The sequence below is a fragment of the Lactuca virosa genome, chromosome 5 (genome assembly GCF_052849685.1).
Source record: "Lactuca virosa cultivar CGN04683 chromosome 5, Lactuca_virosa_CGN04683_v6, whole genome shotgun sequence".
NCBI lineage: Eukaryota > Viridiplantae > Streptophyta > Magnoliopsida > Asterales > Asteraceae > Lactuca > Lactuca virosa.
This window is the reverse complement of record NC_136430.1, coordinates 437,804,713-437,873,160: the sequence shown is the minus strand read 5'-3', so window position 1 is coordinate 437,873,160 and position 68,448 is coordinate 437,804,713. Positions and strand designations below refer to the sequence as shown.

The following is a 68,448-nucleotide window of genomic DNA, read 5'->3' as shown; positions in this document are numbered from 1 at the left end:
AAGGGGATGATGGTGATGTACTGACTGTATGTACAACTGGTTCTTCTGTGACATCCCCGATTTCACGGCCATAAAAAGACCGATTTGTTTATGTTTTATTTGAAAATCAGAGTATACTTTTGAAGGAATATGTTGCGGAATTTGTTCCCAAATATATGATAAAGAATTTATCAAAGCATTTCCGAAGAAATGTATTTTCATTAAAAACCTTGGGATATCATTGTCAATACAGATCAAAAGTATAAACAGAAACAACATAGGCCTTACAACATCTACTTATTCTAGTTGCCTATAATACGTTGATCTCTCATCAGATCATCACTCATGTGCTCTATTGCCACTACTTGTATACAAGAAATTGAGTGGTTCATGCTTGGGAGCCTGGTGAGCACATAGGGTTTTCAACTCACAATAATTAAGTTTATTAATTTCATCAAATCAAACAACGCGGTTACCCATTCCCGTTATCCTCACTTTAAAGTCTCCACATCGTTCACAAACACCTACAGGTTGCGAGCCTGCCAGCGTTCCACTAGACTGTCTAGAATAGTCCGTGGTCGTCATCTATATTCTGCTAGACGACTAAGTCAGCTTAAACATCGAGGCCTCTTATCATTTTAATTCATCTCTCATCATTTATTTCATCTACCCATCTTTACCCATCATAATTATAGGTATAAAATATATATAGTTTAAATCAAATAAAACATGTATATTTTGTTCATCCAACATAAATATTAAGAACACAGATAATATGCACACATAGCACGTAATTTATATTAAATATTTCATATCTATGTGTAAGTTGAAAGTAACTATGCACTCACTTGTTAAAGTGATGATTCCCAACTCGGGCAGCGCTTCGCTTTTAACAATTCTATTTTCCTTCGACAAAACCTAGTATCATTACCGCTAGATTTTAGAATAATATTTATTGCGACTATTTACGAACGATATCGTTTTATAAGTGTTAAACAATACTTTCCAACCACTATGTACAGGCAGGGGCCAGACATGAAACACCGGAGGGCAGGACCATTTTGGCATTATAGCACTTCTGAAATCTAACAACCCTATGCGGCCCTTCAAACCAGATTCCCCGTACCACAAATAGTTAAAAGATATTATAATAACACTTTGTATATTATATTTTATAATATATATATATATATATATATATATATATATATATATATATATATATTGTTTATAAGTTTATAATAACGATAATAAACTTAAACATAAGCTATACTTAAAGTAGGGTAAGCATAACTCACTTGTCGGGAGGTTTGGCTAGGAACCGGGATCTGCGGGGGCAGAACTTCCAATCCGAAAAGCTCTTCTTTTCGGAGCCTTCTGGTGCTCCGGGGCTTTCCTCTAACACTTAGAAGTTACTAGGGCTTGGGAGGGTTTTAGAGAGAAGTTTGAGAGAGAAATAAGGGTGAAGGTGTGAAGAATTGAGGAGATTTGTGTCTCTATTTATAGGCTGAAAATTGGCCCAACTCGGCGAGTTCTGAGCCTCCAACTCGTCGAGTTGAGGTTCCAAGTGTCACCATCTGGTAGCAAGGCGTGGGGAGGAAGCAATGGTCAGGATTGTGTCACGTGTCACTTGCAGATTACTCCAAAAACTAATTATCTTCTAAAATCTGTAACTTTTGCATACCAGCTCCATTTTTGACGTTCTTTATATCCACACATAGGTGGCAACGTGATCTACATCTTTCGTTTAGACTCCGTCGGCTAATTTTGACCTTATTTTTAAAGTTATATTTTAACAGGCCTGGACAGGTAAAGTCCGTTAAAAATTCATAACTTTGTCATCCAATGTCCGTTTTCGTCTGTCATTATATCGTTGAGCTCCAATTAATGGGATCTTCAATTCTCATTTAGGTTGTTTTGGCTAAAAATCGATAGATCTAAAATTCGAATTTCGGGCTGCATATTGTTATGTTAAATCTTAGAAAAATCATAACTTCCTTATACGAAGTCAAATTTGGACGTTATTTTTATGCACGCTCTCGGTTTAACGTATACTACGACTTTCGTTTAGATCGTTAAGGCTAAAAAGTATTTTATCACAAACTCACTTTTTACGTCACACAGCGTCGTGTCGGTTTTGTCGCGAAACTTCGACAGATCATAACTTGTTCGTTATAAGTCGGATTTCAGCGTTCTTTATATCTCCGAAATCCTTGTTACGACCACTACAACTTTATTCATAGATATTGGGTCTATCTATTATTTTATTTTTGACGCTTATTTTCATTATTATTTTATTATATCTTATAAATAAGTATAATGCACGTAAAATCACATAATTCACATAATATTCAAATAATTCCTCTTTATTACTTCAAAATAGGTTACAATTATTAACCTAACTATTACATTATCATACTAATGCTTAGCCAAAGCACGAGCGTTACATCTTCTGATGTTTGGATCTTGGAATCAGGAGCATATTATCATATGACGTACAATCGTGATTGGTTCGACTCCTTTAAAGAGTGGAATGACAGAATCAAGACGGGTGATGATGGGATGCGTTGTATCAAGGGTAGTGACATTATACAGATTAAGATGCACGATTGTATGGTCAGGAAGTTAGATTGTTGGTACATTATGGATCTTCGGAATAATATTATTTATTTTGACACTTTGGCTAAGAATGGAATGAGGTATGATAGTGAGGGTGATTCGGTTAAAGTCTCCAAATGTGCTATGGTGGTGATGAATGGAAAGATAAATCATAGAAATATATCATGGAAGGCAGTGCGGTTAGGGAAACGGTGGTTGTATCCCAATCCTTGGATCAACATGATGATAAGACAAAGTTATGGCATCGTAGGTTGGGACATATAAGTGATAAGGACATGTTAGTTCTAAGTAAACAAAGATTTTTTTAGTGGGGTGGTTACTAGAAATATGAAGTTTCATGAAGCTTGCGTTAAGCGGAAGCCTCGCAAAATGAAGTTCGATATCGGTCAACACACAATCAATAAAATCCTGGTATATGTTCACTAGGATCCATTGGGTCCATCGCTAGTTAAATCTCATGGTGGATGCTCATACTTTGTGGTGTTCATTGACGATTATTCAAGGAAAGCATGTTTGTATTTTTTAAAGAAAAAATATGAGTTGTTTGGGAAGTTCAATGAGTGGAAGACAATGGTTGAGAAAAGGACCAGAAAACATGCCAAGACTCTCAAAACTGATAATGGGTTGAAGTTCTCCAATGCTCCATTTGATAACTTCTGCAAAACAGAAGGTATAGTGAGACACCACACTGTACGACACACCACAACAAAATAGAGTGGTAGAACGGATGAACCAAACACTCATGCAACGTGCAATGTTCATGCGGATATTTGTTGATTTATCTAAGCAATTACGGGCGGGAGCAGTTAACAACGCTTGCTATCTAGTGAACAGATCGCTGTCAACTGTTATAGACTTGAAGACTCCTCAAGAGGTATGGTCCAGGAAACCCTATGACTGTTATGGTTTACGTATATCTAGATGCCCTCCATATGCTCATGTGAATGATGGTAAACTTGAGTCAAGGGCAATGGAGTACATATTTATAGGATATGCAACAGGAGTAAAATGTCACCGACTATGGTGTATAGAAGAAGGAATAACTCCTAAATTTATCATGAGCAAAGATGTGACCTTTAATAAATCTACCATGGGTAACCAATGAGAGGTGATATAAGTATAGCATGGGAACAAAGATCAGGATGTTTGTAACGTCCCAAAAATTCATAGTAAAATTTTCATTTTTAAAACAATAAACCATACAAACGAGTTGTTCCCAAACCGATCAAAGTGAATATATTCTTTAAACATCAGAGTAGATATTGAAAATTGCCAATGTGGAAAAATCTGGTGGATGTGGTGCAGTCACGCCGAGCCCTTCCTTTTCGAACCGGAAGTACCTGAGATCATAAACATAAAACCGTAAGCACAAAGCTTATCGAGGTTCCCAAAATACCACATACTATACATAAGAAAGTGAATGCTATGACCCAAATCATATTCTTACAATCACTTCGTGCCATGGGCCAAATCATGGTCTTTCCTTGCAATGCCGAGGGCCAAATCTCGGTCTTACATACAAGTGTTAGGGCCACATCATGGTCTTTCATACAATTGCTAGGGGTCAGATCCTGGTCTTTCATACAATTATCACATAGACAACTAACATTCTACCTAACAAAGTAATGGGCCCACATTAGTGCCTTCGACCCGTCAAACACAGTGATGAGACTCACCTATCAATCGGAAAGATCGCTAAACAGGAAACTGCTCCGAATATCAGCTCTACCAGTCACATATTCATTGGAACATGAACAAACTTAACTTATAATCAATATACCCAAAATACCCCTAGGTCAAACTCATGGTCAAAGTCAAAGTCAACTGGGTCAACTCGGTGAGTACGTTGGGTGTACCCAACAGGTATGCGGGGCGTACTACACATTTGACCAGAGTCGAGGGGCTAACCACGTACACACAATGTACCCTTTGGTACGCCCAACGTACACGACTGCCACCCTTTATTCCCATTAAGAGCTTAATCCTTAAGCTCTTTCGTCCAAAAAATTTAGATCTAGCCCTCAATTGATGTTTTTAATCATAAATTTTCCAACTTTATGATCTTTTGTGACATCCCCATTTTTACGGCCAGAAAAGACCGATTTCATTTATGCTTTTTAATAAAAATCAGAGTAACTTCTTAAAAAAGGGTTGCCAAATTTGTTCCCAAAACAAAATATGATAAAAATTTATCAAAACATTTCTTAAAGAAAATGTATTTTCATTACATTACAAAACCTGGGATGTCGTCGTCAATACAGATCAAAAGCATAAACAAAACATCATAGGCCATAAAACAAAATTGGCCTTAAAACAATATAGGCCTTACAACATTCTGTTTATTTTCTACTGGCCTAAAATCCATAATCTCTCGTCTAGTCATCCAACTATGCTTTTGCCACTACCTGTAATACAAGAAACTGAGTGGGTCAGGCTGGGGAGCCTGGTAAGTATATAGGGTTTTCAACCCACAATAAATAATTTTATTATTTTCAACAATCATTAAACCCGATTACCCATTCCCGTAATCATCACCTTACGTCCCTAAAGCATCTATCATAAGGGACCTATCCTAATGAATTTCATCGGGATGGACATTACTGCTAAGGGGATTCCTCAGCCATAAGTGTCTGTAAGGCAACCATGGGGGGATGGAGTACACCGGTGAACACTTCGTTTACAAACACCTACAGGTTGCAAGCCTGCTAGCGTTCCACTGGACTTCCTAGAAAAGTCTGTGGTCGTCATCCATACTCTGCTAGATGACTGGATCAACGTCAACATTGAGGTCTCTCATCATTTTATTTCACCACACACCAACTATTTCATCTACCCATGTTCTACCCAACATATTTGTAGATATAAAATACATACATGGTCCAGATCTGTAAAACAAAGCTTACATCTTTTATCATGCATAACTTTTAAAGCATAAAATACATATACGGTCTAGATCTGAAGAAAAAGTTCAGATCTGAAGGAAAGAAGTTCAGATCTTTCATCCAACATAGATCTCAAAGTATACGGTTTAGATCTGAAGAAAAAGTTTAGATCTAAGATGAGGAAGTTTAGATCTGAAGGAAAAAGTTTTAGATCTGAAAGAAAGAAGTACAGATCTTTCATCCAGCAAACATCTCAGGTAAACAGATAACATATATATACACATCGCACATAATTTATATAAAATACTTCATATCTATGTGTAAGATGAAAGTGACTATACACTCACCTGATAAGGAGTGATTCGGACAGCACTTCGCTTCTTAAAATAATCTTCTTTGACGAAACCGGGAAGTTTGCTTGAAAACCGGGCTCTGCACGGGCAGAGTTTCAAACCGAAAAACTCTTTTTCACGGAGACTCCGGGCTCTCGCCTCTCCGAGGCCTTCTTCTAGAGCTAGAAAGGTTTCCTAGGCTTCGGGGGAGTTAGGATAGTCTAGAGTGAGAGTAGAGGGAGAAATATGTGAGAAAAGAGTGAAGAAATCGGTTGGCCCTCGGCCTCCTTTTATAGTCGCGAGGGCTCACACTACGCTGGGCGTAGTTCCGAGTATGCTGGGCGTACTCCGAGGTCGTACGACACGCGTCCGAAGATGGCTGGGTCATCGTGGCTCAATACAGACCGAGGAAAAAGTCCACACGCGGGGCGTACCTCCTTCGTACGCGGGGCGTACTTCGGTACTCAGGGTGTCCGAAGGTACGTTGAGCATACCCCTCGCACCAGACCCGTGATTTTGCTTCTCGATTTCTAAAATTCGTAACTTTCGCATACGAGCTCCGTTTTTGATGTTCTTTATATCCATGCGTAGGCGGGCCCGTACTCTACAACTTTCGTTTAGACTTCGTCGGCTAATACTCGACCGATTTTAAATTTAATAGTATGAGAAGATTACACTGTTTAACGACCGGATAAAACTCATAATTTCTACATACGGACTCCGTTTTCGTCTGTCTTTTTACCGTTGAGCTCTTATTGACGAGAACTTCGATTCTCGTTTAGGTTGTGTCGGATAAAAACCGCTCGATCTAATATTCGAACTTCGGGTTGTGCACTGCCGATCCGAAACTTAGAAAAATCATAACTTCCTCATATGAAGTCAGATTTGGGCGTTCTTTTTATGCACGCTCTCGGTTAAAAAAATACTACGACTTTCGTTTATATCACTAGGGCTAAAAAGTCATTTATCGTAAATTCACTATTTACGTCACGTAGTTCCGTGCCAGTTCTGTCGCGAAACTTCGACGGGCCATAACTTCTTCGTTATAACTCGGATTTCGGCGTTCTTTATATCTCCGGAATCCTTGTCACGACCACTATGTGATTTCTTCATAGATATCGGGTTTATCGAATACTTTATTTTTTACGCTTATTTTTATTCTTTATTTACTATATTATTATAAACAAGTAATAAGCACACAAAAACACATAATTCACATAATATTCAAGTAATTCATCTTTATTAATTTAAAACGAGTTACAATGGTTGACCCTGAATATTACATCACTATACTAATGCTTAGACCATAAACACGAGCGTTACAATTCTCTCCCCCTTAGGATGATTCCGTCCCGGAATCATGCATCAGCAAACAAATATGGGCAGCGAATCATCATGTCACTCTCTGTTTCCCAGGTGAGATTCGGCCCATTCAAATGTTTCCATCGCACAAGCACTAAGTCGATCATCTTGCGTCGCAACTTCTTAGTCTTACGGTCAACGATTGCCTCGGGCTCTTCGATTATCCATCCTTAACTCTGAGATTGGAATTTTGTCGGGAACTTCTCCCGTAAATTTCCTAAAATAACACACATGGAATGTGTTCTGAATACCATCTAGTTCTTCTGGTAGTTCGAGTTTGTAAGTTTGGTTCCCAATCCTTTGAAGAACTTTGAACGATCCAATAAACCTTGGAATCAACTTTCCTCGTTTCCCAAATCTTATAAGTCCCTTCCACGGTGAGACTTTGAGCAAAACTGAATCCCCAACTTCGAATGTCACCGGTCGTCTCTTCTTGTCAGCATAGCTCTTTTGACGATCCTGAGCTGCTAACATCCTTTCCCTAATCACTTTCAGCTTTTCAGCAGTCTGATGGACTATCTCGGGGCCCATAAACTGCTTTTCTCCGACTTCAAGCCAACAAGACGGCGTACGACACTTTTGTCCATATAAGGCTTGATAAAGTGCCATCTTGATGCTCGAATGGTAACTATTGTTGTAGGAAAATTCTACCAGAGGCAAATGTTCATCCCAGTTACCTTGAAATTCCAGGGTACATGCTCTTAGCATATCCTCCAATGTTTGTATCGTTCTTTCGCTCTGACCATCGGTTTGCGGATGGTAAGATGTACTTAAACACAATTTTGTACCCAATTCCTCTTGTAGACTTCTCCAAAACCTTGACGTGAAACGGCTATCGCGGTCTGATACAATCGTTAAAGGAACATCGTGAAGTCTTACTACCTCCTTCACATAAGCATTGGCAAGCTTATCCATAGACCATCTTTCATTGGCTGCTATGCAGTGTGCACTCTTAGTGAATCGATCAACGACCACCCAAATCATGTCGTGATCGTCCCTTGTTCTGGGCAGTTTAGTGACAAAATCCATGGTGATGTCTTCCCATTTACCCATGGGTACAGGGAAAGGTTATAAACTCCCATATGGTTTATGATGTTGTGCCTTAACTCTCGCACAGGTTACACACTCGACCGCATATTTCGCAACATCGAGCTTCATCGTCGGCCACCAGTAGTAGGGTTTCAGATCCCTATACATTTTAGTGCTGTCGGGATAAATCGAGTACATGGTCTTGTGAGCTTCTTCCATCAGAAGATCTCTTATTCCTCTCGTCTTAGGTACCCAAATCCTATCTTGTAATACCTTCAATCCTTGATTGTTTGTACCGAACACCAGCGTTTTGCCCAAACGCTCTTCCTTTCGGTCATTTTTCTCTGAAGCTTCTTCCTGATCTTTCTTGATGCTTTCCACAATTGTTGAGACAGCTTCAATTCTTAATGCTCTTGGCCTTTTCCTTTCAAGGCTCACTTTTCGGCTCAAAGCATCAGCTACGACATTTGCTTTACCAGGGGGGTAAAGTATCTCGCAATCGTAATCTTTAAGCAACTCTAGCCAGAGTCGTTGTCTCATATTCAACTCTTTTTGATCAAAGAGATACCGAAGACTCTTATGATCAGTGAAAAGCTTGCACTTCGTGCCGTAAAGATAATGCCTTCATATCTTTAGTGCAAATACTACCGCCGCCAACTCCAGATCATGAGTGGGGTAGTTCTTTTCGTGTTCTTTCAATTGTCTCGATGCATATGCTATCACTTTATCCCTTTGGGTCAGAACACAACCTAACCCAACTCCAGATGCATCGCTATAAACTGCGAAGTCTTCAACTCCCTCGGGCAGAGAAAGAATCGGTGCTTCACACAACTTCTTCTTTAACTTCTCGAATGCTTCTTCGTGTTTCTCACTCCAAGTATAAGTGACTCCTTTATGGGTCAAAGCTGTTAATGGAGCAGCTATCGAAGAAAAGCCTTAGATAAACCTTCGGTAATATCCAGCTAATCCTCGAAAGCTTCGGGTCTCCATGGGATTCCCACTTCATTACAGCTTCAATCTTTGTTGGGTCAACCATGATCCCTTCTTGGTTAACCACATTCCCCAAGAATTGGACTTCTCAAATCCAAAAATCATATTTGGAGAACTTTGCATACAGCTTCTCCCTCTTCAAAACTTCTAGCACCTCTCGTAGATGTTTGCCATGCTCCTGCTCGCTTTTAGAGTAAACTAGAATGTCATCTATGAACACTATCACAAATTTATTGAGGAATGGTTTACAAACCCTATTCATCAAATCCATGAATGCTACTGGAGCATTGGTTAGTCCAAACGACATAACCAAGAATTCATAGTGCCCATATCTTGTTCTGAACGCGGTTTTCTCAATATCTTGTTCTCGCACCTTCAGCTGATGATATCCTGACCTAAGATCAATCTTCGAGAAGTAGCTCGAACCTTGCAGTTGGTCGAACAGGTCATCAATCCTTTGCAACGGGTACTTGTTCTTCACGGTTGCCTTGTTCGGCTCTTTGTAGTCTATGCACATTCTCATGCTTCCATCCTTCTTGTTGAGACCTTAAGTGTTGCGTCATTGGGCTCTTTTGTATAGTCCAGTTTTGTCACGGGTTTGGGCCTGTCCAACCGTGTTTATTTTTCTAGGGTTTACTGTAAACTCTAGCACACCTCTACAGAGGAAGTTCTTAATCGAGCTCTTATGAGGTGTGACTATATTTTAATCATTCGACATACGGTTGATTCATTGAGTGTTCCAGTATTTGTTATTCTTATTGATTTACCTGTTAAAGATCTAATCGATCTAAAGAGTGTTCAACTCATCAATTGGTATCAGAGCAGGAGACTGTGTAATCCATACGCATCTCTTCTGTTGAATAAGGTTTTAGGGTTTTCCGTTATTATCGTTTTCTGCTAGAACCGTCATTCTTCATTGACGTAGTTCTTAGACTTCGATCATACCCTAACTTTGTTTACTAGTCTGATCTTGAACAGGTTTCAAAACAAAATCATCATGTCTCTTGACGATTCACAAACGAACCCAATCAAAATCTCCAACAGTATTGGATCAACCACCAGGATTCCTATCCTATATACTCAAGATTATGAAGTTTGGACGCCTCACTTTGAATACTATGTGATTGGTTCAGAAGATAATGGCTACTTAATCTGGGAAGCGATTACTATAGGTCCATTTGTGCACTCTGGTACAAACAGAACAATCAAGACGCAAAAGGAGTACAACCAACTCGTGGTTGATGTAAAGGATGTTCCTCAAGACGAAAAAGAAAAGCTTGTGAGCAACATTAAAGCACTAAGAATGATCATATTCGCCCTACAATCTGACACATTCCGGTTGGTCAGTTCATGCACGACGGCAAACGAGATATGGGTTAGATTGAAGGAGTTATATTCCACCGATGAGGATCTTGAGCATTCTATCCAAACTTTACTGCTTTCAGAGTTTGGAGACTTCAAGCAAAAACCAGAAGAGAAGCTCATTCAATCCTTTGATCGTTTCAATCATCTTCTCAGCAAAATGATAAAGCATGGCATAGAAAGGAAGGTAATTGAGCAAAAGGTCACATTCATGAATGGCCTAAGAACCGAATGGATGGTGGTGGTGTCTACAGTAAAAGCTCATGAACAATTCAAAGCTTACTCCTTGGCGAAGCTAGTGGGGATTCTAAAATCACACGAAAGTGCAGTGACCAAAGAAACGAATGTGGTTTCAAGCATGGGATCTTTAGCTCTCATATCAAAAGGAAAGAACGTGGCTGAAGAATAAGAGGATTTAGATCTGTCAGAATTTGATCTAACCAATGAAGAATATGCTTTGATGGTCTCTAATCCAAAGAAGTTCGTGCGTAGAAAGTTTCCTATCTCCAAGAACCGAAATTGGCAAGGAAGCTACAGTTCGGATAAAGCAAAGGAGGAACCGAAGAACTCTCCTCAGCAAGAAGAACCGAAGAAGGATAGTAAGCTTATTGGTGACTCTGGATTTGATTGTCACTTCTGCAAAGGCAAAAATCACTTTGCCAAAGATTGTATCTTGAGAAAGATGTCAGAAAAGAACGAGAATGAAGATGATGAAGCCTACTACCTGTGAAAGCTAGAAGAAATAAAGAAGAAGAAAGCTGCTGCTAACAACACTCTGAATGCTTTAATTGTGCAGGAAAATCTCGTGGACGATGATTTCGGTGGTGTGGAAGTCTGGTCTACAGACTCTGAGGACGAAGAAGTTCGTAAGCCCACACATGGCAGGGCTTTCGTGGCGAAAGAAGCTGAAACTGAAGATACAGGGAAGTGCTTGATGGCGACTGCCGGAGTGTCACAGATGAGAGGCTATACTACTGATGGGAGTTGTGATGAAGCAAGGGAGCGAGAAGCCAGATGCTTCGCTACCAAACCAGTTGGCGAGGAGATCAACGAATGCGACCAGTTGATCAAGAAGGTACAATCAATTCTCGAATCATTAAAAATCCCTGTCACAAACTATGAAAAAGAACTGAAAGATTTAAAATCTAAATTTTCTAGTTTAAGTGGTAGTTTAACACAAAATCGATTAACAAACTCTAACCTAACTGATCAACTCAGCAGGGTGTCTTCGAAGAGTGAGGAGAGACGGATCTGGATAGAGCAAAAGGAGAATGAGTTAGTTAGGATTAAGGATGAGACAATTTATTTGCAAAGGGATAATTTAAAGCTTTTAAAACAAAGAAATGCTTTTTGTTTAATTGCTAAACGTTTATATTCGAATATTACTCAATTGCATCTGAATTGTGAAATAGGCAAGAAAATTCATAGTATGATTATGCCCTTCCTTGAATTCAAGGAGGATGAAATTGATACTGATGTATATAACTGTGAAGCCGTTGTATCTTCTGATGAAATTTCTCCAGCATACAGAATTGGTCTTGATAAAATCGAGTCCTTCATCAAGTCCAAAGACCATAAGGACATGCTTAATAACCTTTTGGCGAAACTGACAAATTAAAAATTAAAACTGAAACTATGCAGAAGTTTGACTCGTTGAATGCCAAGTTAAGTTCGAAAAACAAAATTGATGTTGAAAATACTTTTGAATTTAATGAGGATGATGATATGAGTGAAATATCCGTAGAGGATGAGGTGGACTGTTCTGAATTTGTCAAAAGCGAACCCGAACCTATCAAAAATCTCATTTCTGAAAATTCCGTTGAGTTCGCTCGTTTATCCCAAAATAAGTCCAAAATTCTGAAAGAAAAGGTTGTGGTATATCAAAAGGTTCAAACCACACCAAATCAGGTTTATGCAGTTACAGGAGTCACACAACAGCAAACAGCCGAGCTGACAGCAATAGTAAACGAGGACAATGCTGATGGCTGTGAGGAGCATTTCTGGTCAGCTCCAATCGACAATGCTGATGAAACGATTGGTCTGTATGAGAAAACATCATGGAGGGTCAAAGGCAGATATGTGGCAGAACCACTCAACAAGCCTACACATTTTGATGTGCCAAGGACAAGTGATACCAAAAAGATTCCAAGAGAACCAGTCAATGCGACAAGCGAAACCTCCTCGCTAAAGAGCGAAACTCGTGTTGAAAGACCGAAACCCAAGGTTAATATCCATAAAACTCTAAAGCAGTGGTCAGATCAGAAACATCAACGTAATAGGAGATATAAGAAGAATCTCTCTGAAAGGAAGCAGTTTTGGAAGTCACAAAACCCTAATTATATTCACTCAGACAAATCTTCACTCCTTACAGAAGAAGCAAAATCAAAACGTAACTCTACTTCTTGTACTCAATGCCATTCATGCAGTCAAATGAACCGAAAGAGTAGTTTCAGCTCCCAAAATGGAAGCAAACGAAACCAAAATAGTGGTTTCGGTTCTCCATCTTCAGACGGAAAGAACCTAAAGCTAGGTTTCGCTCCTAAAACTCATCCCTCTCACCCAAAGCAAAATCCAAAAGTGGATATAAAGGGAAAAGGGAAGCTAGTCTCGGAAGATGAAAAGAAGACAAAGAAAACGTCTGCTAACTCTAGGAAACAGAACCAAAAGTTTGTGAACAATAAGAACACAATTCCAAAGTCTGAAGTTAAAGAAACTAAAGCTAACAAAATCAAAGTTTTCACAATTAAAAGAAAAGATGAAACCACCTTAATAAAACGAACTTTTTTGGTTGATTCTTCTCTTACTATTCCATGTTCTGTAAAAGGCTCACAAGGACCCAAGAAACTTTGGGTTCCTAAATCTGCTTAATTTTTGCAGGTTATTCGTGACGAGCAGATCGATGATGAATGGTATATTGACAGTGGCTGCTCACGTCACATGACAGGGAGAAGGGAAGAGCTACGGGAGTTTCGGGCTCTGAAGGATGGTGGATGTGTCAAGTATGGAAACAATTATTTTGGCACAATAAAAGGCTATGGAATGATCACAAATGGAGATTTCTCGATCAGAAAGGTGGCATATGTAGAAGGGTTACAACACAATCTCATCAGTGTCTCGCAACTGGTGGTGGGAACATGAGTGAAGGTTTCGTTCGATGATGAAGGGTCATAAATAATAGAAAAGAAGACCAAGAATGTTCTGCTGAAATCTCAAAGAAAAGGCAAAATGTATCCATTGAACCTTAATCCAATACGAGGGAAGCCATCTGTTTGTCTACTAACGAAAGCACATTCTAACGAAAGTTGGTTATGTCACCGAAGGCTCTCGCATCTCAACTTCAAAGACATCAACAAGCTAGTTCTTGGTGATCATGTGCGAGGACTTCCACTTCTCAAGTTTGACAAGGAACATTTATGTGCTGCATGTGAAATGGGAAAGTAAAGCAGGAAAAGTCATCCAACTCGTGTTAACACAAAAATCATCGAACCGCTTGAGCTCCTACATATTGATCTGTGTGGACCTTCGGCTATTGAAAGCATCGGTGGTAACAAATATATACTTGTCATAGTTGATGATTTTTCTCGTTTCACCTGGGTTTTCTTTCTTAAACAGAAATCAGAAGCAACGCCCAAGCTCAAAGTCTTTATAAAGCAAGTGGAGCTTCAACTGCGAAAGGTGGTTAGAAACATTCGCAGCGACAATGGGTTGGAATTCAAAAACCAAGTGTTTGAAGAATTTCTTGCTGAAAAGGGAGTGTCTCACAATTTTTCTGCTCCATATACTCCACAACAAAATGGGGTCGTTGAAAGGCGAAACCGCTCGTTGTGTGAAGCAGCCTGAACCATGCTCAGCTTCGCTTCGTTGCCCCTGTATTTCTGGGCTGATGTTATTTCTGCAGCTTGCTACACCCATAACCGGTCTTTACTCAACAAGCGATTTCACAATAACTCCTTATGAAATTATAAACAACCGCAAGGCTAACGTCAAGTTTTTCCATGTGTTCGGTTCAAGATGCTTTATCTTCAATTCTAAAGAGAACCGAAACAAGTTTGATGTGAAGGCAGACGAAGGAATTTTTCTTGGGTATTCGCTTACTTCAAAAGCATACAGGGTTCTGAATAAACGAGCAAAGAAAATCAAAGAAACATATTACATGTCGTTTGATGATAACTACGTGAAGAAACACACATCAAGCAAAGAACCAATGGATGAAATCTTTCCTCAAACTGGTCAAGTCTCGATTCCCATTTCCAACTTATTTGAAGAATATGTGAAGCTCTTTGATGAACCAAAGATTACTATTCTCTTTGAAGCGAAAGCGGCTGACAACGAAGTAGATAATCTGAAGAAGGTAATTGACGAAGCTGCTAAAATCATGGAAAGCGAACCTTCAAGTTCTAGTGGATCTCAAGAATCTGCAAAATCTCAAAAGCCAAGTGAACCTTCCCATTCTACTATCCAGGGGGAGAATCCATCAACCACCATACCCAATGAACGTCCAATCGAGGGGAAGAATTCTGAGCCTGAAGTCGAAACTGTTTCATCATTCGAGGGGGAGAATTTTGAACCAGATGTTGAGTTTGTTTCGTCATTCGAGGGGGATAAAAACAATACAAATGACGAAGATTCTCAATCAGAATTAGAGGAAGAAATAAATGCTGAACTGGATCCTGCCTATGATCCAAACTACCATCCTCTCACAAAATGGACAAAAGATCATCCAAAGACTCAAGTAATTGGTGAAACATCAGAAGGCATTCTTACTCGGTCTCAAATAAAAGCGAAGCAAACAACTATGTTCTCTCAAGTAGAATTTTGCATGTTCAATTCATTCGTCTCGAAAATAGAACCAAAAACGGTTTCTACTGCACTCGATCACTCCGATTGGGTACAGGCAATGCAAGACGAACTCCACGAGTTTGAGCGAAATCGAGTCTGGAGACTGATTCCCACACCAAAGGATGCATCTGTGGTTGGGTTAAAATGGGTATTCAGGAACAAGATGGATAAAGAGGGAAATGTAATTCGTAACAAAGCAAGGCTGGTAGTGAAGGGATATTGTCAGGAAGAAGGAATAGACTACGAAGAGACCTTCGCTCCAGTAGCAAGATTAGAATCGGTACGAATCTTTCTGGCCTATGCTACTCATACGAACTTTGAAGTATACCAAATGGATGTCAAGTGTGCATTATTAAATGGAGAATTAGAAGAGACGGTGTACGTAGAGCAACCACCTGGTTTCGTGAACGAAAAGTATCCATATCACTGCTACATTCTGGACAAGGCGGTTTATGGTCTGAAGCAAGCTCCTAGGGCATGGTATGAAACACTTACTCGATTTCTAAAAATGTTTATGTTTAAATAAGGTTCAGTTGACCCAACCTTCTTTCGTAAGAAAGAAGGTGACCACCTTATGATCGTCCAAATTTACGTTGATGATATCATCTTCAGTTCCACGAATCCCAGCCTCACAGTTGAATTCAGGAAGTTGATGGAGACTAAGTTTGAGATGAGCTCAATGGATCCAATTAATTTTTCCTTGGGTTGAATATTAGACAGGGACCCGAAGGAATTTTTATTAATCAAGAGGCTTACACCAAGACCTTACTAGCCAAGTTTGGAATGATGGGAGAGTCAAAAGTGAAGGTTCCTATGGCGTTTGGCACGAAGTTAACACCTTCTCTGGAAAAACCGGCTGTTGACATGACCCTCTATCGCCAAATGATAGGGTCTTTAATGTATCTAACAACTATTCGACGAGACATAATGTTTTCTGTCTGTTATTGTGCCAGGTTTCAAGTTAATCCACGTGAACCTCACATGATGGCTGTGAAGAATATTTTTCGATATCTGAAGCAAACCTCATCTCTCGGTTTATGGTACCCGGCGAAATCAGGATTCTTCGTACAAGCATTCTCTGATGTTGATCTAGGTGGATGTGGACTGGACCGAAAGAGCACAACTGGCGGGTGTCAGTTTCTTGATGGGAAACTCGTTAGCTGGCAATCGAAGAAGCAAACATGTGTGTCTCTTTCCACAGCCGAAGCCGAATACATAGCCGCAGCGTCTTGTACCTCACGGGTCATATGGATACAAAGTCAACTTAGAGACTATGGCCTGAACATGAAGAAAATCCCTTTGTATTGTGACTCTGAAAGAGCAATAAGGATATGTCACAATCCAGTGCAACACTCAAAGATGAAACATATACCACTGAGGTATCATTTCATCAAGGATCACGTGGAGGATGGTAATGTCGAAATCCATTTTGTTCGAACCACTGATCAACTAGATGACATCTTTACAAAAGCCTTACCGGAAGCAAGCTTTAACAAAATTTTACAAGGCTTAGGAATGATGGAAGCTGAGTCAGTACTGAAACTGCTTTCGCCTCATTAAATTTTATCAAGCGAAATAGAGCGAACGCTCGGTCTATTTCGGCTCCAGAATTTTCGGGAACCGAAATGGACCGAACGCGAAATAGAGCGAACGCTCGGTCTACTTCGGCTCCTGATTTTTTGGGAACCGAAATGAACCGAACGCTCGGTCTATTTCGCTTCACTACTTTTAGGTGAAGTTTCGGTTGTATAGTTTGTACATACATTGTTTATGTCTTTTATCACTTCGTTTCTATTCATAAAAATCAAAAATATTTTCCTTTCTGTTTTTAATTCTTTTTCAGAAAATTCATAAAAATCAAAAATATTTTCCTTTCTGTTTTTATTTCCTTCTCAGAAAATTTATAAAATCCAAAAATATTTTTTTCCTTTTGTTTTGTTTATGTTGCTTTTCATTAGAGTCAAAAAATTCAACAAATATCACTGAAAGGTATCATCGATCATTCAAATGATGGAGCTGGGACAGGTATACATTTCTTTATCTTAGTACTAGCTGAGTGTCCCTAGAAGCATGCTGTTGTATGTCGACCAAAGCCTCAAAGACTTCAAGTGTAGCCTTACTGATTTGATATACACAAATCAAATCTTCCCAATCAGGCTGATAAAGTCACTTATGTCACGAGCCACCTTACTCGTCTCACATTGAGTTAAGAGTTGTCTGCCCGGTCCTTACTATATATCAGAGGTGCCTTCGGTTCTTTAACCTCCTTATCAGTTTTCTCCATCTATTTTCGGTTCATCAATGTAACCCTTGAGACTCTCAAAATTTTCCACTGAGGTTTATGGTTACACAACATCTGTGTTAATGATCTTAGCTTCGTTTCACCACGTGCTAAGTGAAACCCAAAATCCAACACCAATAACAAATTGACGGTGAACAATCAAATGTTCTAGTTTTCACCCATAAATTAATGAAACTACTTTTGTGGAATGTCCTCTGAAATCCCTTTTTCTTTTTGAGAGGTCCTTATGAAAACGTCTATTACCAAGGCTTTTCTTCCCATAGGATCCATTTTAATTTTTTTTTTTTGGGTTTCTGAAAACTTTATCAACAAGTCACTGCAAAATGAACAAACCTACTTGTTTAATAGGCTACATCGGTCTCACAAGTACTTCGTCCACTTTCGGTCTTATGTCAAGATCCAAAGCACGGATTGAAGCTCAACCACCATCAATAGCCTTATAATAAAAATATGCCTTTCAATGCTTCTTAACAAGTATTTGATCGTATTTTCACGGGGAACCACACAAGCACTTTGAAGTCTCTCTTGACTTTGAAGGAAGAGATTCGTGCCCGGGATCCACTGCTTCATGTCTTGTTTGACATAACTTATATCCCACATAAAATTTGCTTTATTTCTTTATCTTTCACACTATCTCACACGAAAATCTTTACAATTTTTCCAAACTCTTGTTCGGTTGCTAATAAGCTATTTTCAGACATATTGCTTCGGTTCTTTATGGTGGAGTCGATTTATTTAAAAGGAAAAGGGTGAGTCAGCATGAATTTGAAACAATTCAGAATTTGAAAAGGAGATAAGGATGGAAAGGCGCGTGAATTTGGAGCGGCTCCTAAACCCACGCCTGGTGACATATATTTGGGGAAACCAAGCTGTCAAATCGCGCTTTTTCAGGCGTCGTTTCAGAAAATCGTGGAATCATTACTCAATATCATTTCTCTCTCATGGTAATCGTATAAAAGGTTTACACATACCTCTTTTACCTCTTTACCATTCACTAACCTCTCAAGACCACACCAACGTTTCTACTGTTCATATTCTTCACCAAACCTGTAACTATGGCTGAATCTTCTTCCGTTCATGAACAAACTGCTTCTTCTAATCTACTGGTAATCAAACCCAATCAGAATCTTCTTATTGATTTGAATCCTTTTCTCTATGCTTCACGTGGTTGAATGTCTAAAATATTCACCACTCGTCACTGCTCTCACCAAGATGGAGTCTGTACCAATGTCTCTGCTTTCCCAAGTGTATTCCTCTGTTGTCTATGACAAACGCAAGGACAGGATGTTCTTCGACATCTTCAATCACAAGACTTCAGTCTCCAAAGCCCGTTTATGTTCACTGTTAGGGCTTCCTGCTGATGATTCCTCGGTGAATCCTGAATCCATTACTACCACTCAGTTATTCACAATGTTCTATGATATGGGGTACACTGATATCCTCACCACGGTAACCAAATTCAAGAAATCCTGCCTTCTGCCACAATGGAATGAAATTTTTACTCTTCTAGTCAAGGGATTATCAGAACGGGTTGCAGGTTCAGACGGTGCAAGCAAAGGGTTTATGACCATTCTCTATGGTCTTTACCATGGTCTAAACCTGGATTATGGAACACTTCTTTGGACTCAGGTGGTACAAAGTCTCAATTCATCTTCAAGCGTCTCAGAGATCTCTTGTGGTAGGTTCTGGACTCTTATAACTCACAGGGCGATTGAGCACTTTCAGGTTCCTGTGATGGCGGATGCTCTGTGCTCATCAATTGCTACCTTTCACACAAAGAAGATTATTGCCACTGATCCAACCAAGTACCCATTTATTGGTGCAATTCCTGAATCGATGTACCGTTGTGTTCCTGCTGCGAGTAATGTCATGGCAGAGTACAGAAAACTCCCACCCAAGGAACCAAGGCTCTTAACTCCGGAGATGCAGAGTGCTCTGGATGCGGTTGACAAACCAACGAAGATGGGAAAGAAACCAGATACAAAGAAACGAGAGACCGAAGGCCCTTCGTCTCAAGCAGCTACGCCGAAAAAGCGTAAGTCTGAACCACCATCCCCTTCGGCTCCAAAGAAGAAAAAGGTTAAGAAAATGGCGAAGAAACCGAAAGCCCTTTCTACAAGTGATTCGGACTATATTCCTTTTGACCATGAGCAAGAGAAATCAGTCGAAGGCGAAGACAATCAAAATGTAGGTTCACCAAGAGGAAACACGCCTCCTCGTTCTCCAACACCTGAGGTACCACTCACTGATTCTGTTTCCACTCCTCCACTTTGTCCATCCCATACTATTGTACCTATTTCAATTGCACCGCTTCCACCACCTGTTTCTTCACAACCTACATCCACTATACTCCTCCCCCTATCATTACTCAATCAACCTCAACAACCACCACCACAACCGAACCTTTGGTTAATGTCAACGTATCTGATACGGGGGCACATACCTCAGGAACCGACACTGTCGTTACCAATTCACCTCCTTCACCATCACCCTCAACTGAATTCGGCCCTACTCTCGGTGGAGCTGACATGGACTTTGACTCATTCTACTATAGTCCTTATCGTATTCAAAGCGAAGAAGATGATGATGCTCCAATCACTCAGCGTCACTTGAAGGATCTCAATGCCAAGCTTGATCAATTGATTGCTTCTTCTGCTACTCCCTCCACTTCAACATATTCTGAAGCTGCTACGAAGGCTCTAATTGAAACTTTGATCAAACAACATGATCAATCCATAAACAAAGCAACTCAAGCTGTGGATGCCTCCACTCTCTCTTGCACCAATGCTATTGGTGTGGTCAAATCTCTCATTTCAGATTCAAAGCTTTTCATGGAATCCTTTCAAAACACTGTAGACGGCAATACCAACAAAGCAAATGAAGCCATTTCCTCTCTTTCTAAATCTCTTAAGGCTGAGAGGGAAAAATTTGAAGTGATTCGCCAAAGCATACAAGCTGACAACACTTTTCTTCTTTCTTCTGTTGAATCAAGTCTCACCAACTTGAAAACCGATCTTGCTTTGGATAACAAGGTCAGGGAAGATCTCGCTCTATCACAAACCCAAGTTGCCACTCTTTCCTTTGAGCTTTCCCAAGCGAATAAGGAAATTGAATCCCTCCGGGCCGAGCGCACAATCATCAAAAGTTGTGTGAACGATGTGCACTCTTTTCTTTCGAATCTTTTAGAGGCACATGATTCGGTTCTCACTATTTCTGTTCGACGTCATCTAACGGATAAACTTCGTCCAACTCTGGAGATGTTAAGTCGGATTGGGGGTGTTACGGAGCCAATTGCTACTCCGCAACAAGGGGGAAATGTTACTCAAGATCCTCCCATTCAACCTCCTGCAAAAGAGTCTGCTGGCAATAAAGCAAATCAGCCGAAAGTCACCACTAAACCGAAGGATAATGAAGCTTCGGGTTCTAGTGTGTTGGACAAGAAAAAAGGTCTAATGGGTCAAAGTGATGAGGAAGAAGAAACCGAGGAAGAATTATTAAAGAGAAAGAAGAGAGATAAAGAGCTTGATGAAACGCTCAAAGTGGCAAGAGAAGAAGAAGAAAGAGAGAATTATTGAAGAGAAAGAAGAGAGATAAAGCTTTATTTCCTTTATGGACTCTAGAGAAGCTGATCAAAGAAGCGATTGAGTTTCCTAACACTCATTGGCTGGAACCAGTTACTTCTTTTGATTGTGATAATACCAAGGACTCACAATTTGATATGCCCATCACCCGAAAGGCGTTTGTGTTTCACTGTTTTGATGCGATAATGAATATCCCCTCGCCAGACCCGAAGGTTGATCGGGATCTTATTGATTTTTATCTTAAATATTCTCAACCACAATACTTGACGTGGAGTGCTCAGAAGATTACATCCGTCAAAGTATTGAAGCCTACTTCGGCAGGGGCGTTCGTCAATGTGAGTTTCAGGGTGACTTGAGGCACAGCTGATTCGGTTCATGTGTTCTCATTGGCCGATCTACCGAACCTGAATCCTCATGATTGGATTATTCTGAACAACATTCTGCTTTCCAATCCACAGGAGTACGAGCCCACTATTGATCATATCAAGAGAATGCTAGCTTCCTACATACATGCGGTCGCTAAGATCGATCAGGAAATTGCTCTTGTTTTGAGGAAAAGACCAATTGTCAAACCCATTGGGACATCATGCGATGCTTCCAAAATGAAGATGGGAAAGATTGATTCTAAGTATCGTGCTGTTATGTTTACACGAGCAGAAGGTCAGAAGTTCGTGTTCTATCTTGATGATAAACACTTGTTCTCCACGACTTGTCTGGAGCATATTTTAGACATAATCCACAGGTGTAAACAGAACGAAGCAGCAGATAAGAAGAATTTCACAGATATGCTTCGGTGGTACATCGCTTTCCGTCATACTCTTCTTGCCATCGTACCGAAGATATTCAAGACCGTGAAGAAGACTATTGTTGCTCAACCGATATGATCTCTCGCCTCAATTGACGCAAAGGGGGAGATTGTTGAGACCTTAAGTGTTGCGTCATTGGGCTCTTTTGTATAGTCCAGCTTTGTCACGGGTTTGGGCCTGTCCAACCGTGTTTATCTTTCTAGGGTTTAGTATATAAGGTGCATGCATGCATCCTTGTCATCAACAGTTTTCATAATTATCATATTAATTGTACTGTAAACTCTAGTACACCTCTACAGAGGAAGTTCTTAATCGAGCTATTCTGAGGTGTGACTATATTTTAATCATTCGACATACGGTTGATTCATTGAGTGTTTCACTATTTGTTATTCTTATTGATTTACCTGTTAAAGATCTAATCGATCTACAAAGTGTTCAACTCATCACTTCTTTTTCACGAATAACAATGGAGCTCCCCAGGGTGATGAACTCGGTCTAATGAAACCGTTGTCCAACAACTCCTGAAGTTGCGTCATGAGCTCATTCATCTCCGTCAGTGCTAATCGGTATGGTGCTTTCGCTATCGGTGTCATTCATGGTAACAAGTCTATCCGAAATTCCACTTGTCAATCAGGCGGTAATCCGGGAAGATCTTCGGGAAAGACTTCCGGATAATCACACACCACTGGTATTTGTTGCATCTCCTTCTTCTCTTTTTTAGCATTGATCACAAATGCCAAGTATGATGTGCATCCTTTGGACAAACATTTCCTGGCTTTCATTAGGGAAATGATTCCAGAATTCACTCTACGTTTATCCCCATAGACCACAAATGACTCTTTCCCAGGCGGGTTCACTCTTACTATCTTCTTCTTGCACAGTATCTCGGCATCATTGGCGCTAAGCCAATCCATTCCCAGTACGATATCGAAACCATTCAGCTCAATAGGTAATAGCTCCTCATGGAATTCGTTTCCGTTTAAGTCGATGACGATATTCCTAATGTAATTGCTAACATGTATGAATTTTCCACTGGCAACTTCTACAACTAGGGCATCATCAAGTTTTTCTATAGACAATGCTAGACTTCCACCAAATTTATGTGATATGAAGGAGTAATTTGCTCCAGAATCAAACAAAATATTGGCAGGCAATCCATTTACAAGAAAGGTACCTGAAGCGACGTCCGCTGCTTCCTTTGCGGCTTCGAGTGTCATCTGGAAAGCTCTGGCTTTTGGCTTCGGTGGGACATTAGGCCTTGCTGCCTCCTTCTTCTTCGAGCAGTCCCTCAAAAGGTGCCCTTCCTCATTACAACCATAACAAACTTTCTTGTTGAACGTGCACTCGTTGGCATAGTGCCCAGGCTTCCCACATTTAAAACAAGTGACCCTTCCCACATTTAAAACAAGTGACCTCCCCGTCACATTTCCCATGATGTTTCTTTTTGCACTTTTCGCACCATTTTGCTTCGCATCCTCCTCCTCTCGAACTAAACTTCGAGGATTTACTTTTCTTGTTGGATCTTGAAGATCCCTCAAACTTCCTCTTCTCTCCCACCTCAGTTCTCTCAAGACCCCTTTCTTTTAGCTGGGTCTCAACATTCTTGGCTGCTCTAACGGCTGCCTTCAGCGTGGTTGCCATTTTGACTGTTGGGCCAAAGTCTGATGGCAATCCGTTAGCAAATTTCTCGATCTTGGCGAGTTCAGTTGGCACCAAGTATGGAAATAGTTTCATCTTCTCAGTAAACGCAGTAGCATAGTCATCAATGCTTATTTTCCCTTTCTTCAAGTTTTGGAACTCATTGTTTAGGTCGATCAGATCTATCTCGGAGCAGTATTGCATCTTCAACTGCTCCAGGAACGCTTCCCAAGACATCTTCAAAGCTTCTCCTCGTGGCATCGTATCCGCCAACAATTTCCACCAGCTCAAGACTCTGGTCTTCATTTGTCGAACCGCAAAGACGGTTTTCTGCTTATCGCTACAGTTGCAGCTTTCAAATACCATATCCATTTCGGAGATCCAGTCCATAATTTCCACTGATTTCGGGCTCCCATATAGACTTGGTGGTTTGGCACCCAAGAAGTTCTTATATATACGCCCATCTCTGTTGATTTCCTTCTCCAGGCCATTCCTTCTTACCACTGGGGGTTCTGCTTGACCGACAGTATGGCTGTCATTCCCTTCCTCTGACTGTTCGTCATTCAATTCGGGTTGTTCAACAGGCATCGATGGTTCATCCCTGTTACTCAACAATAGTTGTCTAATCTCTTACCTTTGTTCAACCATCATTGCCCGAATCATGGCTTGTACTCCGGCCATGGTGATAGGCTCTGGCGCGACTTCTACTATCGGCACCTGCTCATTCACTTGGGGATTAGGCCGCTGATTTCTGTTTTCATTTGCGTTTCCAGCTCCACTTCGAGTCTTTGCCATTTCGATCTATACACCAAATTAGGTGAATTTAGATCTTTATTCACGATAGACGTTTAATTTCCCTTTATCACTCCGAAACGTTACATGCTAGTTCTAATATCGTAATCGAACGCTTAGAATCCTAAACATATAGGGTTTCCGGATCCGGTCGGCAACATACCATAAATCCAAACAAATAATAGCATATAAGGCAAACATAAAGCATTTAGCACATAAAAGCATTTTAGGGATCTTTCCTAAAATAAACTAGTGCTCGTGTCTAAAATATCGAAGACACTCATCTCACGATCATCGCTTAGCATTCTAAGTTTAAGTCTAGAAATCCTACAAATTCCTAGTTCGCTTAAACTAATGCTCTGATACCAATTGTGACATCCCCATTTTTACGGCCAGAAAATACCGATTTCATTTATGCTTTTTAATAAAAATCAGAGTAACTTCTTAAAAAAGGGTTGCAGAATTTGTTCCCAAAACAAAATATGATAAAAATTTATCAAAACATTTCTTAAAGAAAATGTATTTTCATTACATTACAAAACTTGGGATGTCATCGTCAATACGGATCAAAAGCATAAACAAAACATCATAGACCATAAAACAAAATTGGCCTTAAAACAATATAAGCCTTACAACATTCCGTTTATTTTCTACTGGCCTAAAATCGATAATCTCTCGTCAAGTCATCCAACTATGCTTTTGCCACTACCTGTAATACAAGAAACTGAGTGTGTCAGGCTGGGGAGTCTGGTGAGCATATAGGGTTTTCAACCCACAATAAATAAGTTTATTATTTTCAACAATCATTAAACCCGATTACCCATTTCTGTTATCCTCACCTTAGGTCCCTAAAGCATCTATCATAAGGGACCTATCCTAAGGAATTTCATCGGGATGGACATTACTACTAAGGGGATTCCTCAGCCATAAGTGTCCGTAAGGCAACCATGGGGGGGATGGAGTACACCGGTGAACACTTCGTTCACAAACATCTACAGGTTGCGAGCCTGCTAGCGTTCCACTGGACTTCCTAGAAAAGTCTGTGGTCGTCATCCATACTCTGCTATATGACTGGATCAACGTCAACATTGAGGCCTCTCATCATTTTATTTCACCACACACCAACTATTTCATCTACACATGTTCTACCCAACATATTTGTAGATATAAAATACATACATGGTCCAGATCTATAAAACAAAGATTACATCTTTTATCCAACATAACTTTTAAAGCATAAAATACATATACGGTCTAGATCTGAAGAAAAAGTTCAGATCTGAAGGAAAGAAGTTCAGATCTTTCATCCAACATAGATCTCAAAGTATATAGTTTAGATATGAAGAAAAAGTTTAGATCTAAGACGAGAAAGTGTAGATCTGAAGGAAAAAGTTTCAGATCTGAAAGAAAGAAGTATAGATCTTTCATCCAGCAAACATCTCAGGTAAACAGATAACATATATATACACATAGCACATAATTTATATAAAATACTTCATATCTATGTGTAAGATGAAAGTGACTATACACTCACTTGATAAGGAGTGATTCGGACAGCACTTCGCTTCTTAAAATAATCTTCTTTGACGAAACCGGGAAGTTTGCTTGAAAACCGGGATATGCACGGGCAGAGTTTCAAACCGAAAAACTCTTTTTCTCGGAGACTCCGGGATCTACGAGGCCTTCTTCTAGAGCTAGAAAGGTTTCCTAGGCTTCGGGGGAGTTAGGATAGTCTAGAGTGAGAGTAAAGGGAGAAAGATGTGAGAAAAGAGTGAAGAAATCGGTTGGCCCTCGGCCTCCTTTTATAGCCGCGAGGGGTCGCACTACGCTGGGCGTACTCCGAGGTCGTACGACACGCGTCCAAAGATGGCTTGGTTATTGTGGCTCAATGCAGACCGAGGAAAAAGTCAACACGCAGGGCGTACCTCCTTCGTACGCGGGGCGTACTTCGGTACAGAGGGTGTCCGAAGGTACGCTGGGCGTACCCCTCGCACCAGACTCGTGATTTTGCTTCTCGATTTCTAAAATCCGTAACTTTCGCATACGAGCTCCGTTTTTGATGTTCTTTATATCCTCGCGTAGGTGGGACCATACTCTAGAACTTTCATTTAGACTTCGTCGACTAATTCTCGACCGATTTTAAATTTAATAGTATGAAAAGATTACACTGTTTAATGACCGGGTAAAACTCATAACTTCTACATACGGACTCCATTTTCGTCTGTCTTTTTACCGTTGAGCTCCTATTGACGAGATCTTTGATTCTCGTTTAGGTTGTGTCGGATAAAAACCGCTCGATCTAATATTCGAACTTCGGGTTGTGCACTGCCGATCCGAAACTTAGAAAAATCATAACTTCCTCATATGAAGTCAGATTTGGGCGTTCTTTTTATGCACGCTCTCGATTAAACAAATACTACGACTTTCGTTTAGATCTCTAGGGCTAAAAACTCCTTTATCGTAAATTCACTATTTACGTCACGCAGTGTCGTGTCGGTTATGTAGCGAAACTTCGACGGACCATAACTTCTTCGTTATAACTCAGATTTTGACGTTCTTTATATCTCCGGAATCCTTGTCACGACCACTACAACTTTCTTCATAGATATCGGGTTTATCTAATACTTTATTTTTTACGCTTATTTTTATTCTTTATTTACTATATTATTATAAACAAGTAATAAGCACACAAAAGCACATAATTCACATAATATTCAAGTAATTCATCTTTATTACTTTCAAACGAGTTACAATGGTTGACCCTGACTATTACATCACTATACTAATGCTTAGCCCAGAAACACAGGCGTTACATCTTACATGGCTAATAAGTGCTCAATACCAAATATCCTAACTTCTTAACTCTTTAAGACAACCTAGCTCGTGCATGGATGGAAACTAAGGTCCAATATTACATTTTTATGGTTACTAATAACCCCATAATGGATAAAGTTTCCAACTTTATCCATTAGAATAGTCCAAACAACCAAGATCTAGTCTTTAAGTTTCAAAGGGACCAAAAGTGCATCTTTTTCAACTTAATCCATTAAGTCAAAGTCTCCAACCTTTAGATCTGAATCAATATGATGTTTAGATGGATAAAGTTTCCAAATTTATCAATACTAAGGTCACAAACTTTCAAGATCTAAACTTTATGCACTAAAGTGACCAAAAGCTCATAACACCCAAAACTAGCTAGATCTAACAAATGCATCATCAAGATTCAAGCTTTATACCTATAAAAGAAAGATCAAGGTGAAAAAAGTCTGGATCTACAAACTCTAATGCAACCAACACTTCTCCAAAGAGCTATTTTCTCTTTAAGATGCACCAAGAACACTCCAAAGCACTCAAGAACACCTTCTTTTGCTCAAAAGGCTCAAACTAGGGTTAGAGTTTCAAGGGAGGGTGTTGGAGAGGTAGAGGCTGAGAATGGAATGAGTCTGGGGAAGTTAATGAGCTTAAATAGGACCCAAACCACGAAAATAAGGTTTAGGCACTGATCCCGTACGCCCAGCGTACTCCAGGTATGCCTAGTACACCCAACGTACATCATGTACTCCCAACATACTAGACTAAGCCCAAAACCTTCCTAACTTCAAACGGTCATAACTTATTCGTTCCAACTCCGTTTTCGACGATCTTTATATCCACAGAAAGGTATTAAAGAGCCCCATAATATTATCTAAGTACGAAACATCACTTTTCCCGTTTTACCCTTTGACTCCAACACAAACAAACTCTTGGATTCCGTAATCTACATTACCCACATCCAAATGGGTCTAAACCTCTCTTTCCCAAAGCCCGAAGCCTTATGATACTTGATCTCCGGGCCACGGCCCCAAATTATGAAATGACTCGAAACAGGGTGTTACAGTGTTAACCAGAAGGTAGAGTTTGCAACATAAACTCCATACAAAGTTGTGATAAGCGAAGAACAACAGTCATGCAGGGAACATGTAACATCTAATATAGGTATGAGTCTATGCTTTGAATGTTAGGTTTTAGAGTTGAGTTTTTGTGCTTTAGCCCCTTTCGCGGTGTGGTGGGTGGCTTACCACGTCACCGCGATGTGGTATTCATTTAAGGTTGCGTTGCGCCGCCGCAATGAGCTCAAAACCCTAAGCCTTGGATCATGAACCTATTTAAGGAGCAATGGGGCTAGGGTTTCCCCTAATCCCAACCTTCATCTTTTCCAGAAAGGACCTCGAGTACCCTAGCCTCCCTTGCAAGTTTCTAAGCTTTAGAAAAATTAAATACTTTTCTATTTTTTCCCATTTATCGTCTTACTCATCCTCCCTAATAAATCAAAATAATTTTACCACTTTTCAATTTCCCCTTCAATATAACACATGTAATTTTGTTGTTTTTTTATTAAAAAAAATTCCAAAAGTCAATTTCTCCTTTAATATTTTCGTTAGGCATTTCATCATATAATCCCATATCAATTATTTCTTTTATGGTATTTCAACTTACCATAAAAGTACTCACTCCCATTGACAGAGAATTGAATTCTTGCTGATGTTATAGGTTAAAAAAGTCAATGATTTTTTTCACACCTACAATTTGAATATTTTAGGAAGATAATGGATTTCTATATTAAGACTTCCCTTTAAATAGGATTGCTACTATGCATGTTATCGTCACCATTTTCGTGCTTTTATTCGGAATACCATTACGATTATACTTCAACGAATTCTCCTTCCAGATTTATTTTTTTTAATTATTTCTTCTTATACATGGCGTCATATAATCATATTGACAAACTAATTGTTCAGTATGTTGTACTTTTTGTTACCTATAATAGCAACATACTTATATATCCATACGTATTATAACATTCTACTTACATTTAAGTACCAATATGGACTTATTTACTATTACTATACATAAAGAAACATTTGTACCTTGTTTTTTTTGGGAAAAGAACCATAAACTATGTTTTATCAAGTTTAAAAAGGTAAGTATGTTGCTATTATAGGTTACATATTGCTATGATCCATAAAGAATGATATCATTACAGGTTAGCATACATATTCTTGGATTGAATTTTTTCCTTTCATTGCAAGTAAACTCAACCTATACTAATATTTTGTCTTATCCTATTATTTTAAAACTTTCAATATCATATTCATTATTCAAACGTACTTATTACAATTGGATGTGTTTTTAAACTGATTCAAATTTTATTATTATATTAAAATAAACTCTTTTTGTTGCCAACGGTAGATGGGCATTTCCGTCCACTCTCACACAATAACAATTTAATCATTTCTTTTGGGTTTTTTTCGAATAACTGATATATTTGGTTTCATATTTGTTTGTAACTAAAAAGTTTGTGTTTTTTGGCTCTTGGTGCAACTGTATGGTTTTCGTTCAGGTGGTTTTGAGCAGTTAAATGCCATATGAATTTGCAAACTGTTTTTTTTGGGGGTTAAACCTTTTCTTTCATTGAGACAATAATTATGCCAATAATATTCACAGTCCATTTGAAGTATGATCTTATTTATCGATGATGTTGCATTTTCAACAAATGAATCTCCAATTATACAATTGCATGAAAATATTAGAAAGTTATACCGGCAATCATGGAACATGTGGTTGTGTAGATGCCTATATTATCCTCAAAACTATATACTTTTATTAATTTCTACTTCCTCCATCTCAAAAAGACTTCATTTTTTTAATGATTGAAATGCCAATACTTAATAAATTCATTTTTCCGACTCATCTAGAAGATCTAACTCTAATAAGTTGTAAATTGTTGCCCATAATAACTTTGTCATGTTTTGAAGTAAAATCAACTCATTTGACATTCAAAAGTTTAGTAGTAAATAGATAGCATTTGAGTTCAATGCACTTCTTTTACAAATCTTCCTACCCATATTTATATGGAGAATGTGTCGATTATAATTATTTCAAAATTATTTGGGTGGTTGTTCAAGTAACATTTATATGGAGAATATGTCGATTATAATCTATTCAAAGATATGTGGAGAGAGGTTTTAAGGAGTGGTTTGATTAGAATCGATGGAAAGGAATGTGGTTTGACTCATATGGAAAATCGGTCGATTATACCAAACAACCATCCACCAATTTTTTTAAGTTAAAAAATCCATTCCCAAAACAAAACAAAATCAATAACCATACAAATTTAACAAAAAAACAAATGAATTCCAAAAATCTAGAACAATGAAAATAATTTTCTGTCAAACACAATTATATTCAAGTACCTACATATTTCATGTTTGTATCCATTTTGTTGACTATTGCAAAATGATTATTAATTTATGAGTGAAACATTGACCAATATGAATAAATAGTTTATTTCCAAATGTATCTTTGTCTTCAATTACATTGATAATATCATAAACAATATTTTTTTTAATAAACTCGTGTAATACACGGGTCTCACACCTAGTATAAGATTATGACATGTGGATATAATTAATTGTGTTTTTTAGGCCCCGTTTGATAGTTGCTGACTGAGAAAGTGCTGATTGGGAAAGGTCTGTCTAGGTAAGAAATTCTGACTGAGTAAGAAATCCTGTTGTTTGATTGTACATCTGACTGAATGTGCTGAGTGATGAAAAATGATCATTTTACCCTGCTGTTATATATAAACAAAAATAAATTCTGATTTTTGACAAATAATAATCACAAATAATCAAAATCAAAATAATAATCACAAGTAATCAAAATCAAAATATAGATGCAACAAATAATGATAAAACTTTATATTGACAAATAATAACTTAAAAAAACCTTATGTCTACAACAAAAATATCTAATTAATAAAGAGTTCCAATGTTCAATAAATTTAACGAGTAACTTAAGTATAAGTACATCCAAACTTCCAACTGTCCCAACTAACCATATAAAACGACTTTTTCACAATTCACAAAGATGATCTCTTACATAAAATATTTACTTTATGTATCTCATAATTTGTAACTCATCATTAAGGTTAGTGTTTAACTGCTTAAACTCACATAATCCAAATTAATGTCATCACATAAAATGATACAACATATTTGTTTTGAATTTGAGTTTGAAAGTGTGAATCTTAACTAGTCAAATAGGCTATCGAAGAGATTTTGGGTGTTGGGTGAAATCATGTATGGAGAAAGAAGATTTGAAGGGCTTTGCATAAGAAAATTATTATTCTCCAAATAATTATAATTTATGTTGCTATGCAAAAAGGACAACAACTCAAAAAATATTAACATAAAAGGAGAAGATTAGCTTACCTGTTTTTGATGAATTACAGTGATCTTGAATGACAGGGAAAGCGAGAGAAATTGATCGGAGATGGCGAGTTCTCTTTAGCCGGCAAGATGGTGGTGAGACGGCAGCTAGATGGCGGCAACCGACGAGATGGCGGTGAGCTGTCGATGGAGGAGGCGGCGATTTTTGTGTCTGCGCTTTTTTTTTTAGGCTACGATTGAAAGAATGGGTATTAGGTAACGAGGGAAGAAAGATAACAGAGGGGTAGGAGTGTCCTTATTCCCGGTCAGCATATGTTACAAAGCTGACCGGGTAAGACATTTGGGTCAGACGGCTGACCGAGAAAACATATCATCAAACACTCAATGTCTGACCGAGTCAGCCCATATGTCTGACTCAGACCGAGTCAGACGGGTATCAAACACAACCTTAGTCTTTCTTTTTATTTTGACGTTAACAAGTAAAAAGATAAATAGTGTAAAAAAATATACAAGGATATTTGATTGTATTTGATTTATCATAGATTTATATCACTCCGCAATCCAAAGACCAGGGTTTTTATAGAGTACCAAGGGTTTTTTCTATTTCTTTGTTGCTCCTCATATCTTCCACTTCGAAGAAGAAAACACTGTACAAAGCCTTTTCTTCTTCCAAATTTTGACCAGCTAAATCTATCTTTGGTAAAAATGGCGACTCTTGTTCCCCCTCCACCAGCGGCGGCGGCGGAAACTATCAAACCGGAGAAAGTCGATTACATGGACCTACCATGCCCTATTCCTTACGAAGAAATCCACCGGGAAGCCCTCAGTTAATATCTTGCTGCTCTTGAACCTCAATTACTGAATTGGTATCGTTAGTTTTGTTTTAGTTTTTGCTGTAAATGATTTAGGCGATTGATTTGAATGATCACATAAACCCTAATACATTATCATCTTTAAACCCTAAGCTACTTGATACTTTTGAAATTTTTTACTTTCTTGATTGGAATTATTTCTATGGTCACTAAATATACTTACTTATCTCTCCGTCTTGGGGTACCGGAGCCTTTATCATGGGGATCAAGAGACCTTCATAGTATTTTTCAAATCTGGGTTCTTGCTCAACTCTCTATATATAATGCACCTTTTATTCAATACTTAAACGTTCAAGAGCAAATCCTACACATACATTCGATTCAAGAAGTTAAATCTATTGTTATGGAAATAGTATTTTCCTTAGGACGATTTGTTGGTAAGTGCTGCAACACGACTTATAAGCAACGACCACATTGTATCAATTCATAAATAATGCATTGTTATTTTCTTATTGTATGCAAGAATCTGTAATTGGTTGACTTATCTTGGTGTTTCATATTGACCCAAGACACATTCAGTTCAATTGGTAGCAAGAATGCATGATACTTCCATTGAATCACCTGCAAACTAGAAACATAAATGAAGTTGTACCTTCTACACCATCTTAGATTGGATATTTTCTTATTCTCTAGTGTCCTTAAAGGCTGATTATTTTGAGGGGATGCGAGTTGATTTTACTAAGGGACTCAATCAGAGGTTCTCACTAAGTCACAGGTACTAATTCCAAATCAACATATGTTCTTTGAGTTCATATGAACTTTCCTCCATTTCTGTTTTTATAATTATCCATTTTTGAACATTTATAGTATTGCCATGGGACCCACGGAGCTCCCTTCTCAATCTGCTGAAGTAATTAAAATTCCAACTGCAAACTATGAGTTTGGTGCAAACTTCATAGATCCAAAGGTAGGTTATTTATGAGTTATGACCCTGTGTCATCTTTAGGATGTTAGTTTGCTTATTGGAAGGGCATATTTGTAATTGTTTGGTGTGCTGTAGTTAATGCTTATTGGAAGAGTCTTGACTGATGGGCGTGTTAACGCCAGAGTGAAATGTGACTTGTCTGAGAATCTTACCATGAAGGCCAATGCTCAGGTGGAAGGGTAGATTAGTAATTATTAATATTTACATATAATACAAATCAAGCATTTTTTGGGTGAATGAACATTATCGATAATTCCTTGTGTTTTTCTTCTCAGCTTACAAGCGAGCCACACATGTCTCATGGAATGTTCAATTTTGACTACAAGGTAAGTTATTAGTCTTGTATGCTTACAACTTGTCCATTTTTATTAAATTATGTTCTTTTTGTATGCAGGGTAGCGACTATCGGAGTCAATTCCAACTTGGAAATGGTGGTTTACTTGGTGCTAGTTATATTCAGGTAAAAGATTTACCATCTTTTATATTAAATGTCTGGTGTTAAAAAAATAAAAAAATTAATATCTTGGTTGCAGAGTGTTACCCCTCACTTGTCATTGGGTGGGGAAGTATTCTGGGCAGGTCAACATCGTAAGTCTGGTCTTGGTTATGCTGCTCGTTACAATACGGATAAAATGGTAATTTTCTTATGCTGACAAAATTTGACATGTAGTATGTTTTTATTTATAGTATATGCATAGTCTATTCTATATTTCTATTATTAACTCAAATTCATATTATTTTTGCTGCAGGTTGCCTCAGGACAGATTGCTAGCACTGGAATGGTGGCTCTTAGCTATGTTCAGAAAGTATCTGAAAAGGTAAAATCTTGTTGGTATTATTATTATTTTTTTTTTTTTTTTTTTTATTTTTTTTGCACTTATCAGCTTATTACATTACATTTGTCTTCTTTGTTGTATGTAGGTTTCATTGGCATCTGATTTAATGTACAATTACATGTCAAGAGATGTCACTGCCAGCTTTGGCTATGATTATATACTTCGCCAGGCAATTCAACCAACCATTACTGTTTTTTTTTTTTTAAATAAAGTTTGGGAAATTGGCATCAAAATTTTGGACTTAATAAAGGAGCATTTTAAAAAGTAATATTTTTTACATTGACAGTGTCGGCTTAGAGGCAAGATTGACTCAAATGGCTGCACATCTGCTTTTCTTGAAGAAAGGTTGAACATGGGTCTTAATTTTATCATCTCTGCTGAGGTCAGTGCATTTATATAAATAGAAGAATTAGCAATATACCTTTTCTTTAATTTTATTCCTATCACAACATTCTACTGTTAAAATTCTACCAATATCAATATATAGCAATCTCATCTAAATAGAAAGAAAGCACTTTTCATTGCTAGAACTAGCACCTAGATTTTTCAAAGTATATTATTGTCCTTCCTTCCTAATAAGAAAAAAAAGTTGAAAATACAATGGCATAATTAGGTAGAAATTTCAAAGTACAATGCTGTAATATAGACATTGATTTATTTATTTATTATATAGCATCCTACTTTCATTTATTCCCATTACACCATTGTACTTTGAAAAATCTTCCCAACTATAACAATGTCATTCAAACAAGCAATTGCAATTTTAACTGCTATAATTGGGTATATAATGTCCTAATAATTTGGTGGCATTTTCAAAGTAATAATGTTGTAATATAAAGAAATGATAGTTTGCTAAATTTTATCAACATTCAGATCGACCACATGAAGAAAGACTACAAGTTTGGGTTCGGATTGACAGTTGGAGAATAGATACAAAAAATGCTTCATTGTTTTGTGAGTCAAATTGATTATTTTTTTTCAATCTTGAGGACACAAATATTCGAGATTTATTTTTATCTTTTTTGAGCAATATAGCTTGTGGGTGGCACTTCCAGTTTAGAGTAGCATTACTAGTTGTAGACATTTAATTTTGCAGTTTGGAGATGTAATTTAATGTAGTATGTTTCCATTTCCATTTCCATTTGTATGGATGATGAAATCATAATAAGGGATAAACTATGGTAACTTTAATTGTGATTGATGGAAGATACAAGTTCAAAAATGAGAAACCCTTGTCAAATATGACCAATCCGTGAACCAGTTGTCGAAAATGTTGAACCCATTAATTAAGTTTCTTGTTAAATTATATTTTACAAAACCAATGTCTCCTTAATGAGTTGAGAAATTGTTAGTTTTATATATTTATATAGATAGATTCATTAGTATTAGTTTTCTTCCTAAAATCACATAAATATGTTATGCACATTGCCTATATTCAACATGGCATTACTTTTTTCTCACTTTCCACAAATCCTTACATAAATCCATGAACACGGGTATTTTTTAAGTTTGTTTTTCTTTTCAAGTATTTTTAAAACTGTTCTGGACAAAAAAAAAAGTTTCTAATTTTTCCTGTTTTGGAAATATTGTTTTAATTTTTTGGCTTTTAGACATATTTTTCCATTTTAAACCGATATTTTTTTTTTCCTATTTTGAGCAATATTTTTCTTGTTATGGATAGTTAGAATAGTTTTTATGCTTTGCACATAAATAATAAAGTTTGTAAAATACCTTATGTTGGTCAGAATATCAAAGGAATACCTCTTTCTTGTAGCGATATGATGGCTGTATCTAACCCGTCCGACCTTCTTTCAAGCTTTAAAGGAAATTAAGATACATTGAAATAAATGTCATATGGATTAAGTTTCACTCGGGTTTAATTTTCATGGGCTAAATCCCAAACTCTACCATAATGGTATACAACATTTCCCTATCTTTAAATAATGCCTTAGCACCTTCCCTTTGACAATTGACACCGTACTTACCGTGCAACATAACTTCCTTAGAATGCCGACCTTATCTTATTATTTTTTTTTTTTTTTATTACAGTCTGATTTATTATCATATCCCCTACATAAAGTTTTACAATCCAAGAGGGAGTAACAAGGGACCCAAGATTAAAATTTCTTGAACATCTATGTTTATCATTCAAATATTTCACCTGGAACATAAATGCTTATCGAGATTTCTTAAACATCTATGCTTATCAAAAGTTGTTTCATGTCTAATACAAGAAGTGCACAAGCACTTACTTTCTTTCATTTTCTTTCCCACAAAGTACCAATAGAATCCTATAATTATTTTTAGCAAAACGTAAATGGTACCCATCCACATTTATGCCCAAATTTCTAAATTGAAAATCTTCAGCGAAGAACTCTTCTTTATACTCATCCACTTTATACGACTTTAGTATTTCGACATCTTCTGACAAGGGCATAACAAGTACAAAAAAGATCATTTCCTCATAGTATATGTAGAAGTAACATATTCTCGTCTTCACTATAAGTGCACCATTCTTCACTAAAATTAAGTTTTGAAGAAGAATCCATTTGTTTTACCTCACTAAATGATGAATAATAAGCACTACAAATAGCAAGAAAAACTACTTAAAATTATAAGAAAATCATTAAGCTTGACAACAAATGGAAATTATTTAAATACTCACCTTCTATTACTCAAAATGTTAAAAAAATGTGATACATGTTGCTGGAGTGATGTCGAACTACTAGGGTTGGGGTTTTCACTTTTTTGGCTCTGCCAAATGCGAAGAGATGTTGAATAGGGGTGCAAACGAGCCAAACTACTCGTGAACTACTCGGGATTGACAAAACATAATATATACAACGTTATAAAACAATATAAATAAATTAGAACATTTCATATTTTTATGATAAATATTACGACCCAATCCCCCCCCCCCCCCCCCCCCCCCCCCCCAATTCATTCATTCATTCCCCACCACCAGCTGGTCCAGCTCCATGTTTCTTGTAACTTGTCAGTTCTGCAATGATCCCTCCCGGGCCCCGACCATAATAGGCCCAGTGGCCCACATCACCAAAAGTCATTATTCTTACGTTTATCATTTATAACATGAATCATCATAAACACTGGTGCTATTTGCATATCTCCCTTTAGTTTCTTAATTAAATAGTTATTAGAATCTTCATAATTAGAGCCGGGATTTTGGTTTACATATATAAATCATTAACTTGTGGAGATCTTCTGACTGTATAACTATTAATTAACAAATCCCATCAGTTACTACCGTGATGGGTTTCTGGAATTGCTCGGATTTTGTATTGGGAATTTTATAGTTTCGTTTATGGTTCTGCTGCAATTTTTGAACGTTGAAAATCAAAAACCCATGGAAGGAAGAACTCCTGCTTCTAGTTTTAGCACCATTGGTGATCAAGCAAGTTCAAGTAACCAAATCATGTGGTTGTTTTCAGTTTTTGGAGGCATTATCATGTGTAAAGTTGTAAGTATTTTTACTCCTAATTTTGTCTATCTGAATTTTTGTTGTTAGTGATGATAAGTTGTTTTAATGGTTAACTGGTTATCAAAATAATTAAGAGGTTCTTCTTTTGACATGGTATCTTGATGTGCTTTGTTTTTACTTGAATTCTAAAAAGGTTACATTAATTTTTGTGTTGAAGGCTTATGATTTGACGGGTGTAATTAGTCCCTTGGTCTTCAAAGGTTTTAACAAACTCGAAAGTGTGCAGAAATTCGAATGGAAAAATCGGTTATGTTCTTGTACTTGATTTAATTATTACATTTCCTTTAGTTTTTTGTTGGATTAAACTTACATGTATATCATTTCCTTAGCTCACTTGATGTTGGTTTATATGTATGTTTTAGGGGCATCTCGACCTTCCATGCACTTTTTGTGGCCATTGCTTCTTATTACTTTTTGTTCGTTTCAAATCTTTTTGATGAGCATGATCAACAAGAGTTCATCATCTATCGGTCATCTGCATCATCTAACACTATACTTGCGGTATGTGATTTTGTAATCATCATGTTTTATTTTGTGCGGTGCCATATGGCCTAACAGACAACCGAGAAAAATGGTGTGCCTATTTGGTAATGCCATGAGACAAATTTTCATATGTGGATACGTTTCATTTTTTGTGTTCTATTTATATGGTATGAGAAGATAGAGATATAAGATTGTGGGTCCCAAAAATTATGGTGGGCCCCACATAAACGGGAGACGAGAAAATTTGTATGTCTAATGAGTTTTCATATGTAAAGACTAAAGACCAATTTTTTTATTTTCTAACACATTTTATATGTTATAAAAAGATAAGATCTGATTGTGGGTCCTATTTACGAGAAATTATAGTGTGACCTACATAATGGAAAACTGAGAAATATCGACTGCACTTAATGTATGTGTATATACTTGTATCATTCCAGATGTCCCTCGGTTACTTTTTGTCAGATTTGACGATGATTATATGGATGTATCCGACTTTAGGTGGTCCAGAATACGTAAGTATACAGATGATTATATGAATATATCATGTTTTATTTAGTTTTGATCTCTCTCTCTCTCTCTCTCTCTCTCTCTCTCTCTCGTCTTTTATAGGTATTTCACCATGGACTCTCTATGCTCGGTATCATTCAATCCCTTATATGCGGCCAAGCTCAGTTTTACAACTTTATTGTTCTTTTCTCGGAGATCACAACACCATTTGTTAACATAAGATGGTATTCATAGATGAAAAATACTACAAAACTCCATTTTTTTTCTTCGGATTAATCGATCATTAGATATGCATATGTAGGTATCTTGATGTTGCCGGGAAGAAAAACTCCATGTTTTACTTGTTGAACGGCGTTGCAGTGTTTGTAGGGTGGTTGGTAATGTCCATTTATCCTAATTAAGGACATGCTTTCTTTTTCTCCCATTAAGTTTTATATGGTTAAAATAATGTCTAGATAAATGATATATATGATGTCTAAACAATTTAGAAAAATACGACATAATTAGCGAAATGCAAAAAATACATTAAGAGAAATATCGTAATGAACTTAGGGAAACTAACTTTATCTATTAAATCATTTTTTATAACTTGTGGTCATGCAGGCTGCGAGGGTCATATTGTTCATCTTCTTTTTCCTCCACATGTTTACACATCTTGATCAGGTGAATTGATGCAACCGTAGTTGGAGCAACCTTAGTGTACTAGGGTAACTCCTAACTGTCTGATCATCCTTTTTGTGTGTTGTTTTAGGTGAAGCAAACTTATTGGACAATATTTTGCAGCTTGCTAACGATCCCGTCGGGATTGACGATAATGAACTTGTTTTGGTTTTGGAAAATTGCCAAAGGATTGATCAAAACTCTCACAAAGTTCACAAGACATAGTCATGGGAGTTGATTGCTGTTGTATTTATTTGATTTTTTTTTTGACCTTTTGACATGGAAAAATTATAGTGCAAAATTAAAACATTAAAGTGTGAGAGTAACGATGGGTAAATTACGGAGAAAAACATCATTTACTTTTGCTATTGATGTATACGATGTACTTTTTTTAACTCGTAATGCCAATCCATTTATATTTTTTTTTCTAACCATGATAACAACTTACTTTAAATCTATTTATCAATAATAACAACTTTTTTATTTTTTATTTATAGTATGTACTCAATACTCTTAATAACATGATTATATTTTATTACCAATACGAGTAATGTACTTTATGGTTATATATCACTATTATTGATGTAATAACTACAGGAGTATTATTTATGGAAAGAAATTATAGTTTTATATATATATATATATATATATATATATATATATATATATATATATATATATATATATATATATATATATAGTTTTTTATGTAAATATGTGTTATTATGGCTTTCATATCTATATTATCGATACTAATATTGAAAGTATGTTCTCATTACCCAAAACGTATGTACAATGGAGCATATATACCACTATAAACATACATAGCAAATAAGGCTATCTATACCTAGCCCAATACAAACAAATATGGGGTTGATAAAGCGGCCCGCACAGTTTGAGCAAGAGGTTGACGAACATTCAAACTTTTACGAAAATCGTTAAAAAAAAAAAGTGGGAGTCTACACTATATGTTTGGTGCATTGGTGTTGCACCGGGTTGGAAACATGTTATGTGAGGGTAATTTGTTTTTTTAGGTTTAACATGGATTGAATTTATAATTACAGGTAAACTATAGAGACCATTTATGTAATTTTGTCTTAATTACTATCTCCGTCCCAAATTAATTGTCCACATTTGATTTTGAAGTCTTTATTTCTTCAATTTTGACCTTAAATATTTTTTTTATAGATAATACTTGATGCATAGTGGGGACCTCCCCCTCGTATAAACCACTAAGCTGAAGGGTTACTTGGTTTATATATCTCTAAAACTAGGAATGTCAAAAAGTCTCGTGGGACCTCGAACCCGACGGGCCGGGATCTTATATGTGGGATATTTGTTAAGAAAATTGGAGGCGGGGACGGGGGCAAGGTTAAACCCCGTTTTAATTTCGGGGGCGGAGACGGGGTGTAGACAGTCCCGTCTCGAACCCCCCATGGGGGCCCGTGAATATATATATATATATATATATATATATATATATATATATATATATATATATATATATAGAAAAGGTTGTTCATACTGAAACTTACAAAGTTGTTCTTTTAACAAATTATAGGCCCGAGATGAGGCTTTGTAATACCCTTTCAATTGACATAGACCCAAGTTCTTTAGTAAAATGAAAATGAGTATGAGACATGAGGAATAGTTAGGATAGCTGTGTGTGTGAGAGAGAGAGAGAGAGAGAGTTCAATTGAGAACAAAAGGTTGAGAATGAGGGAATCATTCTCAGTCACACATTTATTTTGCCGCAAAACACTTAGCCGTACTGGCAGAATGGGCAATGGATACACATGTGTTTTTCCAACCAAACATGTTTCCTTAAAGTATGCTAATAACTACCTTAAAATAAACAAAAACATTTTTTTTTGTTTTTTTAAATTTTTAGAATGCTATTTTTATCGAAAATTTATTTTAAATATATCAAAGTTCATAATTTTTTATTCTCTATAAATAGACATCCATATTGATATGGTTTTAAGATAAAATAAAAAAATTTATTTTTTTAAAGTTTCAGCTATCGTTATCCATAAGTGAATAAAAATGCATCATATTTTTATTATAGTACATTCGTTATTCACTTATTAATAAAACGAATGCTTAACTTTTTCTCAGTTTAAGTATCGTTTATATACAAATGAACTGTAACAAAATTATGATAAATGTGTTCTTCGTATATAAATATAAATTGTGAGGAAAGTCAATACACATTTTATTCATATGTGAATATAACATGTGACGAGAGTTGATGTAAGCTGTAAATAGTTTATTATATGTTATATTTATATATGAATGATACTTAATCTGTAAAAAAAGTAATCATATTTTGTATTCATAAGTGAATAACGAATGTGTTGTACTAAAACTATGATGCATTTTTATTCACTTATAAATAACGATAGCTGAAAATATAAAAAAAATAATTTTTTTATTTTATCTTAAAAATAGATCAATATGGATGACTATTTGTAGAGAATAAAAATCACGAATTTTGTTATATTTAAAATCATTTTTCAATAAAAATAGCTTCTTAAAAAATAAAATAACGAAAAAAAACTATGTTTTTGTATATAGGTAATTATTAGCATAGTTTAAGGGAACATGTTTTGTTGGAAAACACATGTGTATTCATTTCCCATTTACGTTGGTACGACGAAGGCTTTTGCAACAAAAATAAATGAGTTGCTGAGAATGATTCACTCATTCTTAACCTTTTTTATTTTCTCAATTGAATATATATATATATATATATATATATATATATATATATATATATATATATATATATATATATATATATATATATATATAATAACAAGGATTTTGAGCTTCCAAAAGAAAAAAAATACAAAATATCATGTTTTTAAGTTGTTACTATAACATTTTTTAGATGTAATAACATTTTTGTTTATAACATGTAAAACTATGTTATAAATAACTATTTTTAACCCAAAAAAATAGTTTTCTTTAAGCCCGATAAAAAATATTCCAAAATCAATTGGGGGCGGGACAGGAATAATCCATGAATTCGGGGGCGAGGTTGGGAAGACTAAAAATTTCGGGGGCGGGGGCGGGAGTGTGGGGAAATTTCGGAGGTAGGGGCGGGGGATGCAATCCCCGTCCCGTTTGCCCCCGTTGACATCCCTATCTAAAACTATTTTATATTATGGAAAATCATTAAAACATAAATAATAATAAAAATATATTTTTAAATAAAACTATTTTTTAATAAAATGAAATATACTTTTATGTATTTAGAAAAAAATTAGTTTTTATAAACCATTTATATGTATTTTTATGTATTTAGTTTACGTAAAATATATTTTTTAATGTATTTAAAACAAACTTTTACATATTTATGAAAAATGTTATACGAAAATTTAATTTTTAAATAAACAATGGTTTTGTAAAAGTTGATTTGTATGATTTTGGTTTTGTAAGACAAGCTATATATATATATATATATATATATATATATATATATATATATATATATATATATATATATATATATATATATATATATATTAGTTGTGTACCCGCGCAAAGCGGCGGCGGCGAATAGTTTCTGGATGGTGATTAGTTTTCTATAAACATGTTATGCATCCACAAATATCATGCTCTGTTAAAGTATATATAGTGTTTGTTGTTGTTTTCGATGAATAGTTTATGGGTGACTATTAATTTGTTTCGCCGAATAGCTTCCTTGCAGCGTTTAGTTTCATTTCGTAAATGTGTCATATTCCAAAAATCATGCAACACATCCACAATTTGTTTCCATTAGATATTTGTAATTTGAAGTGTAGAAATAACTTGATTGTTTTGTAAGGCCAATCAAGAGCCAATATTAGTTAGTTTCTGTGAAATCTGCTTTGGTAATCCATGTCTATGTAATTTCATTCGTTCTTTTAAAAAATGAGAATACATGTCAAAGTGATGAAAGGTTATAAGGAAATTATCGTCAAAACTGAGTATATACGGTTTCCTTTGTGAAATAGTTTTTATGTGGCAATTAATGGCTTTCAGTAGGAGGTAATTACTTATATTTGGACAAATAGTTTCTTTGTGGCAATGATTTCAAAACATGTTATATGGAAGAAAAAAAATATGAACTAGGTGGGTAACCCCGCGTTGCGGGGTCGAAAATATCCCAAAGAATTTTAATGAATCCCAAAGAAGTTTAATTGAAATTGAAGATTTAACAGTTCGATATAGATGTAAAGAATCAAAATTACATAATCTTACATAGCTAGATATGTTGAAAACATTCATCTACAAATGTACATGATAACCAATTTGTAGATATAACAGTAGAACATATCATTAGTATACAAAACAATGATTCCCCAAACCGAATTTGGAGAAAAAAAAACTAAATATATTCTGACCGGTAAAATTGCAAATATGCACCATGGAATCCTTCATCAAATGTTTTGGAGTCACCAAGTTGGGCAACTTCAAATTTGAGATAATCAGGCTTCTCCATTATTTTGTAATATTTTCCTGCAAATTAAATGATAATCAACCAAACAAATTTTCAAAAACAGAAACATATAATTACAGAAACATATAATTACAGAAAAAGTACCATAAGTGTTGCTTGTCATATTCACAAAGTACCATAAGCTATTGAGCTATCAAAGCATTGTGTACATTAATATAAGATGTAGAAAGTAAAATTATAGAGAAGAAAATCAGGAATACTACCTGATGTGATATTGATGCAGGAAAATACAGATGATCTATTATTTTTTACCACTAACCTGCCAAAAAAGAAACAAAAATACTCATATAAACAGCTAACTAAATAAAATATTAAAAGATCTTTAACTTTTAGAAAGAGTGGAAAAAACGCTTTCCACATTGGAGAAGTGTTGAGAATAAGCAAGATTTTATTAAAAATGTACGTTAAGTTAGCATAAAAAGGATCTGATACACCATTCTTTTCTTGAAATTCCTATGTCTTTTGATTTTCAATAGAGAATTAGAAAACAGAACAAAATTTGGTAAAATGATCATGAAGGCTCGGTACCTAAAGTATCAGGTTAACCTCCAACAACTCCCAACCATGGTCTTCAGCATCATATCATCTATAAATCAATCACACTCAAATTAAGTAAAAAAAACTGATATAACGAAAACATCATAGATGAGTCCACATAAAAAAATTTAAGATTCAATTCAGTAGGTTGTAACTAACTTTGCAGAGGTGTAAACAACACAAAATATATTGAAAATAAAAGGAAATAATAATTATAAATAAATCTAAAAATCTATTCAATTTTATTATTCAATTCCACTGCAATTCCTGCCAACCAAATAATGAAGGGTATTTTGGTCTTTTAATAAAAAAGGTAGAATGAAGTTGAATTCCATCCACCTTCCATTTTGAATGCTCAAATCCATTTAAAGATGGATTTAAAAGACCCCACAGAATTGGAATTTAATAATAATAAAAAAAAAGAATCAAAACCCAATAGCATATTCAAAAGCGTCAGGAGGATCCATAAAAACCAAAATCACATTCATTAAGATCTGAACTTTTTATCATACTTTTTAAAAATTCCAGTTTTTGTTTCACATATTATGATTTTAACAAATTAATCTATTTACCTGGATATCAAAGCTTGCATGTTCTTTTCTTGCCATCAAAAAAATGGAGCATCTCTAATAAGCCCATGCTTGATGACCTCAACTAATAGGGTAATTATTGGGATACAATGTTGCTGAGTCAATCAAAAAGATGTCATAATTAAGTGTAGATTCAAACATGATAACATTTTTTGAACTTTGTACTACAATGTTTTCATTGTTAATTATCACAAAATGTTAATTTTAAAAACCTGAAACAATCGAAGATAATAGGAAATGATGTACCTGTAATGCTAAACTATAGCCTCCACCATTATCTTGCTCAAAATAAAGCAGTTGCAATGTGATATTTCACATACATATTAACATTCTAATATTCTTTTGCATAAAAAAATACTTCAAAAGTTCAAGCACCTGAAATTTGCTTTGTGCAGCTGAAGTAATTGTAACAACTAAACCGGATTGAAAACGAATCACTATGCTTTGACCGTTTTTCCTTTTGATCGTTCTCCCTGTTAATCGGCAATCATTTATTCCAAATGATCAAAAAACAAAAAATCAAAAAATAAAAATACAGAAGCCAACCTGGCTTCTTCTGATGTGAAGATCTGGTGGTTTTAGGAATTGATCGTTCTGTGCCGAAATCAGTTTGTCGATCTGAACAGTGGATACAGTATCCACCTTCTCCCTGTTGCCCATTTCTAGAAGATCGTTTTTTCTTCCCCTGAACAGGATGTTGGAATAAAGAATAAGTAGGAGGAAACTACCCACTTCAGCAAAGATTATAAGTCTGAAAGAAATAAACGAAATTAGAGTTCAAGGCCTTTGCCTGGAACGTCTGGATGAAAGAGCAATGATTAGGGTTAATTTACAGATTCGATATATTGTGGAGCCGGGTTGATTCAAATGAAAGCAACATCGGAAGTATATTCCGAACGGCCTGAAGCCGGTGGAGAAAATAGAAGAAGGGAGACGTTGTGGTGCAGGATAGAGCTTCTTACACTGTCAACTGACCTGTATGGACAATCGGTGTTGCAGAGCGATAGTGGCGAGTGAGCTTCTGTAGGGAAAATCGGTGGCGGAGAGCGACGGTGGGTTGGACTACGGTAAATCGAAATAACTTATCCCATCTGAGGAATCCGTGAGGCACTCTAATATTGGGCTAAAGCACCATTATCACCTGGTTGGAGAAGAAACAGCAAGAAGATGGATGTGAGCTACACAAAATCGGTAAAACCTAACTTGAAAATAAATGCAATGAAACAAATTCTAAACAAAAATTGAATAAGAATAGGAACAAACAAACTCATCTGAAACGGATTAGGTGTTTATAACAAAAGCAGTAAAAAAAACATAGTAAAACACCTGAAAATAAAAAACACCAAGTAGATCGTACCTGAATCAATCGTTCGTCTCCATTTGCTTATATAAACCCCTAAGTATATTCTTAGGTCAACACGCTATTAACAAAACATGAACATACTACACCTCCTGATGGGTTATCGTCTCCGAAATCCAGACCTCCACACGAAGGGCCTTTGAAGATGGGCGACGATCTAATTGGAAAACGAAGGAAGCGACTCCGTGAAGAAAGAGGCAACATGGTCTTAGCGGGCTAGATAGGGGATGCAGCGGAAGATACAGGATAAAGAGGCGGTGCGATATTTTATGTATGGAAGGATCTGGAGATTGATAGAGATAAACCAAGAAGGAATAGCATTTGGTGCTCTTCTTTAATATATATAGTGACACACAAACAAAAATAGAGGGACCGGAAATGTAATTTAAGGGACCAAAATTGGGCAAAATGTCTCATGTTTACTGTTAAAACTTTTCACAACTTTAATATATATATAATAATGTGTTAATAAATATTATTGATCGGTAAAATCTATCTAAAATGTAATCTATATTTTTTTGGGTTAAAAATAATTGTATGCAGCTAGTTTGAGTTAAAAAAAATTATATTGGTGTTTTTTATAAAATAAAAAAGTTTATTAATGTTTTTTTGTTAAAACCAAAAATACTTTATTTTTGTTTAAAATGAACATATGTAAGTACGTAGTTTTTTTGTGTTAAAACCAAAAATATTTTATTTTTTGTTTAAAATGAATTTATGTAACTAATTTTTGTCAAAAATAAAATAATATTGTTATTTTCAGTTAAAATATTCCAATTAAAAATAAATATTTTTTATTGTTTTAGTTTGAAAATAAAATATACTTTACTTTTTGTTAAAAATAAAAATAAAGTATTATGCATTTTGTTTATTTACTTTTTTATGCCCATTTCTATTTCTCAATTTTATTACTCAATTACCACAAAGAAAAAATAGAAGGGCACTAAAAATGAGGCAGTTTTGGTTAAGATAATTAAAATATGAGCATAACATTTAATTTACATCAACCCTCATTATATTATTGACATTAACCCGATTTATATTAACATAATTCTAATAAAAGCGTTTATTGTGTGGCTTTCCTATGTTTAAAGAAAAATATCAAAATATTATTACCAACAAGGTAGCATCTTTTAAAAAAATGGTAAACAGATTGGCATAGAGGTTAACAATAAAGAATTTAATAAAAGAATAATTCAACCTCCTTCATCCATTGTTTTTTTGAACAACAACTTATATATAAAGAGGGTGAAATTTTACAAACATACAACTACTCAAACTACAACAAATAAAGAAATGACTGAACACCAACATTTCACCAGACATGTTGCAGTTGGATTTAAAATGGGTAAAACAAAACATAACATACAACAACAACACAAAAATCTAAGATCCAAAAACCAACACCAAACTTGAACCTTCATGATGTCTTTTAAAAACAGAAGATAAAGACTTTCTGAACAACAATTTGAACCAAAACCAACCTAAGAAGCCTACACTAATATCATTGATAAATGAAGATAATTTCCCTTTACTTCACTACTAAATGTAACCTGGAAAATGATGTAAGAATTACCAACAAATTGCTTGCAGTAACAACATATTCAAATGTGATTCAACCTACTTTTTACCTTGCTGTAATATACTTTTGTGTTAATCTTTCTGCTTCAGCTCCATTTCAAAATCACATTTCTTTAAAAATTTGCACCAGCACCACCAATGTATTTTATCCATTTCATTTTCACTTATAATTTCGTCATGGATTGATGACCAAACTAAGAGATTTTTCTTTGGTTTATGATTTGACCTGCAAGAAAACATAGATTTCTATCTACATGCTCAAATCAATCGCTTTTTTACAGAAATTACAGTTTAACATATACATTGCAATCCAAAAAACAGGAGTTTTTTGGAAACTACCTTGCCAACTCAAATACTATAGAGATTATAAATGAACCTATCTCAAACAACAGATTTCTTTCATCTAGAAATCTACATCCGAGTCTTCTCCAACATAAGCCTCCATTGGTCACATATTTGCTGTTTTTTGTTCAATATCATCGTTTCAAATGAGTGTTGCACTTACTTGTTTAAAGACGACATGCTTGATCGTAAAAAATTCAAATTGTAGCTAGAAATAAATATCTCTGCAAATGAAATTTAAAATGACCAAATCAAAAACTGTATGTTTATGAAAAACAAAAAAACTCATCCAATAAATAAAAAGAAGTAACCATCACTCTTGCAAAACCCAAGGTCTTCGAACATCTTCCAAAATTACTTTTGTAATAAAAACTGGATCCTAAATAATATTCTTAAAAATCCGCCTATTTCGCTCTCTACAAGTGGTAAACAAAAGTAGAACGATTAGTTTTAGATTATCATTTCAAGATTTTTAAACTCATGCCACCTGTTAAAACACAACACCACATGTTTATCGATCCTAATTAATTTTTTTGGACAAAATGAGACTATAAGAATAGTAACGTACTTTTTGTCATTGGAATATATTTCAACCACTTATTCCCATCACGAAAAGATAACAATTTAACCAACATTCTTGACCATGTGTCCTGCATCCTAGCATCTACATCTAAAAAGAAAACATTTATTATGCACTAAAAGAAATAAATACTCTGTAAGCAAAAAAAATGGTATGCTGTAAAAACTTACCTGAACAATGACAAAAACATTGAAAATGAGAGTTTTGTTGCAACATATGGGTCTGATCCCTACATTTACAAACATTGTAGCATCATTTTGCTATTGGTTATGTTGCTTTTATAATATGAAATACAAGAAATAGAATTGTATATTTATATGTCCATTGAGTGTTAGTTGTTTGCTTTTAAAATGTTTTTGGCATAAATTACAAACTTCTCATGCGCCAACCTATTCAGAATATTAATAACATGGAGTTATTACCCCAAATGAAACACAATATCTCAACCTTTAAAGTAAATTACAAAAATAGTCCATGTGCTTTCTGATTTGGACCATGTTTGGTCCAAAATTGAAACCAGTTTCAGTTCTTGTCTGAAATTAATTGTTTCTTATTGATTTTGGTTCTTGGAATCTTGAAATTAGGACAAAAATTTATACAGCCCCTGAAATAAAGACCAAAATCAGGAAGTGCAAGTGACGAAAATAAATATAATAAGGATCAATATTGAAAAATGTTTCATTTTTTTACTAAGGTAAAAAGCAAAAAGCATGGAGACAAAAATAATCACACCAGTACTTAATATGCAGAGAGACGTACTGTTCAGCATGCTTCTGGACCTTCAATTCAGTAATGAAATCATGTTATGGTTCTATTGAACAACAAAATGTATAAAAAGTAGAATTCCTTCTTCAGAATAACACAACAAAATAAATCTAATCAAACATGAGGGGCTTTCTTCCGCTGCACATGTTTTAAACAGTCTAATGAATGAAACAAAGGGAATCACCAAAAATATTAAAACCTAATGGTTAAGGCGTTGTCTTGGATATCTATTTCAAATAAAAAAAATTAGAAAAACCATAGTGCATATCTAACTGAAAATCAGTTTCAAAGAAACAATCATCTTGATTTACACTCATCATTAACTTTTAGGGAAAAAATCAGTTTAAGAAATGTATTACCTTTTTTTAGTGAAGAGCATAGCATAGGGCATAATGTTGAGCCACCGGTTTGCTGGCGGAGATGGGAGCAGCAATGATGGCGGTGTCGATGACGATGAGTAGTGGCAGGATTAGAGAGTGAGTCAGGACAGAGAGAGAGAGACGCGGATAAGGATCGTGGTGGGGGTTCGTTGCAAGAAAATCACAGCGCTCAGATACGGTGGATGGTGCAAGGTTGGATACAGGATGGTGTTGGCGTGTTATAAAAGAGGAATGAGGACAATAGAAGCATAACGATTACTTAGGCAGATGAAGGCAGTCCGATTAGGGTTTTTATGTATTTGATTGGGAGAAAAGGTGAATTTAGGCAACAAAAGGAGAAACAAAATTAGTGTGAATTCTGATTTAATTCCGAAAAGGTTGAAACGGATACGTTTTATGTCTATTAGACGACAAGGATAACATGGTTGTAGATAATGTAATACTTGTTGTACTCTTAACTTTGAAGAAATGTCGAATATTTTATATATATATATATATATATATATATATATATATATATATATATATATATATATAAAATAAAAATAAAATTAGTGTCAAGTTTTTTTGGGAGGGTCTGTATCTTCTCGGTGACACGAACCATGAAGTGAGAAAACAAACAAAAATTTATGGGCTGCAATACCTCTCGGTGTTGGCAGGCAGTGGCAGCAAGTAATCAACAAAAGGGAGAAAGCATGTATCTTCTCTGTCAGATACATGCCATTTTTTTATTTTTATTTATTTATTTTTTATTTTTTGCAGAAACTAATTTAAGGCTGCAAATGATTAAATATTTTGAGGCTCAAATTTTTTTGAAACTCAAGTTTTATTGTATTAATAACAAGGTTCTAAATGGCATCAGGTGTGGTGTGAGGTCAATGCCAAACCTCAAGTTTTACGAGTCATAGCGAGCAATGACGTTTTTCAAAGCGTGACGTAGGACGGTGATTTTATATTAATTTATAATTATATTACCATATAAATAAAAATTTATATCAAATATAACTAAATTTTTAAAAGTGTTTTATCAATAACTAATAACAAAAAATTAATAAAAAACACAATAGTTATATACTCGATTAGAAAATACATAACAAAGAGAAAAAAAAACGTGTCTCAAACGAAAAAACACGCGCCATAACACGCTATAACGCATCATATCACGCATTGCCACGTTACACGCCTAACAACAACGTTATGATGCTTTTCGTAACGGCAAAATCACGCCTCACGCCGTGGCACGCTTTGACGCGCGCCATAACGCGCCTTTTAGAACACTGGTTAATAAATAATAACGATGTTTTCTAAATCGCGTGTTACGGCGGGAGTTTAGCATTTAATTTTGTGATATAAGATGTTTGTTTGATGTGTCAAAACATTTCACTTTAATAACATTGTATGTTTGTAACTTTGAGATTTTTTTCTTAGGGAGGAGGGAGACCTTCCCTCCCACACATCAACTTTTCTTTCTCCTCTCTCTTCCATCTTTTCCAACCTACAACACATGGAAACCATATATTTCCTAACCCACTCAACTCATTCAATTAAAAACATACAAAACAATTAAGATATAAGTTTTAAAACACATAGTACAAGAAAAAAAATAGAAAAAGAAAAGAGAAAACAACTTCCTCAAACCGTTAAGAGTGTTAATTTTTCAAACCACTACAACCCAAAGCTTGAAGGGGCCCTATCTTGGAGGTACCGCTGGTACCTCCCCCTAAAACTCATGATACCCACCTCCCTTATTAAGAAAGCTAAAGAACTATGAATTAAAAAGAAAAAAAAATAAAAGAAAAATTTGCTGGAAAGTTAAAGTGCTCAATGAATGTCGATATGAAGCCCTATCCACTTCTTAGGTTATTAGGCTTGGGGAGTGGTGCGGTATCCGGGTGTGGTATCGCCATCGTGGCAGGAAACACCGTCCCCTGTGTGCGATCTGAGGTGTGGTCTAGTCATAGTGTGGCAAAATTTGGCCGCATCTCTCTCTCGTTTTTTTTTCTTAAAAATTCATTTTTTTTATATTAAAGCAAAACCCTTTAACGTCTATTTCCAATAAATATAAGTATTTAATTTTCTTTTTCTCAATTTAACACTTTTCTCTCCCATCTCATTTTCTATTTTTTTTCCTTCTTTTTCTTTTCATTTAATATATAGATATCTAGATAATAATGTTTGTTAATAATAATGAATATTTTTTATTATATAAACTATAAAGTATGGTTTTATGTTAATATGAGTAATTTTTTTTTTGAAGTAATGATATGTGATGTTTTTGTTAAAATTAAAGTTTTTATTTAAATTAAATTGTTAAAAAATATGTGGCACCATTTATTGGGTGTGGCAATGAGTCATATTTTGTGGTAAAATATGATCTGGCGTCTATGTGGCAGTGGAGGGAGTATGGTTTCTGTGACACTAAAGTTGAGGGGCGTACCATAATTCTACCGGGTTCCTTGATGTCTCCCCTAGGCATTAGGGTTAAACTCCTCCTGCGTCTTTGTCATTTCTTTTAGTTGGGCAGTCCCTCTTGAAGTGTCCAATTTCACCACATAGGTGGCATATTGGACTGGTCCCAACATTGGTGGTTGATGTAATGAACTCAACCGGGGTTCTGTAGTTGCAAGCGGTATGCCCCTTCATGTTGCACCTAACACAAAAGGGTTCTCGACAGACTCCATAATGATGGTAGTCACACTTGCTGCAGTGGGGGAGGTTTCCTAGGTATGGTCTTCTTGGTGTCGAGACAGGCAGGTCGACAGGGGTATTGATTTCCTCAGCTTGCTGCCCTTCGGAGGGTCCTTGAGTCGAGGTACTTCCCTCCTCGTTCCCAAACTTCCTTTTTAGTTGATTAGGTTGGAGTTCTTGGGTGGCTTTGCACACGGGCGTTGGTTGCTGCTGTCCATTGCTATGATCGGGATTCCCGATAGTGCTCCTGCTAACATTGGCGTTGTTAGCATTCAGGTGAGCCATGATAGCTGCTACGGCTGCTGAAACTGCAGCTTGGAACGTAGCTTCATCGATCTGAAGAGTCGGTGTCTTGCTAGCGGGTTGGTTACGTTTCTTCGGAGGCATGGTTTTCCTACACGATGAGGAACACAAGTTGATGAGAAATGATGGTTACTCCTAGACGTATCTTTCTCTACTATAATAGACATAAAAATTTTCCCGTGCTTTGAGTTATGATTCTCTAAGTGTCGACCTACATCCCTATGATGCAGTCCTGGTAACAGGGTAGAAGTAAGTGTATCGGAAAGCCATAAATCGGGTGTCGTTCCAACTAAGTTATCTTTATACTGGAGAGGTTCACTCTCCGGCTTTTGAAAGAATTTCGGAACGACGATTACACAAGAAAAGGCTCATGAAAGTTTTAGAGCTAAACACTCTCACTCGAGATTTTGTGATCCGATCTATTTATCTTAGTCGCGACGGGAAAGACGATTTGCCTAACACATAGTGTGAGTAGTGTAATCACTAGCTCACTAATTTGTATTATTTTATGGGTTATTAGTGTGACTTTATAGGGGTAGAACACTTCTCGGGTTCCATGCATTGGCTCCCTCTGTCCACCTTTTATCCTTGACTGGAACGAGCGTTGGTTTTCTTCGGGTACTTGGGTACTTATATAGGGTTCTCTTTTCCTGTAGACATATTGAATTTCTGCTCCGCCTTACTTCCGATTCTGACTCTAATCGCCATTACTTCATAATGGGTGACTGGAATCTCGGAAGTTCAGGCGAATTTCCCACCGATGTCCCTAAAAGGTATAGGCACATGGCGCTTTCAATAGTCTCACCACTGTTCAATTATTTCCTACTTGGAAATCTCCTCAATGAACCTCTTCCGGGTCTTTATCGACTCTTCTGTCGATTACTGAGGTGGATAAGGTTTTCTAAAGGGGTTTATGCGAGAATGGGAATGTCTAAAGAATCTTACGAAATTATTAAAACATTTTACTGGGTGATCCATATCGAGTCTTGCTATAATTACATAGTGTACACAAATCATATATAACTTAGACCTAATAGGCCTCCGAATATGTGATACTACCCTATATCCACATCCAAACAAGGAAAAGGAAGTAGAGCGAAACCACACATTCTCAGCCTATGAGATCCTAACTATATATAACCTTGGGAGCATACACCCTGTAATCATAGATCGATCCATAAGGATCTTTTTAGTTTTCACGCAAGGCTATCTATGGTTCCTAAAATACCCCTATAGTATTTTAATTACATGTTTGATTCTAAAACTTCTGAACATGACCTTGGGTTTATTGTTAGTCCTTTAGTATTATAAAATACTCGTATAGTATTTTTAAACTTTATGTTTGGCTCTAGCATTCCTATATGGTAAGTTTCAGATTCATTGCAACACCACCATCACTCCTAAACACACGTTAGTCGCATCTCGAATAAATATAGTTGATCAGGTTATATTTATTCCAGCTTACGATTACATAACTGCCCAGGTTTGACGGTAATGGTCAACATCCAAAGACTTTTATTCTTGTTCTTCTTGTGATACTTGTTCGGGTTTTTATATTCTGGATGTATTTATACTTCTTGTAAAATATGGTTATATTTTAAAGCATAAATCTTGGTCAGAGTGTTTTTATCCCATTGTATTTATAGGTTGTATATCTTTTATGATTTGATATACTGAGCTCACTATAAACAATGCTCTGATACCAATCTGTCACACCCCCAAACCGGAACGGCGGAAACGTTCTGGGGTGGAGGACGTCATGTCAAGTATCACAACACATGCAGTATAGTAATCAAAGTACAACAACCATTGCATTAATAGTAATAGTTTTACATAAATTACATTTAGCAACAACATCAAAAGAAGATATAGGGAATAACATAAAATGCAGCTCGGTACAAGGCTGACTTCGCAAAAGCTCCCGGAGTGTACCTGTCTACTGACGACCTGAGAATACAAGTTATTTTGAAAGAGAGTATCAGCATTTTAATGCTGGTGAGTTCATAAGTATTTTAATGACATTGATATAAATACATGTTTAAAAGAATGAGTTCCTTTGCCAAAAGCAGTCTTCTACCAAGACTCGACCGTTTCATGTTAAAAGAGCATTTTTCCCAAATGTTACTATCATTATCATAATATAGTTTTACATTATCGTTTTATATCAAAACGTCTTAAGTTAATGTATTAGGGAAAATATTGCTTTACCTCAGCAATGGCATTGCTGTTTATGAAGAAATAAATATACAGACTCTGGGTAGTATTAAATGTACAATACACCTCGAGGAGTCTAAAGTAGTAAAATACGGACTCCGGGTAGTATTAAATGGACAATACACCTCGGGGAGTCTAAAGTAGTAAAATACGGACTCCAGGTAGTATTAAATGGACAATACACCTCGGGGAGTCTAAAGTAGCCTTTAATCCTAAGTAGGTTAGTTTAAAGGTTTCAATGTGATCTAGTGTATAACTAGGAAAATATATTATGATGGTTTTTATATGTAGAAACTACTGTGATATTAATTACCTTAAAGCCATGAATTATAAGGTAATTGTAAAGATACTCGTAACCATACTGATTGACTGATGTAAACACGACGACCTGCTGGCGTCGAAAATAGATGTGACATTTGTCACCCCTTGGCTTGGTCGGCCGGGACTGTAGCTAGCAGTCAAGATGTGGGATGGTCTCTCCCGTATAGATCTATACACACAATGCCCGCTCTCCCTCCAGGAGACTCTGGTTACCAACTTGACAACGGTGAAATCCGCGTCATGAGGATGTATCTAGTGTTTTGATTTCTATATACTTTTCTTTTTACTAAAAGTACGAGTTTTTAGAGTATTAATATAGCTAAGTTCTCCTTCATGAAAGTTATTGTTGGTTTCTAAACTACACCTATTATAGTTTACTTGAGAGGTTATATAGGTACCTTTGCTACCCAAAGGTATTGAAATGGAGTAAGAGTTTTAATATCTATCCAGATATACATAATATATAACTAGGACTTCAACGACACTCGGATAATTAACCGGATGCTCTAAGTCCACCACCAAACAAGGAACAGGAAATAAAGCGGGCTATCAGTCCTAAGTCCTTCAAACCCTACTTATATAACTATATCTATATAGACATGAATCTATCAAGAATATAAGTTTAAAAGACTTTGATAAAAGCTTAGTAATTTAAAAATAGATTTTAGTGTTTTAAAAGAGATTTGAAAACGAGAATTGAAAACCTTTAGCTGAATAAAACAGTTTAACATGCAAAAATCTATTTGCTTGACAGTTATTAATCACATGTGATTGATATAATAACTTAGCAGTTCAACTTGTATTCTCCCCCATAAAAGCATTTAAAATCATTTCAAAGGTTGATTAAGGGGTATGAACTCACCTGTAGTGGGTGATTCGGATGAACGGATGGTATAGGATGCTAAGTGTCAAGTGAGGACTTGAACACACACGCGGATCCTATATTAGCATGTAATGACACATATATGCATCTAATTAGTCCTTTTAACAACTAATTAATTAAGTTAAGACACCCTAATACATGGATAACACTTTGATTCAAGTGCTAGGGGTGCTAAAGGGTTGTATCTAAAGAGAGTATGGCCTCACATTGGAGTTTACTTCCCATTTGGTAACAACACATGAGTTTACGGCCCATGGTCATTACCCCCATGAGTTTACGGCCGTAAACTCATGGTAATTTGTACCATTGTGTGATTTAAGGTCTTATACCCCTCAAGGAAGTGTTCTATGTTTGCATTTAAGGCTTAGGAAGGGACTAGGGCTCAAAATGGCCCTTCATTTGAGTTTACGGTTCTTGGACCACCCCCATGGAGTTTACGGTCGTAAACCCTATGAGTTTACGGCCGTAAATGATGGGTTTTGAGAATTCGAACACTCCTAAGTGTACATGCAACCCTAAATACCTTGGATCTATGTTTTCTCTATTATACATGCAATTATGAACTTTCCAAGGTATTACCCTATCTAGCATACAATACTTGATACTTGGGTAATCAAATGGATAGAATACATACCTTTGTTTGATGTAGCTTGTCTCCATGAAGCTTGAGTGCCTAGTGCCCCAAGTGTGACACCTCAAATGGTTCACACAACACCAAATGCACATGGAATGACTTGAGAGAAATGGAACACTCCTTGAAATCGTCTAGCCCTCATATTCACACATTAGTGCCCGATTTCTTTAGCCATGGGATTCTTTTATATGGTGGCTATTAGGGTTACACCATGTAACTCATAACTTTACCCATTCCTTATGCTCCATGGATTTTAACCTCCATGGAGTATCCATGGGTCACCCCATGGACTTAGTCCAACATAAGGAATCTTGGATCACAAGCCTACATATATAAGAATGAATGATTTACACAATCAACCCATATATTTAATTAGTCTCCTTTTGATCACTTAATTAGTTCCAAATTATTGATCAATACTAATTAAATAACCTTATTAATATATTAGAACTTATAATATATTAACCAGCCTTAAGTGTTATTTCTCTCATTATAGTCTATCCAAATCCATGATGCCATGCAACCCAAATGGACCATGCCGGGTCGGGACAAGTCTTACCAATTATAGTTATGGACTTAGACATTAATCCAACAGTCTCCCACTTGGATAAGTCTAAAACTATTATTGCGTATGACTTCAGGAACCGATCAGCAATCGTAGCTCTCAAAAGCTTCTGTCGAACTCTGACCTTGTCGATGAACTCTGACCTTTGTCAATGACTTGTCCATTAGATAAGGGATCATATATTCCTTCATTCTAGATATCATATGGACTGGGACATGGATTATAATCATTCTCTCTGTCCATTTGTTGTTTCCCGATTTTCGATTTATGATGACTGACTGATTGAACAAATCAAATCAGTCCTGGCTTGGCCAAGCACTCACATGTTTCATCGCTAAATCATCGAGGGGCCCACAGATATCGCTTTTATCCCGAAGGTAAAAGGAATGGATAAACTTCGACTCATATGGCTTGTTCTACTACTTGTTGAATCATACACAAAGGCACGTTTTATAACATCTAGTTACCAATGCGTTTTCGTGCAATCAATGTATAACCAACTCATAGTAACAACTCATATCTCTAGGTTTGAAGAATATAAGATATTATCGTCTCATGATCACTCGTGATAAAATCCATGAAGTGATTCAAATGAGCGTGGGTTGAATCCAATACTCAGAACTTATGAGCACTCATGAGTGTTGTAGCACCACTTTGTCCACCAACTTGGACGTCTACAAACCAACCCATGACAGTCTTGATTCATATCTACTTCCAATATATGACCGACTGTGGATTGTTTGAATAACTTAATCATTCAGGAAGAGCGACTTAGTTATTCTGGAAGTCAAAACATGCAAAGTGAAACACAAGAATAAATGAATCAAATATGGTATCAAACCCTATGAATATAAATAAACACTTTTATTTATCACCATACTGATTACTCATTATTCATTGTTTCGGTTTTATCAACTTTATACTTGAATTAAAAACACTAGTTGTCCCATGCTCCAAGCATGTACACTATGTTTTTCTTAAACAATAGCTTTGCCATACACCAAGTATGCACTCTATGTTTGTCTATAATCCTTACTTTGTGAAATAAACCAATTGAACATAATTTCAATGATTCTTATTTCACACTCCCAAATCCTTATCGAAAAATGTGAGAATTTCAAATTCCTATCATTTATCGAAATCTGTTTAGATTTTAAACTTATATGCGCTGACCCTCCTGTAATGAATATGTACAAAGTCACAAAGACTTGTCAACAATCATTATAAGGTATTCCAATAGAGATCAACTCCATGGAAACTAAGTCTCATATTCAAAGTACATTGCTTTGGACATGCTTCTTGCATTAGGTTTTCTAATCTTACACAGATAACTTCCACCTATGGAGACAACTCCATATTCTCATTTTGACTATCACTTCTGAATAAGAGATGCCTCTTTTCAGAATATGTCAATATGGTCCTTCCAAAATTAGCACTATACTTCCAACTGTCCCTGAGCAACCAATCTTTGGTAAACCTCAGATTGTCCTCGATAATTGCTTAATCATTTTAGTCATATCCAATTCTAGACCTTTTCCCTTCTTAATGCCTCTGGACATTTGGAAAAATTTTGAAATGACAAATATTATAGCACATGCAATCGATCCTGTACCCAAAGCAAATGGTACACGATTCATGATGTCTCACATAAAGACATGATTCTAGACCAGTCTTTTGCTACAATATTTTTATTTGCCATGTTTTCAAAATTTGACTATGAAGAGGGATGTCGTAATCATAATCGAATTTTGAGAACGCAATATATAGAATTTCCTTAAGTTGAACCAATCCAACATGAAATTTATATATATATATTCTTGACTAAAGATGATTAAGGTCTCAATCTAAGCCTTTAGAACTGAAATGAAGTATATCCTCTCCCTTAATTATAGCAAAACAACTTTTTCAATCCCTGCAGCCTCACGAATTGAAACTTTTGTTTTCTATAATTAACATTGCTAACTTGCAACACTAACAATAATTATCATGCTCCCACTAACATGATGATTATTAGCATAACACTTATGCTCCCACTAGCTTTGACATGTACTCAGAAATCAGCTGGACTTCTAGAAATCAATACTTTATTGACTTTCTTACCAAAGTTCAGATTTCTGATACGAGATGCTTTGATAAAACTTTATCAAAATCATACACCTTTCCTTAGATAGCATGCATGTGTGTCTAAACAATTTCAGAACTATGAAAAGGGATGTCGTAATCATAGTCTCAATTGTTTAGACCTTTTGCCATCTGCTTCAAATCTACTTGGTGGAAGTGTTTCCTCACCATCATTTTCATGAATCGGAGAGAAACCTTATGACCCTTAGATTTTATGGTGTGTGTGTTCTTATCCATGTGAATCGTCAAAACCATAGTCACAAGACAAGGATAATGACAAATCCAAACTCGTATGGACTGAACTTATGCAATCTTAACTTCTTGCCACCTGGCAGTACAGGGCCTGCCATTGCTTCCAAGTTGTTATGCAACCAATTAAGAACTTTCAGAACTCATATGCAAAGCCAACTTTAACTGGAATGGGCACATAATATGTCAACACGATAGGTTATAAACCTCAAGTCGTGTGCTAGTGAAGAACCTCAGGTTTTATTCTTGATTAGTTCTTGAAATTCTTTTTAGGATCTTTAAGACTCCCACTATCCTCTTGACATATAAGACTATCTTGCCAAATATTCAAGAGATAGTGTGGATTCTTTATCAAGACAAACACTTCACACAATTGGCCTTAGTTGGTCTTTGTTTAATCCAAAACATCACAACTTACCAACTTCAAATGTACAAGAGTAGGACACTTTTACTCTTACATTTGACAAGTGTTATAAACCTTTCTTTAAGATATGTCACTCAACTTATAGTCTTGGAGTATGACTCTAAGACTTGTTTTGAAACGAAGTATGACTCATCTTCTTGATTTAACCATTTCAACAATTCATGACTCCTCTTCTTAGTCATAAGAATGCACTAAGATGTCCTTAGAAGACCAATTGTGATGTGGTTCTTTAATCATTAAGATGATCACAAAACATGATACTAAAGTACTCTCCCATCTTTTCAGATTTGAGAAACTTTTATCTGTCTGCCTAATTTGATTCTTCCCATTCGTTCTGCCATACATTGAGACTTTTCCAATGTTTTAGAATTATACTTAAACTTGTAAGTATAACCATATTTACTAAACTTTAGTAAATCAAATAGTCTTAACGAGCTTTGTGGTGGACATGACCAGTGCACAAGAATGTGTACTCGATCCCTTTAGTCCTTCACTTGACTCACACATCCATGTGAACAAGTAATTAGTCTTGATTTTCCAGTGCTTGAAAGTTCTCATTCATCATACTATTCAACTTGCATGATTCCAAGTTTCGGTCCAATTGAAACTTGGGTGATGAGGAACTTTCCTGATTTGGTAAATTTAGACACTACCACAAATGAAAGAATCAAATCCATTTTCCAATATTGTTGTCAGTGGAATCATATAAGCAACAATTTTCCACAAATGCCATTGTAAGGATAATTCAAATAAACAAAATTAAACAATTTTCTTTTATTTTAAAACTTTGCGGAAAAGCTTACCCTTACAATCCACATGGAAAATTGTTGTTATCTATTCCTTAGCAATATATCATAACTTCTTAAGCAACTGCTCAAAATTCTGATGCGATCGAAATCCACCTTCGCGATCAGAATCAGCATATACTTCCTTTAAGCTTTCTCTCTATTCTTTGATTCTTAAAACATCAACATGTGACCCAGTCACATCATGTAATGAGGATCTTAGAATAGAAACTTAACAGAGTTAGATAATGGGCTCTACCTGAAGTAGAGTCAGACTTATTGACTTTAACATCCTTAGGTAAATTTGGCAGCTTTGCAATCAACGCCCATTCCTTTGGCAAAATAAACATATGGACCCTTTGGTAATGGGACTATCTCAGACTTAGCCTTTCTCTTTACCATTTGGTCAACCGGGTTGACTATGGCCAATCCCTTTCCATTGGGAAGAGTGCTTTTTCTGGATTTCCAGTGTCACCATTGTCACTGTCCATAAAGTTTTTGGGAAGTTGATCTTCTAATCAAATTTGCTTTACTATCGTTCCAAATCATTGCTGATTCAGCAGCACCAAGAAAATAGATATGATCATTAAGGTTCATGTCATAGTCTGTTTCATAGTAGTCCCAAAGGAACTCACTATGTGACTTAGAAAGTGATTGAACATCCAACTTTCTCAAGACTTTGACACCCAACTCTCCCAGCTTGTCAATATGTGACTTCATCTCTAAGATGTGATCACACATAGACCTTGCTTTCCATTAGGGATTGAGTGACCTTGAACTTGTGGGTTAGGGAGAATAATTGGAGGAGGTGGAGGAAGTAAAGTTCCAAGAGATTTGGGAAGATCATAGATGTCTGAACTAGACATCTTTTGGGAGATATTCAAGATAGTTGATCTAAAGTCCTTAATATAACACCCAATATGAAATATTAAGGCTAGGATCCAACAACCTATTTATAAGTGGAAGAGGGATGCCGTAATCCGAGTTATAAAATAGTTGAAGGTAGGTAAATGACGATTTACCAATTTCCACCATGAAAAACGAAATAATGTAATTAGGTTTTTAATTGGATTTGAAACTCCTAGATCTTTTGAGATTCATTGAACTTTTCAGTGGCATGTTTCAATCTCGAGTGTGCCCTTCAGGTTTTGTGACTGGGATGCCGAGGATCACAAAACAAGGTGTGAAGTAACCATGCAAATATACTTGGTACCCTTAATATTTACCCCTCAATCGATGTGTCGGTTAACCACACGAGCTCCACCGATACTATGATAAATATTAAGTTACCCTTTGCCTACTTTGTTAAATCCAGGTTAGTGTGCCGGTTAACCACACACGCTCCACTAACGGTTTAAACATAGTGCAAAGTGTAATTTCATGGATTAGCACCTTATTCACATTTTCCTAAGTAACTAAGATTGGGAATTTATAAGTGTTTAGTTACTGAGTATTTATCATTAATACTTTTAATGAAGGGAGAATTATAGTCCTTGTCCTACCCGTTCGGCTAACGACCCTCCACCAGTCAAGGAAGCGGTGGGTGAGAGTGGACAACCATTAAACTGCCATTTTATAGGCAGTAACCTTATACCCCCCTTATAGACCGGCTTCGTGAATGAGGCCTACTAACGGTAAGACTGACTTGCTCTTATACATATATTTATTATTAACTTATAATACTATAAAGTATAAGGGTTGAATTTTAACTTTTAAAATTCTAAGGGCTAACTTGGAATTAAAGTATTCATGGGGAAAACTTTACAAATTCCAAAACTTGAGGGCAAGTTTTGAAAATATTCAAAACTAATTAATTCCATAACTTATGTTTTTAAAGTAGTTTTAATTTAAAAAAAACTCTTCAAGTTCCATAACTTGAGGACAAGTTATGGAAGATTTTAAACTAATAAAAAAATGTAACTTTTCTTTATTTTTGTAACTTATGGAACTAATTAAGGTTACACATTTTATCATTTAATGAAGTGACTCTTGAACCTCCATAACTTGAGGACAAGTTATGGAGTCATAAAACCATTTAATGAGGACAAGACTCTTCATTTTTGTAACCATTGCCAACTTTTTATGCGTTTTATGAAACTTAAATGTGACTTTTCATATAACTTGAGGACAAGTTACAAAAACACATTTTAGAATCAACTCTTAGATTAAAATGGATTGAAAACACATAATCAATTAACTTTTCTATTAATCTAATAAACTCATATGAACAAAGATAATTCACATCAAATTTTTTTTCAAGTAATTAGCATAACTTTTAAACTAATACAATTCGATTTTTCAGCTAATTTTGCAAGTATAACAAGAAAACAAGCTGTGGCTCTGATACCACTGATGGGTTTTAAGCATTCTAACACTCCTAAGTGTACATGCAACCCTAAATACCTTGGATCTATGTTTTCTCTATTATACATGCAACTATGAACTTTCCAAGGTATTACCCTATCTAGCATACAATACTTGATACTTGGGTAATCAAATGGATAGAATACATACCTTTGTTTGATGTAGCTTGTCTCCATGAAGCTTGAGTGCCTAGTGCCCCAAGTGTGACACCTCAAATGGTTCACACAACACCAAATGCACATGGAATGACTTGAGAGAAATGGAACACTCCTTGAAATCGTCTAGCCCTCATATTCACACATTAGTGCTCGATTTCTTTAGCCATGGGATTCTTTTATATGGTGGCTATTAGGGTTACACCATGTAACTCATAACTTTACCCATTCCTTATGCTCCATGGATTTTAACCTCCATGGAGTATCTATGGGTCACCCCATGGACTTAGTCCAACATAAGGAATCTTGGATCACAAGCCCACATATATAAGAATGAATGATTTACACAATCAACCCATATATTTAATTAGTCTCCTTTTGATCACTTAATTAGTTCCAAATTATTGATCAATACTAATTAAATAACCTTATTAATATATTAGAACTTATAATATATTAACCAACCTTAAGTGTTATTTCTCTCATTATAGTCTATCCAAATCCATGATGCCATGCAACCCAAATGGACCATGTCGGGTCGGGTCAAGTCTTACCAATTATAGTTATGGACTTAGACATTAATCCAACAGTAAACTCATGGTCACTCCTACCATTTCGTGATTTGGGGTTTTTAGCTCATGCATGCAAGGTTCTAGTCCAATATCCAAGTCCTAGGAGGTGTTTGTGGCCCTTATACACCACTTGATGGTGTTTACGGTTCAAGGAGATCCCTTGACCGTAAACACATGTGTTCTTGAGGGTTTTTGATGTTTTTCAATGGATTAACAAGTATTCTAAGTAAGAAACTAGTTAGGAGGAATGTACTTACTTATAGGAAGCTTGCAAGAGTGTTTAAGGTCCAAGAACACTAGTGTGTGTTCTTGGTGTTCTTGAAGAACACTTGAAGATCTAAGAAAATAGGAGATTTCATGGATGAAATCGGGTATAAACACTAGATAAAGTGTTATATCAACAAATCTAGGGAAGAAACACTTCCATTTTTGGAAGATTGGAAGAAATGTGATATGATACTTGAGAGAGAATTGTGGGTGTTCTTGAGCTAGGAAGTGAAAAATGAGTCAAAAATGACTAAGTGTCATATTTATACTCTTTAGAGTTTACGGCCGTAAACTCCATGTTTGGGGCCGTAAACTCCAAACTCTTGGAGTTTTGAGACTTAAGTGATGCACGACAACCTTTAAAGTATACTTCCTATAATTATTTATCGAAGTACTAGGCTTTTGAATACTCAAAATGACTCCAAACAACTTAGAATTTAACGAAAACAAATCTGACTTCTAATAAGGTGAATAGTTGTACCAGATAGAAATTTTGAGTTGTCACATCATCCCCCCGTTAGAGGGAATTTCGTCCCGAAATTAGAGTTTAAGCAAATGCGCAGTTACAATTTAACTAAGCAAAAGAGGAGGATATTTCAGCTTCCTCTGATCCTCTCGCTCCCAAGTGAATCCAGGTCCTCGCTTGGCGTTCCAGCGAACCTTCACTATCGGGATACGGCTTTGCTTTGTTCGCTTGATCTCTCGGTCCATGACCTCTACAAGTTCTTCCACGAAGTTGAGGCTCTCATTGATTTCGATCTCGTCGAGTGGAATTACAAGAGCCTCGTCGGACAAGCACTTTTTCAAGTTTGAGACGTGGATAGATTAGGGCGGAATTTATGGAATCCCTAAAGTAGTTGAGGTCTGACGGATGCTAGACCAATTTTTATCAAGAATTCCTGACGATCCTAAGTTCTTGAGAAGATAGATCGTTTCAATACCTAGAGCATAATGTACTTTCATGGTGAGATCATCACTTGGCGTGATCGCCATTCTGAAGTTCCAAAAGTTCTCTCTTACTGAGGGTGTAGTCCTTTTGGTTGGTTCTTAGGAAGCTCAGGTCGTTGGGCTCACTCAGCCTGTATGCGGCGCGTACTCAAGCTTCACCAGAAATTAGGTTGTTGACTACGTACGCGCAACGTACCATTTGGTACGCCCAACATACACGACAGTTTCTTCACCCTTCTGTTTAGAGCTTAATCCTTTTAGCACTTTCGTCCAAATTCCGGATCTAGTCCTCAAATTTTGTTCTTAACCATATAGTTTCCAACTTTATGGTCTTGCATGTCTATTAAGTGCTCAATACCAAAAACCCTAACTTCGTAACTCATAAAGTGTAACGCCCTGTTCCTAGTACACATTTAATCTATTAAAATATTCATTTTGTAAGAGCTACTCGACGATTTGGTAGCCCTAACTCGTCGAATAGATGCCAGTTTGGACGCGGGGTTTAATTGGTCTACTCGACGAGTCGAAGCCTGGACTCGACGAGTAGGTCCATCAGGAGGAAACCCTAATCTTCAGGGTTTGCACCCTATTTAAACATCATATCTGGCCTCCATTACAGCCTCTATCACCTCCAAACCCTAATCTCGAAACCATAATCCACCTTGAGTGATTTTGAGCTAGTTTTTGCCATTTTGAGTGTTAATGTGCCTTTTGAAGCTTATGGAAGAAGAAGAAGATAGAAGGCTCAAAGGGGAAGAAGTAGATCTAGGAGCTACACTCCATTTACTGCATTTTTTGGTAATCAAGTCCCTAACTTGATTATTCTTCTCTTGGATCTATTTGTTTACATTTTATGAAGGAATTGGTTCAAGAACCTTAGCCCTTGGGATTGGGACATCCCAGGTGATGTATATCTCAGATCTGGGGTCTAGGAAGGGTTCCATGGCATAAAGGTGCAAACTTTATGACCATGGAGACCCCATGCAAGTTTATATGCAAGAACATAGCCTTTTTAGCCCTAAAAGACCATGCATGGGAGGAAAGCTCGGGACTTTACGTGTCCCACAGAAGATATGAGCCTAGATCTAGTATATTGTGCTTTGGTTTATGGTATTATGGCTTGTGGACCAAGTTTTATGTCTTAAAGAAGTTAGGGTTTGGGTTAAACCCATTAGGAGGGACTAAGGACGGGTAAAGTTAGAAACTTTGCCCTTAAGAGCGTATTTCCAGTATGTAGAAGGACTTTGGAACATAGATCTGAATGGTAGGAGCTTAATCCATTGAGATGGCTCAATCAGATAGGGGAACTCTCCGAGTCCAGGGAAGGACTCGACGAGTTGAAGCAGGTTGTACCGATTGTTACGACAACAAGAACTCGACGAGTATGTTAAGGGACTCGACGAGTTGACTCGGTTGACCACGAGTTTAAGCATTCAGGAACTCGCCGATTTGTGAGATAACTCGACGAGTTGGGTTGATTGGGAGGTGACCTTGACTTTGACTTTGAATTTGACCAAGGGTAAAATGGTCATTTTACCATAAGAGAGGATTAGCAGATTCTGACTAAGTGTTATTATGGAATTGATAGCCGAAGAGCCGCCAGAGCAGCAGACATGGATTTCTCACTCGAGTTTTCAGCAGTCAGTATTGCGAGGTGAGTTTCCTTCAGTAGGAACGGGTCTACGACACCAAGGCCGGCACGTATATGTTATATGTTAGTAGCTGAGTGTGGGCGGGGCCCGAATCTTGTAGCAGCCTAGAGTGGGTGGGGCCCGATTCTCATAGTATTATTTGAGTATATATATGTGATTGTGTGGTAGATATACTTGTTGTCTGTGTGATACTTGTATGCATGTTAGTAGTGGAGTGCGGGCGGGGCCCGGATCTCCTAGACAGCGGAGTGTGGGCGGGGCCCGAATCTCCTAGACAGCGGAGTGTGGGCGGGGCTCGAATCTCCTAGACAGCGGAGTATGGGCGGGGCCCAAATCTCCTAGACAACGGAGTGTGGGCGGGGATCGAATCTCCATGAGAGTGGGTGGGGACCGTATCTCCTAGTTTCATGATATTTGTATGGTATGTGGTAGTTTGGGGAACTCACCAAGTTTCGTGCTTACAGTTTTCAGTTTTGGTTTCAGGTACTTCCACTAGCAAGGGGAAGGGCTCGGGATGATCACATGGCACACACCACAGCTTCAGCCTGGGATGTTTAGACTCTGATATTTTTATATGATTTTGATACAATATTTTGACATGATGTTTTGAGATACACGATTTATGGTTTTCTTTATGATGATGGATGACTTATGGTTTTATTATAAATGATTTTAAAAAGAAATTTTTGGTCATGTATTTTGGGATGTTCCAAATTGGTATCAGAGCCTTGTTTGAGGGATTCAGGCACGCTCTCGGGTGTGTCTGAACTCAAACTAAGGAATTGGAATGAAAATTTTCACAAGAAAATCATTTTTATAAAAAGAACTTTGAGAAAAGAAGAAGAATTTTGAAAAGAGAAAAGAACTTTGAAAAAGATAAAAGGGTGTGGTGCATACAATCAGCCGAGCTCAAGTAGGTACTCCCAAATTACCCATACAAGTTTATGTTATGTTATGATTACCAACTTTATGCGAACAACATGCTAGATTGGGGCTAAGGATATAGGAAGGATGCCTTATGTGCCTGTTATATGTATCTCAACTTTATGAAGTGTATGCTAGTACAAATTAGTTAGGGATAGCCTGAAAGAGATATGCTTGATTATGTTTACTTAATGCTCGAATGCTACTTGCTTTGTGCTTTTAGGAGTCTTA

At 36.4% G+C, this 68,448-nt stretch overlaps 3 protein-coding genes and 1 long non-coding RNA gene across 18 annotated transcripts; 2 read left to right on the top strand and 2 right to left on the bottom strand.

The window, feature by feature from the left end:
- The first annotated feature begins 32,296 nt into the window (after positions 1 to 32,296).
- Positions 32,297 to 35,489, top strand: LOC145113764 (mitochondrial import receptor subunit TOM40-1-like). Its single transcript, XM_079049823.1, has 11 exons — positions 32,297 to 32,547; positions 33,227 to 33,308; positions 33,401 to 33,500; positions 33,594 to 33,689; positions 33,794 to 33,844; positions 33,913 to 33,978; positions 34,052 to 34,153; positions 34,268 to 34,336; positions 34,440 to 34,523; positions 34,641 to 34,736; positions 35,228 to 35,489. Exons 1-11 carry the CDS (start codon positions 32,427 to 32,429, stop codon positions 35,282 to 35,284), a joined length of 924 nt encoding a protein of 307 aa, XP_078905949.1. The 5' UTR covers positions 32,297 to 32,426; the 3' UTR covers positions 35,285 to 35,489.
- Positions 35,490 to 37,519: 2,030 nt separating this feature from the next.
- LOC145113763 (uncharacterized) lies at positions 37,520 to 39,937 on the top strand. 2 transcript variants are annotated; one of them, XM_079049822.1, is made up of 8 exons: positions 37,520 to 37,832; positions 38,011 to 38,099; positions 38,216 to 38,354; positions 38,777 to 38,851; positions 38,949 to 39,070; positions 39,148 to 39,223; positions 39,450 to 39,553; positions 39,630 to 39,738. In XM_079049822.1, exons 1-7 carry the CDS (start codon positions 37,677 to 37,679, stop codon positions 39,516 to 39,518), a joined length of 726 nt encoding a protein of 241 aa, XP_078905948.1. In that variant the 5' UTR covers positions 37,520 to 37,676; the 3' UTR covers positions 39,519 to 39,553; positions 39,630 to 39,738. The 2 variants fall into 2 exon arrangements, with proteins under 2 accessions (XP_078905948.1, XP_078905947.1); XM_079049821.1 differs by having other exon boundaries at positions 37,522 to 37,832; positions 39,450 to 39,509; positions 39,598 to 39,937.
- A 4,286-nt stretch (positions 39,938 to 44,223) lies between these two features.
- On the bottom strand, positions 44,224 to 45,526 carry LOC145113935 (uncharacterized). The gene is made up of 3 exons (XR_013710896.1): positions 45,123 to 45,526; positions 44,542 to 44,599; positions 44,224 to 44,272 (listed from the first exon to the last, which is right to left on the bottom strand). It is a non-coding gene; the product is annotated as an uncharacterized LOC145113935 (long non-coding RNA).
- A 2,271-nt stretch (positions 45,527 to 47,797) lies between these two features.
- Positions 47,798 to 50,574, bottom strand: LOC145113758 (uncharacterized). Of its 14 annotated transcripts, none has more exons than XM_079049814.1 (8): positions 50,128 to 50,574; positions 49,736 to 49,782; positions 49,451 to 49,607; positions 49,174 to 49,232; positions 48,992 to 49,087; positions 48,587 to 48,647; positions 48,132 to 48,307; positions 47,798 to 48,053 (listed from the first exon to the last, which is right to left on the bottom strand). In XM_079049814.1, the coding sequence occupies exons 4-7, from the start codon at positions 49,217 to 49,219 to the stop codon at positions 48,154 to 48,156; spliced, it is 357 nt and encodes a 118-aa protein (XP_078905940.1). In that variant the 5' UTR covers positions 49,220 to 49,232; positions 49,451 to 49,607; positions 49,736 to 49,782; positions 50,128 to 50,574; the 3' UTR covers positions 47,798 to 48,053; positions 48,132 to 48,153. The 14 variants fall into 14 exon arrangements, 12 of the variants coding, with proteins under 12 accessions (XP_078905940.1, XP_078905936.1, XP_078905939.1 ...); XM_079049810.1 differs by having other exon boundaries at positions 48,992 to 49,093; positions 50,128 to 50,571; XM_079049813.1 differs by having other exon boundaries at positions 48,992 to 49,093; positions 49,763 to 49,782; positions 50,128 to 50,571.
- Positions 50,575 to 68,448: the final 17,874 nt, after the last annotated feature.

Coding starts and splice junctions, on each gene's coding strand:
- LOC145113764 (XM_079049823.1), top strand. CDS start 32,427: ATGGCGACTCTTGTTCCCCCTCCACCAGCGGCGGCGGCGGAAACTATC. Junction 32,548..33,226: donor AATCCACCGGGAAGCCCTCA/GTTAATATCTTG, acceptor CTTATTCTCTAG/TGTCCTTAAAGGCTGATTAT. Junction 34,337..34,439: donor TTCAGAAAGTATCTGAAAAG/GTAAAATCTTGT, acceptor TGTTGTATGTAG/GTTTCATTGGCATCTGATTT.
- LOC145113763 (XM_079049821.1), top strand. CDS start 37,677: ATGGTTCTGCTGCAATTTTTGAACGTTGAAAATCAAAAACCCATGGAA. Junction 38,355..38,776: donor CATCTAACACTATACTTGCG/GTATGTGATTTT, acceptor GTATCATTCCAG/ATGTCCCTCGGTTACTTTTT. Junction 38,852..38,948: donor CTTTAGGTGGTCCAGAATAC/GTAAGTATACAG, acceptor CGTCTTTTATAG/GTATTTCACCATGGACTCTC.
- LOC145113758 (XM_079049806.1), bottom strand. CDS start 50,159: ATGCCCTATGCTATGCTCTTCACTAAAAAAAG. Junction 49,233..50,127: donor ATGCTCTTCACTAAAAAAAG/GTAATACATTTC, acceptor TTGTAAATGTAG/GGATCAGACCCATATGTTGC. Junction 48,308..48,586: donor AGCATGTCGTCTTTAAACAA/GTAAGTGCAACA, acceptor GTTTTCTTGCAG/GTCAAATCATAAACCAAAGA.